The 72,089-nt window shown below is 40.0% G+C and overlaps 2 protein-coding genes across 2 annotated transcripts in view; both read right to left on the bottom strand.

The window, feature by feature from the left end:
- Positions 1 to 7,423: 7,423 nt before the first annotated feature.
- LOC109570056 (fatty acid desaturase 2-like protein FADS2B) lies at positions 7,424 to 54,685 on the bottom strand. Its single transcript, XM_019975885.2, has 12 exons — positions 52,115 to 54,685; positions 39,406 to 39,516; positions 29,543 to 29,740; positions 27,322 to 27,423; positions 20,615 to 20,740; positions 17,530 to 17,590; positions 14,817 to 14,893; positions 14,559 to 14,656; positions 12,825 to 12,921; positions 10,812 to 10,891; positions 9,421 to 9,546; positions 7,424 to 7,935 (listed from the first exon to the last, which is right to left on the bottom strand). The coding sequence occupies exons 1-12, from the start codon at positions 52,433 to 52,435 to the stop codon at positions 7,875 to 7,877; spliced, it is 1,458 nt and encodes a 485-aa protein (XP_019831444.2). The 5' UTR covers positions 52,436 to 54,685; the 3' UTR covers positions 7,424 to 7,874.
- A 14,381-nt stretch (positions 54,686 to 69,066) lies between these two features.
- LOC139187392 (uncharacterized) overlaps positions 69,067 to 72,089 on the bottom strand; it is a 13,551-nt gene continuing 10,528 nt past the window's right edge. The window contains exon 2 of the mRNA XM_070804267.1: positions 69,067 to 72,089. This exon is cut by the window's right edge and continues 5,082 nt beyond it. The gene's annotated coding sequence lies outside the window, so the exon portion shown is untranslated.

Raw genomic sequence — 72,089 nt, forward strand, 5'->3', positions numbered from 1 at the left:
GGATTTCGTGCATCAGTTTGACTAGATAGCAGGGGGCCAGGATAATAAATATGTACCCATCATGAAAATATCTGGGAGATCTAGATAGCTAGGACATCAGGTTCAAAGCTGTTGGTGAGGGGAGGAAGAGGGTAAACAATGAGAACAGTTAGAAAGCTGATGCAGTAGCCCATGAAAGCTGAGCAGTGCCAGGCAAGGTATGGAATTCCCTAACATATACTGCCTTTTTATAAGCCCCAATAATGCCTTGTATTTAAATCGATATTGAGAGTCCCTTGGACTGCAAGGAGTTCCAATCAGTCCATTCTAAAGGAAATCAGTCCTGGGTGTTCATTGGAAGGACTGATGCTAAAGCTGAAACTCCAATACTTTGGCCACCTCTAGCAAAGAGCTGACTCATTGGAAAATACCCTGATGCTGGGAGGGATTGGGGGCAGGAGGAGAAGGAGATGACAGAGGATGAGATGGCTGGATGGCATCACTGACTGGATGGACATGAGTTTGAATAAACTCCGGGAGTTGATGATGGACAGCGAGGCCTGGCGTGCTTCAATTCATGGGGTTGCAGAGAGTCAGAGATGACTGAGTGACTGAACTATCTGAACTGAACCTATTAATCTCTAGAAAGTAAGGAGCAAGCTCATGATCAGAGAGTAAGTGAGGAATAGATATAGAATATTAAGAGAATCCAAATCTAGGGCTGAAAACTCCACATTGTGGTTTAGGGCAGCCTTACTCCCTCATCTCTTCAGCTCTGCCTATTCCTTCCACCAAAAGACATGTGTCAGCATGCAAATTCAGTTGGTATGAGTCAGCATTTGAGTTTGTTCCACTGAGGCATAGACTCAAGTCACTGTTGTGCAGCCTTTTTCAATTGACTGAGCAAAGGGATCCAAGTTGCAGGCTTTAACAATTCCTTTCACTTCGGAGTGTTATTATTTTTTAATCTCCATATGGAACAGAGAACATCAGGATTGCAGCTGGATTCTAGGCAGCAATTACAAGGAATTTTTGGAATGCCTGTCATGAGAAGAATGATTAATTATTCTTTAAAACATTTATTGAACACCTGGTCAGTGCCAAACATTGGACTGGGCTTGGTGATAAAATAATAACAACATATAGGGTGGTCACTACCCTCCTGGTGTTTTCAGTTTTCAGTGTTTGCACAGGCAGAAATAAATTGTATAAGTGAGGCACACAGGACACAGAGTTCATGAAGGGAGATTTAACCTAGTCAGTTAAATCTGGGAGGATTTACCGAGAAAACTGTGCTTGTACAAATAATAGAAAACACTTTTATTATTTTTTATTTAAGTATCATTGATTCACAATATTAATTTTAGTTCTAGGTGTACATCATGATGATTCAGCATTTTTAAAGTTAATCAGATCAGATCAGATCAAATCAGTTGCTCAGTCGTGTCCGACTCTTTGTGATCCCATGAATCGCAGCACGCCAGGCCTTCCTGTCCATCACCAACTCCCGGAGTTCACTCAAACTCATGTCCATTGAGTCGGTGATGCCATCCAGCCATCTTATCCTCTGTCGTCCCCTTCTCCTCTTGCCCCCAATCCCTCCCAGAATCAGAGTCTTTTCCAATGAGTCAACTCTTCGCACGAGGTGGCCAAAGTACTGGAGTTTCAGCTTTAGCATCATTCCTTCCAAAGAAATCCCAGGGCTGATCTCCTTTAGAATGGACTGGTTGGATCTCCTCGCAGTACAAGGGACTCTCAAGTGTCTTCTCCAACACCACAGTTCAAAAGCCATTTGGTGCTCAATACCCCACTAAAATTATTACAAGATAATGGCTATAATTCCCCATGCTCTACAATTTATCCTTGTTGCTTATCTAGAAAATTATTTTTGAATGCCTCTGACAAGCCAAAGCAAAATACACTGAAGAAATGAAGTTGAAGTAATACTGAGGAAAAAACTGGGACACTATTCCACTGTCATTCAGGCCTCCGGCTGTGTTCTTTGAACAGAAGCTCATTCCTGCCTTAGGGCCTTTGCACTTGGCTGATGCCTCTGCTCCTTAGAATCTGATTGCAGTCTCCTTCATATTCTTCTTATGGTCACTTTTCCATGACCCTCCTTATTTTGATTAGTCCCTGCTTATCAGTCTCAGAACACCCTTTTGTTTTCTTCAGATGTGATGATCTTGATTTTTCTTCCGTTTATTTATTTAATTTTTTTTCCTACTAGATTGTGAGCTTCAAGAACCTGGGCTCCTGGATCTCTTGGTCACATCATCTGGTCCAAGTCTGACACACGGTAAGTGCTCAATAAATATTGAAAGCTCAATAAATAATGGAGGATAAATGTTTGCACAAGAAGGTTTATACTGAGTTAATTTATTTTCCACAATGTTAACCATATTATATTCCCTTCACTTAGCAACATTCTGATAAAACTCCCTTAAAGATGAAGCTGCTACACAATTCTTTATTGAAGATGAGAAATGAACTTTGTTGTTTGCATAATCTGAGGTTTAGTTTTATAAATAAGCCCCTGAAAATTTACTTTGAAGCACATAAAAAAGATAGATTAATGGATAGAGAGACAGAAGGATAGATATAGAATAAAACAAGTTTACTAAAATGTAACATCAACATTTGGATTATAGCTGAACAGATAGATGTTCACTGGTAAATTCTTTCAACATGACTGTCTTTATGCAAATTTTCATAAATGAATGTGGGAAAGAAAAAGTACCCGTGTATATTCCTCCTCTGGGTAGAGTTTACGTTTAATCTATACTTTCTATGTCCTTCAGGTGGATGATTAGCAGGGAAATAGTCAAGAAAATCCTTTACAATATATTGTTTAAGCAACAAATGATATATTTGGTATGATTTCCAGTAGAGAGTTGTGCACTCACATGGTTAATTGGAAGCTGGGAAAACTAGAGCCCATGACTCACTATTCCTCTGGCTTAAGATCTGGCTGCTGGTTCCAGGGGACTGAGTAAAGTCAGAAGTGGAAGGTGACTCCCAGTTGTCACCTGTTGTAACAGGAGAAATCATTGTCTCACTTGTGACTCATAATTCTCTCATCTAAGGAAATGTGCCCTTAGGATCATTAAGGTGGTTCCCTGTCTTTCTGTCCCGTGAATCTTGTTGACCTTGGGGCCACTCTTGCTTTTGATGGGTCCAGGATGGGAGGAACCATCATTACATTAAAAACAATAACCAGCATGTGAATGAGTGTTCATGGCTTATACTTATACTTATAAAGTGTTATATTTACCTTACTTTATTTGGTTGTCCCAACAATGCTAAGTTGCAAATAAGCCAGGTAATATTATGCACCCACCTATTTTACAGATCGAGGCAATGTGTGAGAGACATGGCCAATTTCACAGTAGGGCATTAAGGAGCTGAAATTTGGACTGAGATTCCTGACTTCTAATCTAATCAGTTATCCTTATCTAATGCCTGATTGAAAATGTAGGCAATATTTCACTACCTGATTTTATGAAAAGGAGGGAGGCTATTTAAAGGAATTAGAGTATCAGAGAAAAGCACAGGGGAGGTGAACTTTTCCCAGGTTGAATTCATGCTATGTAATTGCAAAAACTCGAATCCATTTCTCCATTCTGTTCTTCCATGTTTTTTGCAGTGTCTGTCCCTTCTGAAAGGAAGATCTCTGCTTGATTCTCTCCCAGTGAATCTCTCTGAGGTGAAATTATACTGAGGTGAATAATACTCTTTTAGGATTGGGGAATAGAGACTAGCCAACAGGCATCCTTACTATGCTGCTGCTGTGCCTGTCATATGTTCCTTGTATCCTCCCCTCCCCAGGTGGCTGATCTTCGTGAGGTGGAATGATAACTACTTTAATGCTTATTCCATCAGCTTCTGAGAAGCTATTAGAGTTCAAATGTACCCACTGCTCATGACTTGTAATGCCACTTAATTCCCCTTTAGTTTTGGTTTCTTGAAGGTTAATGAGTGTTGACTATGGAGTCAGACATCCCTGTGTCTGAGACTATACTCAACTTACCTGTGCCATCAGGCAAGTTGCTTGGCCTCCCTTAAGTCTCATGTTTTTATCTATAAAATGAAATTAATTATAAAACTCACCCTTTGGAATTGTTGTGAGGACTAAATGGAATAATACTTATGAAGGGTACAACTCAGTACTTGCTGCTTAGAAGATGCTCATAACTATTTCTAAGAATTTTAATAATTCAGAGTTAGAATATAGAAATGCTCTTCACAAACTTGATAAAATTTATCTTACTCTGTAATTAGAAGGAATTACATTTACAGCATTTTGCCAACAAAGGTCCGTTTAGTCAAAGCTATGGTTTTTCCAGCAATCATGTACAAATGTGAGATTTGGGCCATTAAGAAGACTGAGCACCAAAGAATTGATGCTTTTCAATTGTGGTGATGGAGAAGACTCTCAAGAGTCCCTTGAAGATCATGGAGATTAAACCAGTCAATCCTAAAGGAAATCAACCCTGAATATACATTGGAAGGACTGATGCTGAAGCTGAATCTTCAATATTTGGCTACCTATTTTTGAAGAGTCAACTCACTGAAAAAGACCCTGATGCTGCGAAAGACTGAGGGCAGGAGGAGAAGGGAGGAACAGAGAGTGAGATGGTTAGATGGCATCCCTGACTCAACGGACATGAGTTTGAGCAAACCCTGGGAGACAGCAGCAAAAGACAGGGAATCCTGGTGTGCTGCAATTCATTGGGTCACAAAGAGATTTGGACACAGCTTAGCGACTGAACAACAGCAACATTTACACACAGGTTTTTCTTCCTGCCTCCTCCCTCCCTCCCTCCTTCCCTTTCTTCTATAGACTGAAAGAAAGGCCCAGTATGATCAGATCAGATCAGATCAGTCACTCAGTCATGTCCGACTCTTTGCGACCCCAAGAATTGAAGCACGCCAGGCCTCCCTGTCCATCACCAACTCCTGGAGTTCACTCAGACTCACATCCATTGAGTCAGTGATGCCATCCAGGCACTTCATCCTCTGTCGTCCCCTTCTCCTCCTGCCCCTAATCCCTCCCAGCATCAGAGTCTTTTCCAATGAGTCAACTCTTCGCATGAGGTGGCCAAAGTACTGGATATGTCCAAAGTACTGTCATATGTTCCTTGTATCCTCCCCTCCCCAGGTGGCTGATCTTCATGAGGTGGAATGATAACTACTTTAATGCTTTAGCATCATTCCTTCCAAAGAAATCCCAGGGCTGATCTCCTTCAGAATGGACTGGTTGGATCTCCTTGCAGTCCAAGGGACTCTCAAGAGTCTTCTCCAACACCACAGTTCAAAAGCATCAATTCTTCGGCGCTCAGCCTTCTTCACAGTCCAACTCTCACATCCATACATGACCACAAGAAAAACCATAGCCTTGACTAGACGAACCTTTGTTGGCAAAGTAATGTCTCTGCTTTTGAATATGCTATCTAGGTTGGTCATAACTTTCCTTCCAAGGAGTAAGTGTCTTTTAATTTCATGGCTGCACTCACCATCTGTAGTGATTTTGGAGCCCAGAAAAATAAAGTCTGACAATGTTTCCACTGTTTCCCCATCTATTTCCCATGAAGTGATGGGACCGGATGCCATGATCTTCGTTTTCTGAATGTTGAGCTTTAAGCCAACTTTTTCACTCTCCACTTTCACTTTCATCAAGAGGCTTTTGAGTTCCTCTTCACTATCTGCCATAAGGCTGGTGTCATCTGCATATCTGAGGTTATTGATATTTCTCCTGGCAATCTTGATTCCAGTTTTGTTTCTCCCAGTCCAGCATTTCTCATGATGTACTCTGCATATAACTTAAATAAACAGGGTGACAATATACAGCCTTGACGAACTCCTTTTCCTATTTGATTTCCCAGTATGATAGCTGTGAGTTAAGTTTTGTTGGAGCAAAATGAGGTCTACAGCCTGGGAGACAGCATTTCTGATAGCTCTGAGAAACTGCTCCAAAGAGGAACTGCTGCCTGGCTTACAGTTTTGTTCTTTTATCTCTGAAGGAAGCTCAGTGTCTTGTTAGGGGATAAGGTAAGTGTCATATATGACTTTAGTGAAGGGGGCACCTGCAGTCATGCACACATTTTGGCAGAGGTTTGCTGCTAGTCATGAGCAAATTCACCATTAATGAGTTTAGTGCTTTTCTGGATATGAAGAGATGTAATAATTGGGCTCATAGAATCTTCTTCTGAAAATATCTAACTATCTGAAGGCCTGTCCTGCCAGTTTTTCCAAGAGCACAGAGTGCCTCATTTCTGTTCTCCATTGTATATTCCTTTCAGAGGGTATTGAATGTCAGCAGCTGCAGCAGCACTTGATTTATTCCTTGTAGAGGTAGCTGTCAAGTGCCAATTTGTAGTTGACAAATTCCTCCTTTCCCTCCTTCCTTTCTCCTCTCCAGCTCCTCCCTCCCTCCCTTCCTTCCTTCTGCACGTTGTCACTGAGTGTCTCTATCATGTTAGGCAGTCTCTACTCTCATGGATATTTCAGGTTACAGTGCAAAACCAAGGAATCACATAAGTGGATGTAAAATTATACCTTTAGTAATTACTACAGAATATATCAAAAGGAGGCCTTGAATTAATGTGGAGGCTTCCCTGAAATCTTTACCAAGCAAAGGGCTCGCTACTTGAAGCACGTAGAAACCAATACTATGGCACCAGCTTTTGAGAAGAGTTTTACTTTGAGGCCAGCTGGTAAGGAGACCTGGGGAGGGCTCAAATCTGTGTCTTTGATCTGAGGTTCGGCAAAACATTATGAGTTGGTGGAGGATGTATTAGTTGGCAGAAATGTTGGTGGAACAGGTTTCAATTAGAGGATTTTGTAACTTGTCCATTTATGATAGGGTATGGTTGAAGCTTCAACATGGGATCTTCTAGGATGGAGAACCCTTCACTTCTAAAAGGATTCTGGCATTCAAATTCCAGTCATGTCCTGATCCTTTGGTTCCCTGGAGATGGTATGGAGACTTAGTTTTTGGGTATTATTTGAGGTCAAAATTTCTTCCCTTGTGCCTACTTTGGCTGCCTGGGACTGAAGCTGAGGGAGGGAGTGGTACAGGGTGGGGCAGGGTTCCTGGAGGAGGGCCAATGCTGGTGGTCTGTTGGCAATTACCAGGTTGGAGATTGCAACTTTATTCCAAGAGCAATGGGAATCCATTGAAGAATTTCAGGTAGGACGTAACATAACTCTCATGAGTCATTTAGTTTAAATGGAAGTCTGCCCAGTTAAGCCATCTTTATCCATGTGGCCAGTGAGCAGAGGGCAGGCATGATCCGCAGGATTGATCATCTGAATTCGAATGCCATGCTCAGTGATCTGGAAAATTGTGAAATAATAGGCCTTCATGTCCTTCTCTGGGAAGTTTACTGAACAAGCTGTTAAAAAACTTCAATTGGGTAAATTTTAAGACTTCATTGGCTTTATTCAGTGACTTCTGAGTCAAGCAGTATCTCAGTTATTAAGCAGAAAGGAGTTCTGAGGGTTGTGAAAATGGAAGGTTTTTATAGGAAGAAAGGAGAGGCAAGGAAGCCAATCAGCAAAGTATATTTGAAGCAGACACCTTTTTAATTTTTTCTTAGAGGGGAGGGACTGCAAGGATTTTATCATGCATATATATATATATATATATATATATATATATATATATCTTCTTTCTCTGGGCCAGGGGCAGGAATGGAGAAGGAGTAAAATGCAACAGGTTATCACCACATTGCCTACCCCAAAATTCCAGGCTAGTTGATTAAGATTATATTTCTGGGGAAGGCTTTAAGTGCAATTATGTCATGTATTATAGGGGTTTGGTATCATGGGCTTTAGTACAAGTGACATTTTTGGGGCCTGTGGTTTTTCTCTTTAGCACCAGCACATCTGGATTATGTTTCTGGATGCATGCAGTAAGCCTCCTTCCAGAGGGCTCCAGACTTCTTCAGGGCCCTGCAAGAGGAGCAGACAAAATCATGAGTAGGTGAGACTTGGGTCAAAGGAGCTACTTCATGGAACATTTGCTCTTTTACTTAAAACTTTACAACACTATTATTTTCAGCTATATCTGAAAGACCTTTTTCTATCTTGCCCGGTGGAGCGAGTCAAATACACTGACTTATGTTTTAGAAGGTGAGTTCACATTTTCTATATGGAGGAGATTGAGATTTTCTTTTGTTGTATGCTTTTCTGTTGGTGATGGACAGGGAGGCCTGGCGTGCTGCGATTCATGGGGTCGCAAAGAGTCGGACACGACTGAGCGACTGATCTGATCTGATCTGATGCTTTTCTGTACTCCAAAGCATCATTTTCCTTTTCTCCAGTATTAAAAGAAAAAGCTCTGCTGAATCTCTATAAGATAAATCATATAACTGTAAACCAACTCATCCTGTATCCACCTACCTCTCCTACTTTATAAAATGAAATATTTTTCTAGGCTCTGGTGATACAGCAGTGAATAGGAGTGATGAGAGTCTTGTCCACCTGGAATTCCTGGTCTGCATTGTGAGACACATATTACCCAATATGCTATTTAATCATGATTGTGATAAAGGTCAGACATGAAGAGAACCAAGCATGTGACAGGTGTAGTCTTGGGGGCAAGGGAGGACTGAGATGAAGAAAAGATATTTCAGGTGAGTTTTGGAGAGTGAATGGAACTTGAGAAGGTGACAGGAGTGGGGTGGCAAGTTGGAAGATTATTCTGGTAGAAGAAAAGGTGACCAAGGATGTGTCATGGTAAGGGGCAGGGAGTTATGTAGCAACTGTAGGGAGGTCAGATATCTGGAGGGCAGGAAAGGAGGAGGGCAATGGTAGAGAGTGAAGATGGATCACTTTTCAGGGATCTGATCTGACCAGGTCTAGCCTTGCTGGCTTATTTATTCATATTAATAGGATACTTTTTTTTTCCTAATCTTAAAAAAAAAAAACACAAAATTCAACCAAGCTTTTGGCAGTTAATTTGACAAGCACAGGATCATCTAGGGAACTGTGAATGCTTCAGGATGAGTATGGATTCTCAGTTCCTGTAGGAAGAGTCACCCCTGCTTGTCCCACCAGACCCTGAAAGCATCTTAGTTTGCAGCCCTGGACCAGATGATTTGAGAGTCCCTCCCACCGATTAAGTTCTAAAGCATGTCAAGGCTCTGTGGGTGATACAGAAACAAATAATACAGAACCCTGGTTTATAAGAAGCTTGAAATTTAGTAGAGCATCAAGGTATTTTCACTAAGTACCCAGAAGGCAGCAGCTAAATGGTAGGAATGACTGTTATCATTTCTGTGTTAGTGTTGTTCTGTATAGCGCCTCATCTCCATGATGGGCACATGAATTCTCCTTAATAAACAGTTATTGGCTGAATGATTCATAAAGCAGTGAAGAGTCTGGGAACCAACAGTGAAGGGAAATGAGAGCTGTGGGTTGAGGGACTGTTATTACCTGATAACATCTCCAAATGCCTTCAATATGGGCTTATTCACATATGGTAGTCCATGCTTGGCACACAGTGACTTCACCAGAGGTGCCACCTTGTGATAATTATGGCGTGGCATTGTGGGAAATAGACTAGGAAACAGAGAAAGGAGATATAAAACTTCTCAGACCTAAGGAGAAACCCAAAGTTCCTTTTCCCCTTTTACAAAATAAAATGGTATCAGCCACGCAGACCCAACCTTGACCTTCCACAATACTTTTGTTTTGGGAAGTTAAAAAACTTGCTGGCAGACTCATCTTATCCCTTAACCTACTACAAGCTTTGTGGGTGGCAGTTGTTTAGGAAGAACTAAGGGAATATGTTTTAGTTCCATCAACTGTTTATTTTTGGCCTGATCAAATGAAAGTATATCATTTAGAACTTTCTACCATTTAGAACTACCCACTCTTTAGAACTACCCAGAGTACTAGAGATACTGAACCGCCCACCCTGCTCCTGCTAATCTCTGTCTTAGTCTCTCTTTCTAACTTCCTTAGCAAGAATAGATGGACGTATATTAAGTCATGGTAAATAGCTAAAAGTCCTAGGAAAGGAATAAGAAGTGAGGAGACATGGATTTTTAATCCCAAGTTTTCATTAGTCAGCCAGATGACCGTCTTGGATGTAAACCTCTCCTTTAGTAAAACTATTAGTCCTTTTTTTTGTTTGTTTTGCTGGAATTTTCAAGCCCTAATATGAATAGGGAAATAGAATGAAAAAAATTCCTTGAACTAATAAAGGTCTTGCTCCTTCTCTGACTATCATAGACTCACATGGTTAGACAAAGAGAATGTGGAAAGCCTTTCCCCTGACACTCTGGAGAAACTGACTCTCAGTGTTTTCACTTGCATCAAAGTGTGAACTACCCACTTCCTCTCTGTAACTGACACATTGGTAAAGGATTTCCAGATGCCATGTAGAAATTGCAGCAGGGACTCCACCTCATTAGTTATTTTGTAAACTTGGCTCTAAAGACACAGATAAGTAAATATTTGAATTATAGCATAGTTAAGTTTGAACACAAGTTGGTTACCCAAGTGTCCTGATTTTTCTTAGGTTTTGCCAACAAAGCAAATGCAAAGACATCACCAATTCCTAAGCCCATAGGAATCTGGAAACTGAGTCACTGATATGTTTTCCAAGATTTCACTCCATTTACTTGCAATTATGACACTTCCTTCATTTCTTTCTTCCCTTATCTATCATTGTTGTTAATTGAAAAATAACATCCTTTAAAGAATCCTGGTTCATTTTTTTCCTTTAAGATTGTGAGTCTACTGATCCTCTCTGGACTATATGGAGGACGGTTATTAGTGACAGCCCTTGCCCTTTATCATAAACTATTTATCTTACTCACTGGTGCTCAATTTGGAAGTTCAAGTGCCCAGTGAACCAGTCATTGAAAAAGGACTGTTCAACATTACAGGTGGTCAAGACCTGCAAAGAAAAAGCCTACATTAGATATAAATGAACCCATATCAAACAAGATATTTAGTTATTCTTTTATCTATCATTCAACAAGTGCTGATTGAGTACATATTTTGTGTAACAAACCATGAGGGATAAAAATAAGTCCCAGGTCTCAGGGACCTTACAATTATAAAGGAAATAAGGCATTTTGCTAAGAAGTATTGATAAGGCAACAGATACGAAGAAATTAATAGGATCTGAGAGGACTAAGTCACTATCAGCCCTCAAAATCAAGACTAAGATATCATGAGTAAGGACTTTGGCAGATGGAAATGGGATTGTAGGACTCTGGTAGAAATTATAGGAGTTTGAATATTATTACCACAGAATAGACTTAAAGGACTTCTAAATGGGGAATAAAGCATACAAGGACTTAAATCAAGGGTTTTGTGCATAGAAATACATTTATTAATATATACAAGTAGCTTCCTTTTTAACTAATGTATTTTATTTTGTACAAAGACAGAGAAGAAGTTCATGGGATTCTCCAAACTACTTAGAATGCTTATGAATGTGACTTTTATTCAGTGCCTTTCTAAGATTTAATTCTTGTTAGGGTTGTTGTCATTTTGAATGTTATTTATGCAGTTGCTCTATGTCAGGGTTCCTTGAGTGTACTTTAGAGCACCTTGGAGTCCCTAGGCTACTTTCAGGGGATCTTCAAGGTCAAAATGATCCCCATAATACTTCTGAGACAGTATTTGCCTTTTTTATTCTCATTCATGCATGCTTATAGCATGGGTTTTTCCAGAGGCTATTAAACATGGGATGATGTAATCACTCTAATGTTAACTTTTATTGGCTTTATCTTGTTATTTTAAAATTAATTAATAGATATTTTAAAACTCTCAGTTTCAATTTCAAATACAGTAAGTATCAGTGAATATAACCTCCAGCAATGAAAGCTCTTTTATGTCCTCAATAAGTTTTAAGAGTGGTTTCTTGATAAAAATTGGCAAAACTAATACAATTATGTAAAGTTTAAAAATAAAATAAAATTAAAAAAAAAAAGATTGAGAATCACTACTATGTGGAATGTCCACTGAATTTGGAAATGAGCATGGAGAAAGAAGTAGTATGATGACTGGATTCTCCAGTTAATCATGGCACAGCCAGTGTCAGGCTTAGGAGGCAGTGGTATTCTGCATGTATCACAAATCTTTTAATCGTTAACAGCATGCTTGCTGAGAATACTGAGTCTCCTCTCTGGGCCCCAATATCTGTACAATGAAATGAGGGGGATTCCAGGGTTCTTCCTTCTGTTATTCTAGGAGTGTGAGATTCGTTGAAAGACTGTACCATATTGAGGCAGGTTTAATAAACCTTGCTTATTAAGTGCTGCACAATAAATGTTTTAATTCTGCATCACAGCTACACAGTTCTGCTGTTTTAGAATGAAAGCTATCAGAGAGAATATGTAATGTATGAATGTGGCTGTGTTCCAATAAAATTTTAAAAAAAATAAAAACTGGGCTAGATTGTCCCTTGGACTGTAGTTTATTAAGCCTTGGTTAAAAGCCAAGGTTCTGAAATCAAACTGCTGAGGTTTTAAACCTGCTTCTAGTGAACTCCGACTGGCCCACTGGTTAAGACTGTGTGCTTAACACAGGTTTGATCCCTGGTAGGAGAACTGAGACCCTGCATGCCACACAGTGTGGCCAAATAAATAAATAAAACCTGATTCTACTAGCTGTGTGATCTTGCACAAGTTATGCAACTTCTTCATACCTCAATGTTATCATTTGTAAAGTGGGAATATTCCGAGCACATAGCTACATGAGATGTAGCAAAACAGTTGACAGTGCCTGGCCCCTGGCAAGCCTCCAATAAACATCATTTGAGGTCAGCAGACGGTAATCAGGATGCTTTGGTGGATGCTTTCCCAGAACAGCATTATTACCTGAGAGCTGAACCAGTCCTGGTTCTCCTCTGTGCTTATTTTCATTGGTATGTGGTTCATCTGGGTAATATATGCAACCCAGAGACTTTCAAGAAGCCTTTAAGAGAATAATAAGAAGATATGATCACTCCTTGGGGAATTTCAGTTCCACTCACTGGGCTTGTGTAACCACTGGCAGATCTGGCTGAGCAGTAGAGGAAATGGCAGTGACTCAAAGGTTCCAATCATGTGGTGGTTGTTTGTTTTTCATCTTTGCAGACCTTTTATATCTAAAGATGACATACAAGGTATTCAGTCACACTACCTGTCTTGCAGCCTACTGTACCAGAGCAGTGTTCCCAGTATTTTCTGTAGGCATTGGTGTAAGGCTCAGAAGATGCCTAGATAACTGAAAGTCAGGCTTCCCTGGTGGCTCAGTGGTCAAGATTCCATCTGCCAATGCAGGAGATCTGGGTTTGATTCCTGGGTTGGGAAGATCCCCTGGACAAAGAAATGGCAACCAACTCCAGTATTCTTGCCTGTGAAATCCCCAGAGCAGAGCAGCCTGGCAGGCTACAATCCATGGGGTCACAAAAGAGTCAGACATGATTTAGCGACTAAAGCAACAACAATTTAAGGATATGTGCAATGTGATTAACAGGTTGGCTGTTGTCATCAGATAGAACTGGGTACAAGTTCTGATTTGGCACTGCCACTGGCCCTTATTTTCTCTTGAGTAAGTGATTTAATTTCTCTGAACTTTAGTTCTCTTATCATAAAAATGAAATTGATACTATCTACATTACCTGGTTGTGCACTTTTGATTACATCAAATAACATAATACATGTAAAGTGAATGAAGTTGCTCAGTTGTGTCTGACTCTTTGTGACCCCATGGACAGTAGCCCATAAGCACTTCCATCCATGGAATTTTTCAGGCAAGAATACTCGAGTGTGTTGCCATTTCCTTCTCCAGAGGTTCTTCCTGACCCAGGGATTGAACCTGGGTCTCCCACAAGGCAGGCAGGAGCTTTACTGTCTGAACCACCAGGGAAGCCACAATGTAAAGCTTTTAGCAAATTGTCTGATGCATATTAGCTACCATTATTTTATTAATAGTAATGCAAATGAATGAGGAAGGAATAAATTAGAAAGTTGAAGAGGGTTATTCAGTTTAAAGTCATTTTGATTTGGGGAAAATCTCTAGTTGTAAAATAAATTTTAAAAAATTTGGTCTCCTCTTATCTTTGGTAAGAATTATGATGTCCAGCTGGATTACAGTTTGAAGGACTCGGTGATCAGGCAGAATACAGTTGACCTTTGAGAAACATGCAGGTCCACTTAAATGTGGATATTTTTAAGAAAACACACAGTACTACAAGATTAGTGGTTGCTTGAATCCACAGTTGTGGAACCACATATATGGATAGATAACTCTGGGGCTTGAATATCTTTGGATTTTGGTAACTGAGGTGGGTCCAGGGACTAATCCTCCTCAGATACTGAGGGACTACTATACTGTAATTGGGAATTAATCACATGGGAAAAAAGGCAAGATTGGGCAAATTTAGTTTCCCAGAAACTCATTCAACTATTTCAGCTGTTTTATCCCATATTTTCTTGAAATGTCTCAGCAATAAGAATGCAGTCTGGTGTCATAATCTGCAAATCTTTGATAATCATAAATAGATTGGATAAGAAAGGTAAGAGGACCATCCAGGCAATAAGAGTAGGAGAATATTATTGTTTTCTTACTTGACTAAATATATGAGCACCATGGTTCCGAAGATTCCATAGAAAGGACCGAATGTGATGAAATGGCGGATATAAAAGGTGCTGACCCAAGCAATGTCCTGCAGAAAAAGGGCTTGAAAGTTGAGCTAGTGGAAATAAAACTGGCTAAGTCTTATATCCTTATACTCAAGGAAGCTGCATCTGGAAAGGACCAAGCATTTACCTTTCCCCTTTTCTACCAGCCTGATCTAGCTCTAGCAAAGGAATCGAGTTACTCACCTCCCAGTCCCTTCTGCGGTACATCGCTAGAATGGAATCCAGGTTGAAATATACTGGTATAAGAAAGGGGACCCAAGCTGGAAAAAAAAAAAAGAAGGAAAAAAAACCATCAAGAAGATAGTGAACAAATGAGCAGATATGATTCCTGTGGAGGCTAGTGGGAGTTGATCTCCTAACATGCTACCCCTGGAATATTGCCCCTGAGAAGGATGTAAGGTGGACATCCACAATCACATCCGGGATGCTGCTGGGCTTTTAGAGTCTCTGGGTGTGAACCAGGACTTTGGGTCAAGCTCCTTTAAGGAGACTATGGAAGCTTTGAAGATCTGAGTCATTCTTGATGAAGGCATCCTAGAAGGCATCCTTCTGCTATGAGCTTTCAAGTTTTCTTAAGGTCCCTGGAATCCTTCAATTCTTCACGATCCTTCATGTTGGGCCCTGTTGCAATATGTTAAGGTGGCAGATACAGAGCAGGCATACTGAGTCTGGCCAGATAGTTATTTACCTGCTTCTCCCCCAGGACCAGTGAAGTTGCCTGGAGCAAGTAGGAATCATATGGAGACCCTTCAGATTTTGACAACTCTCTTCTTGATCAAAATTTAGTGAGATGCTCTGAGTCCCCATCCTGACTAGGCTTCAAATGTGACCTATAAATTTTCAGAATCTGCAAACTGTCAGCACAAATGATTTTCTCCACCCTACACACTAAGAGACTCACACAAATGCTAGAAATAGTTTCCAAGAACAATTCAAGGTTGTGCCCCTAGGATGACACCGACACCTTAAAGTCCCTGCCTGAGAAAGTTCAAGACTGTCCAAATAACTTACTGCTTGTTCAGTAGGCTTCTGACCTCCTTTTCTTCAATCATTTTTTAGAAAACTTACAATTATAAAATTCTTACTGTGTCCCTCTGGGATGGATTGTCCCTGATCCAGAGTGTTTTTCTCAAGGACTTGGGAGTCATCCCTTTGAAGTACAATCTTTGAGGATTGGGCTCTGTCCTGCAGCCTCTGGGAGGGTAGGAGTTTGACTTTGATAAGCACCAGTGAGAAGACACACGTGGCTTAACCACATGACCAGCTTCCCCTCCCTTTATCCTCTTTCACTAATTTCCTTTAGCATGTTCCTGTGTTTTAAAAGTCTCCCACCTTTCATTTCTGGCAAGTTGAGCTCAGCCTATACTGAATTACCTTTCCCTACTACAGCAATCTGCATGAAAGCTGTTTTGCCACCTTTATGAAATGTCAAGCCTCATCTCTCTCTGACAGGTTGAGAATGACTCATTTGTACCTGTCATACTACACTGAAGACATTTGAAAGAAAATGACAAAATGAAACAGCTCCTGAGGACGATGTGGTTTGTAAGCTGGGCATTCTGCAGTGAAGCTACAATATTCATCCATTCCTCATAAGCTAAGGCTGTATTCTTTCACTACACACAGGAGGAGGGTTCAGAAAAGACACTCCAGAAGTTTTTTCATATGTGAACACACATCTGTCTGGGCTGGAAGAGTTCCCTTTCAAACTGGGGCACTAGTGTCCTCCAAACCCTTTTTGGTCATGAAAGAGAATAACTGCATTAGGATAAGTCCTCAGAATTCTAACTCTGGAAGAGGCTGCAGTGGTGGTTGAGCCTCATGTCTCAGAATAAGGACTCACAGGCCATCCCGGTCAGGCACGAGACAGTTGACCACTGGTGGCCAATGTTTGGGCAAGCCAGAACATCTGCAACACTTTCTCAATCTTAACACTGTTGGCATTTTAGGGTCAGATAATTCTTATTGTTCAGGGCTGTTCTGTGTACTGTAAGACATGTCATAACATCCCTGGCTTCTGCCCCATGGGTGTCAATACCATTCCTCCCTCTTTGTTGGGATAATCAAAAAAGTATCTGTACGCTGTCAAACGTCCCACTGGGGGCAGCAATGCTATTAGTTGAGAACCACTGATCTACAGGAAATGTTTGCAATCTTCTCTAATTTGGGTTTCTTTTCCAAATGAGTAAGCATGTTTCAGATGAGCATATTTTGGGGTCCTAAACTTTTCTTCCTGAGCAATCATGAGTTTGACTTGGTTAAGAGCAAATCACTTTTGCTTCTAATATTTTTGTTGGTATTAGCATTATTCAGCTACCCTATTTTCTCTCAAGCCTAGAACATATCCAGATCTGTCTTATTATGTGTGTGTGTGTATATATCTGTCCACTAAAATACCTTCTACAGCTGTATGTAAGCTGTGGGAACAGTCAACTTTCTTCCACACAGAAGCTCTACAGGTGACTTTTATCATGAGACTCTGCTTTTTCGGGCACCTACTGTCAGTGCTTGAGCATTCTTTTCCTAATTTTCCCCCTATCCCTACACCACTATCCTTTTCTTCTTGATAAGTATTGTATTTCACTTATCCAGGATGAGAGTCACAGGTACCAGACCCCTTGATTGGCATCCTGCCTCCCATCCATTCTTGGAGCATCTCCTTCACTGTACAGTAGCCAGAGTGATGAGATGCCCATTAAGAATGCCTAATCACTCTTCTATTTTCCTCTTCAGATTTCACCCAAGTAAGTCTGAAATAAAACATGCTGCTTTTTTGAGGCACAACAAGACATGGGATCATCTCTCTGTGGGAGGATTTCAGTCATGCCTTCTGGCTTGACAATTGTTTGTTTCGAGGAAATGGGATGATAAGGATTGTGGCTCCCTGGTGACTCACACACATGGAAGTACAGGTGCTGCTTCTCGTAGTTGATGAATTTGATTTTGTTCTTGCCATACTGAAAGAAGAGAGAATAAAACTAAAGTAAGAACAATATTTAAATTAAAAAAAGAAAATGTACATAAACTTTAAAAAATAATTAAATAAATGTATTCATTTAATTATAAAAAATAAAATAAATGGTCTTATACCATTTTTAAAAAAGAACAATATAGATTTCTGTTATTACACCCAAGGTTGTGTGTGTGTGTATATCTCTCTTTGTGCACGTGTGTGCATGTGCATGTGTGTGTGTGCATGTGTGTGTCTCTGTGTGTGTGCGCACACCTGTGTGTCTCTGTGTGTGTGCAGGTGTGTCTCTGTGTGTTTGCACGTGAGTGTGTGTGTGTTTGCATGTGTGTCTGTGTGTGTGCATGTGTGTCTGTGTGTATGCACATATGTTTGTGTGTGTGTGTCTCTGTGCATGTGTGTGTCTGTGTGCATGTGCACATGTGTGTGTGCATGTGTGTGTGTGTGTGTGTGTGTGTGTGTGTAGAGTCTCTATGGAAAGAGCCATCTGGTCAGAGTTCATTTACTGTCAAACTGAAGGCACTGAGGAACCAGAACTGAAGGGAAAGGAAATATTGTGGTGCTTTTTTCTTTATTTAAATGTGGGCAATTCTTGCAGGGATGGTTTATTCCATTTGATTTCAGGGATTGTGATAGTTTATTATTATTCCCATGGGAGCCATTTTGAAATTTTTGCCCTGGTGTGGAATGGAATGGTGATGGAGGAGAAATATTTCTGATAAGTTTTCAATGTCTTCTCCAACCTATGTGCTTAGAATTCTGCTTGAAGCTCAGTCTGCTTGTATCCATTCATCCATTTAACAGATATTTGTTGAATGGTTATGTAATAAAACACATAGTCATAACCTCTAGTATCTACTTCATCTTTCATCCTCTAATTCCATCGTGGATCTCATGCTGTGATTTACTCATTTTAAGGCTTGATAATATATAATCTTACCACTGGGAATTTAAATCATTTTCTAGGGGGTCTTCTTAGTTAATTTAGTCCGTGGCCAAATGCACAAAGGCAGCAAAGATCTTGAAAGGAGGCATAGAAGTAATGGTTTATCTCTATAACCTAAGAGACACTTAATAAATGTTTAGTTGAAGGAATTAATGAAAGAATGATAATTCAAATCTCCTCTATAATTTTACCTTATGTTCAGTCAGTTAAAACACTGTGAGCTGTGTTTAATTTTTTGCTTTTCCCATTCTTTTGATACTTTCCCTTCTATATATTTCTTCTGTTATTTGGATATTAGACTTGACCCTTGTTCCTCTTAATATCATAAATAAAAATAAATGTCATGGTGATAAAGTAATGATAGTTATTTGCAGTTACTCCCAAGCTTCTGGATATTTAAGTGGTAGGAAACTTGAAAGAGGGAGTCAGTGGGAAACTTTGGAGAGTTGGCAAATGTAGGTGAAGGACTGATTTTTGAGTATGGCTCCAAAGGAGAAGTCTAACTTTTCCAGAGTATGAGCACAGGACCTGGCCCTAGATGATTAAATTAATATTCATTAAATGAATGAATGTTTGAAGAAAGTGGTAGAAAGACTGACAGTAAAATGGGAAGAACAGAAACATTTAGGGCTTATCAGAATTAGTTTTGTTGCAAAACAACTAAATTTAGAGATTAAATGATTGTAAGTAATGTGGTGTGCATTGGCTTTAAAATTATAGTAAACAGAAACCTAAGGCTCAAAGGATATGTCTCTCGAATGATGGAGAAGTGATGGTGTCTCCATCCTCTGTGAAGAGGCAGAGTGTGAACTGGATACAGTTTTACAGAAGGGGCTTCTGGAGGGGGCCAGGCTGCCTCATGAACTCCAGGGAGACAAGTCTCCATTGCTGTGAGGGACTGAGGAGAGAAGTCAAAGTGTCATAAGTTTAGTGATCAGCCGAGGAGTTCACAGGGATTCCCTGGTAAAGTCTGTAAAGACTGTAAAGTCTGCCTGCAATGTGAGAGACCCAGGTTGGATCCCCGGAGAAGGAAATGACAACCCACTCCAGTATTCTTGCCTGGAAAATCCCATGGGTGGAGGAGCCTGGGGGGCTACAGTCCATAGGGTCACAAAGAGTCAGACACGACTGAATGACTTCACTTTAGGAGTTTGCAAACTTCAGAGAGCTCTGACTTGTTTGTGGAGTCATTGTGAAGGACAACTGACTGAAGACTACAGTCAAGGTTTCTTTCTTTCTTTTATTTTCTTTAAATCTTGGCAGGAGACTTTTCTCTAATTGGAAGAAGGTTGTCTTCCCAAACTGGGAAAACCTATTTTAAGAAAGTTGCACAATTCTGGTTACCTCAAATTCCCCGCAGCAACTGACCAAGCTACACTCCCTTGTTTTTAGAAAGCTCCTAAATTCTTCCAGAAGGAGATAAAGCCTCTTCCTAAGCACTTAATTCTCAGGATCCATCATTTACTCTTAAGCAAAGATACCTTTATCTGGTTATCCTTATGCCTTCTATCTTGAAAGCAGACTATAAACATCTTGGTAATAATCTTTACATGCTGGTTTTTAAGCTGAGGTTTAAGAAAGTCAACAGCTGAGACATCCTGGAGTTTACCTTCCTTTTTCTTTTCCTTAAGAAGTCTGAATTAGAGGTGAGGTCCTGTGTATTATGAGGCATTTGAACTGAGTTTCATGTATAAATGAACCAAAATGAACCTAAACTAAAAATAACAGCTTAGTTTCTTCCAACAGTTAGAATTAGTTGACATAACTAAATATGTAGATGTTTCATGATTTAGCACTTGTTGAATGTACTGCCCTGCTTTCTATGAGTGATTTAGCCTGAATGACTTTTAAGATCATGAAGTCATTCATTCCACATTTTCTTCTTTTCTTACAACACCAGATTCATTTTTTTTTAATTTATATCCTGGACTTAAAAGAAGAAGAGATGCTCTGAAAACATGCTTGAAACCAGAATCTCCAGCCTGATCTCCTCAAAACAAAGGTGTAGACCTTTCCAAGAACCACTTCCTGAAACATTTCTTTAGTGCTTAGGATTTCTGAATATACCTTGACAGGTTGTAAATCTCCAATAACAAAAAATGGGCCTACGTCAATATCTGGGTCTTTGGAGTAGATATTTGGTTTTACATGGTGTTGGAAGTGCCGATTATTCCACCATTTTGCAGATATGCCCTGAGGAGAAAAGAACATTCATTAGCTGCAACATTTGTCTCCTGAAATATCTTTCATTATCAGAGTTTTCCAAAACTAAAGAAAATCAACCCTGAATATTCATTGGAAGGACTGATGCTGAAGCTGAAGCTCCAGTACTGACCACCACTGATGTGAAGAGCCAACTCACTGGAAAAGACCCTGATGCTGGGAAAGACAGAGGGCAGGAAGAAAAAGGGATGACAGAGGATGAGATAGTTGGATGATATCACCGATTCAATGGACATGAATCTGAACAAACTTTATGAGCTGGTGATGGACAGGGAAGACTTGTGTGCTGTGTTTATGGGGTCACAATGAGTCGGACATGACTAGCGCCTGAATAGTAACAATCCGAGTTTTCTGCCTACATCTCCAAAGTTTAATTAGGATATGGATTCCTGGAACATGCAGCACCCCCTCATTCCTGGGTCACAGAATGATTCATTGCCTAGAGGCTCTAAAAGCTTACCAGCAAATAATTATCTTACCCAGGAACACAAATTCCAGGTTAAAACAACTCCTGATAATGAAGAAGAATAAAAACCATTGAAATGAAATGTTTTTCCATCTTTTTTTTTTTTGTCCTCCTTTTAAAAAGAAACTTGAACTAGGTAGAGCAGAGACTGTACTTCTTATTTTATAAATAAAGAAATTTCAGCTCTAAAACTAATTAGTTCTGGGGGGAAAATGGCCCCAGGTTTCCTACTTCAATGAATATTTTAAAGAGTCATGGATCTGAAGTCATCTCCTATGGGGGCTTGCTTCTGATCATCACATGTTCAAGTTTCAATGATCTCATTAAATATAAAAGAACAAAAGTATTTTAGTTGATGCTGAACTCATGTCATCTCTGATTAAGTTGTTTGGGACTTTTTTCTCTTTCAGTGAAAATCTGAAGGTTTTAACAGAGAATAGGATTTGTAAGCATATCAACTTAATTGCATCCACTGGATGTATAAACACATCTGTGGTTTGGGAAAATTATTTACCCTTTGATGTTCAGTTTCATCTTCAGTAAATATAATTTAATGACATTTGCCTGCATAGGTTGTTTAAGGAGACATGAGTTGCTGTATGCAGAATGCGGGCATATTGAGATATTAAATTTTTCTTCCCTTCCCATATTACGTTAATCATTTATAGAAGAATAAGCAATCAGATCAGATAGTCACTCAGTCATGTCCGACTCTTTGCGACCCCATGAATCTCAGCACGCCAGGCCTCCCTGTCCATCACCAACTCCCAGAGTTCACTCAGACTCACGTTCATCGAGTCAGTGATGCCATCCAGCCATCTCATCCTCTGTCGTCCCCTTCTCCTCCTGCCCCCAATCCCTCCCAGCATTAGAGTCTTTTCCAATGAGTCAACTCTTCTCATGAAATGGTCAAAGTACTGGAGTTTCAGCTTTAGCATCATTCCTCCCAAAGAAATCCCAGGGCTGATCTCCTTCAGAATGAACTGGTTGTATCTCCTTGCAGTCCAAGGGACTCTCAAGTGTCTTCTCCAACACCACAGTTCAAAAGCATCAATTCTTCGGTTCTCAGCCTTCTTCACAGTCCAACTCTCACATCCATACCTGACCACAGGAAAAACCATAGCCTTGACTAGACGAACCTTTGTTGGCAAAGTAATGTCTCTGCTTTTGAATATGCCACCTAGGTTGGTCATAATTTTCTTTCAAGGAGTAAGTGTATTTTAATTTCATGGCTGCAGTCACCATCTGTAGTGATTATGGAGCCGAGAAAAATAAAGTCTGACACTGTTTCCACTGTTTCCCCATCTATTTCCCATGAAGTGGTGGGATCGGATTCCATGATCTTCGTTTTCTGAATGTTGAGCTTTAAGCCAACTTTTTGACTCTCCACTTTCACTTTCATCAAGAGGCTTTTTAGTTCCTCTTCACTTTCTTCCATAAGGGTGGTGTCATCTGCATATCTGAGGTTATTGATATTTCTCCCAGCAATCTTAATTCCAGCTTATGTTTCTTCCAGTCCAGTGTTTCTCATGATGTACTCTGCATATAACTTAAATAAGCAGGGTGACAATATACAGCCTTGATGTACTTCTTTTCCTATTTGGAACCAGTCTGTTGTTCCATGTCCAGTTCTAACTGTTGCTTCCTGACCTGCATACAAATTTCTCAAGAGGCAGATCAGGTTGTGTGGTATTCCTATCTCTTTCAGAATTTTCCACAGTTTATTGTGATCCACACAGTCAAAGGCTTTGGCATAGTCAATAAAGCAGAAATAGATGTTTTTCTGGAACTCTCTTGCTTTTTCTATGATCCAGCAGATGTTGGCAATTTGATCTCTGGTTCCTCTGCCTTTTCTAAAACCAGCTTGAATATCAGGAAGTTCACTGTTCACATATTGCTGAAGCCTGGCTTGGAGAATTTTGAGCATTACTTTACTAGCGTGTGAGATGAGTGCAATTGTGCAGTAGTTTGAGCATTCTTTGGCATTGCCTTTCTTTGGGATTGGAATGAGAACTGATCTTTTCCAGTTCTGTGGCCACTGCTGAGTTTTCCAAATTTGCTGGCATATTGAGTGCAGCACTTTCACAGCATCATCTTTCAGGATTTGGAATAGCTCAACTGGAATTCTATCACCTCCACTAGCTTTGTGCATAGTGATGCTTTCTAAGGCCCACTTGACTTCACATTCCAGGATGTCTGGTTCTAGGTGAGTGATCACACCATCGTGATTATCTGGGTCATGAAGATCTTTTTTGTACAGTTCTTCTGTGTATTCTTGGTATCTCTTCTTAATATCTTCTGCTTCTGTTAGGTCCATACCATTTCTGTTCTTTATCGAGCCCATCTTTGCATGAAATGTTCCTTTGGTATCTCTGATTTTCTTGAAGAGATCCCTAGTCTTTCCCATTCTGTTGTTTTCCTCTATTTCTTTGTATTGATCGCTGAAGAAGGCTTTCTTATCTCTTCTTGCTATGCTTTGGAACTCTGCATTCAGATGTTTATATCTTTCCTTTTCTCCTTTGCTTTTTTCTTCTCTTCTTTTCTCAGCTATTTGTAAGGCCTCCCCAGACAGCCATTTCGCTTTTTTGCATTTCTTTTCCATGGGGATGGTCTTGATCCCTGTCTCCCATACAATGTCATGAACCTCATTCCATAGTTCATCAGGCACTCTATCTATCAGATCTAGGCCCTTAAATCTATTTCTCACTTCCACTGTATAATCATAAGGGATTTGATATAGGTCATACCTGAATGGTCTAGTGGTTTTCCCTACTTTCTTCAATTTAAGTCTGAATTTGGCAATAAGGAGTTCATGGCCTTAGCCACAGTCAGCTCCTGGTCTTGTTTTTGCTGACTGCATAGAGCTTCTCCATCTTTGGCTGCAAAGAATATAATCAGTCTGATTTCGGTTTGACCATCTGGTGATGTCCATGTATAGAGTCTTCTCTTGTGTTGTTGGAAGAGGGTGTTTGCTATGACCAGTGCATTTTCTTGGCAAAACTCTATTAGTCTTGGTCCTTCTTCATTCCATATTCCAAAGCCAAATTTGCCTGTTACTCCAGGTGTTTCTTGACTTCCTACTTTTGCATTTCAGTCATCTATAATGAAAAGGACATCTTTTTTGGGTGTTAGTTCTAAAAGATGTTGTAGGTCTTCATAGAACCGTTCAACTTCAGCTTCTTCAGCATTACTGGTTGGGGCATAGACTTGGATTCCTGTTATATTGAATGGTTTGCCTTGGAAACAAACAGAGATCATTCTGTCGTTTTTGAGATTGCATCCAAGTACTGCATTTAGGACTCTTTTGTTTGACCATGATGGCTAGAGGAGCTATCCCACATTGAAGGTCAGGAAGGGCCATGGTGAGGAGATACCCCTTGTCGAAGGTAAGGAGCAATGGCTGCGCTTTGCGGGAGCAGCCGTGAAGAGATACCCCACGCCCAATGTAAGAGAAACCCAACTAAGATGGTAGGTGTTGCAAGAGGGCATCAGAGGGCAAACACACTGAAACCATACTCACAGAAAACTGGTCAATCTAATCACACTAGGACCACAGCCTTGTCTAACTCAATGAAACTAAGCCATGGGGCAACCCAAGACGGGCGGGTCATGGTGGAGAGATTTGACAGAATGTGGTCCACTGGAGAAGGGAATGGCAAACCACTTCAGTATTCTTGCCTTGAGAACCTCATGAATAGTATGAAAAGGCAAAATGATATGATACTGAAAGAGAAACTCCCCAGGTAGTAGGTGCCCAATATGCTACTGGAGATCAGTGGAGAAATAACTCCAGAAAGAATGAAGGGATGGAGCCAAAGCAAAAGCAATACCCAGCTGTCGATGTGACTGGTGATAGAAGCAAGGTCCGATGCTGTAAAGAGCAGTATTGCACAGGAACCTGGAATGTCAGGTCCATGAATCAAGGCAAATTGGAAGAGGTCAAACAAGAGATGGCAAGAGTAAATGTAGACATTCATGGAATCAGCGAACTGAAATGGACTGGAGTAGGTGAATTTAACTCAGATGACCAGAATAAGCAATAGTCATAGCTTTTACTGAATATATGACACCTCTCAAAAATTGATTAATGTGTATTTTAGATCTGCAGTGCTCAATAGAGTAGCCCTTATCTGTGCGTGGCCACTGAGCACTTAATAAGTGACCAGTCAAATTGAGGCGGGTTGTGTAAGGATATAATACATACTAGATTCAAAGCCTCAGAATGAAAAAAGAAATGTAAAATATATTAATAATTTTTATATTTCTTTCATGTTAAAATGAAAATATTTGAAATATATACAGGAATAATAAAGTTGGAAGAGGGTATTTGCTGTGACCAGTGTGTTCTCTTGGCAAAATTCTGTTGGCTTTTGCCTTGCTTCATACACCCCAAGGTCAAACTTGCCTGTTAAGCCAGGTGTCTCTTTATTTCCTACTTTTACATTCCAGTCCCCTATGATGAAAAGGACATCTTTTTTTGATTTTAGTTCTAGAAGGTCCTATAGGTCTTCACAGAACCATTCAACTTCAGCTTCTTCAGCATTACTGGTTGGGGCATAGACTTCGATTACTGTGACACTGAATGATTTGCCTTGGAAATGAACAGAAATCATTCTTTCATTTTCGAGATTGTGTCCAAGTACTGCATTTAGAACTCTTGTTGATTATGAGGGTTACTCCATTTCTTCTAAGGAATTTCTGCCCACAGTAGTAGATATAATGGTCATCTGAATTAAATTCGCCCAGTCTGGTCCATTTTAGTTCACTGATTCCTAAAATGTCGATGCTCCCTCTTGCCATCTTCTGTTTGACCACTCCCAATTTGCCTTGATTCATGGACCTAACATTCCAGGTTCCTATGCAATATCACTCTTTACACCATTGGATTTCATTTCCACCACCAGTCACATCCATAGTTCAGCATGTTTTCACTTAGGCTCCATCTCTGCATTCTTGCTGGAGTTATTTCTCCTCTCTTCTCCAGAAGCATATTGGTAACTACCGATCTGGGAGTTCATCTTTCAGTGTCATATCTTTTTGCCATTTCATAATGTTCATGGGGTTATCAAGGCAAGAATACTGAAATGGAGTACAAAATGAAGCAGGGCAAAGGCTAGCAGAGTTAGTTAGACTTGGATTACTGTGATTGTAAATGGTTTGCCTTGGAAATGAACAGAGATCATTCTGTCCTTTGGTTTCTCACCAAATCCTAGAACAACATAGAAAGGCTTATAACCAGTTGAAGTCCTAGTTTTAGAGATGAGAACACTGAGAGCCAGAGAGAGAATCTGACTTGTTCAGGGTTTCACAGTGAGCGTTATCAGAGCCAGGGCTAAAACCCACTTTCATCAACCCTTGCACTATTATCTAGTTTCATTCTTCTAACCATCTATCCATCCATCATTCCATCCATCCATCCATTCCTTCATGCATTCCACAAATGCTTATTGAAGGCCTACTGTGTGTTAGGCACTCTGTTAGGCACTGCATTTCAGGGGTGCATAGGATAGTGTTCCTGTCCTCCTGGAGCATATTTGAGGGGGATAAGACCAACTGCCCTCGCTTTTTCCAGCAATCTGGGTTTTGCAACCCTCAACTCTTAAACAGAGCCATCTAACTTTCCGTGGTTTCTCTCTTTTGTTAAACTTTTATCTATTCTGCATATTTTCTTTTATTTATAAATCATCCTCCCAGGATTAAATGGTTTTCTGGATTCCCCTAGCCTCCCAGAAGTACATGTCCAGACCCCTTCTAAGAATATCTCTACTCATGACTTTATAGGGTATATCTCCTGAGAGATGGTTCTTTAATGGTGTACCAGGGATTGGGCCAAATAGTTTATTGGCTAAGAAAAAACAGAACTTCTTAAATAAAAATTAACCTTTTCTCCGAAACATTTAAAAATTTAATTTTAGCACATATGTTATAAAGTTATGTGTGTGTGTATATAGTCACTACATTGTTAGTATATTTACGTCTACTTGTGGGGTGTGTAGTAACATCCTTTGCTGATAAGTGTATGTAGAAACCACTGCTTAGTTAAATGACTTTCAGAATCCCATCATACTCCTGGAACATTATGTACCTTGAGATGACTCATCACAAATTTTTGCATCAGGCGGTTCCACTTGGGCTTCTTAAATATGCATAGGTGTCCTGTGTCATGCTGCAGAAATGAACCCTGAGCCTAGAAGAGATAGGGTTACTGTCAGAGAAGTTGATAAATTAAGAAGAAAGTAGTAAGTGAGCCCACTGGTAGATTTGGGAACCCATGGGAATATTGAGCGATCTCTATGTGTATCTGTCACACTTGCTGTGTTCTTTCCCGTCTCTGTGCCTTTTGGTTCTGTTAGCCGACAATACTCTTCTCTCCACTGTCAAAATCTTCCAGTGTGGAATGGAAGGAGGATGTCTTTGTAGTCAGGCTGACTAGGGCTCTAAACTGTCCTTCACCACTTTACAAGTTATACAACTCTTGGCAAGCTAGTCGGTACCTCTGAACTCAGTTCTTTGAGAAGCAGGGATTATAATATATCTTGCTCATTCAGCTGTTTTGCAGCCAAAATACATGTAAAATTCCTGATAATGCTAAGCAGTCAAATATTTGTTTCCTTTCTTGATTTCAAAAGTTGCTTTTCAAAGAATAAAGCAAGTTGACTTTTCAAGAAAAAAATGAGCAGATAAAATTTTGTAATTAACACTGATGTTAATTCTCCATGAAATCATCTCCAATTGCCTCAATTAGAATTAGATGCCTCTTTCTGCTCCAACAGCACATGCTTGTTTCTTTTCCTTCTGCTTTGTATCCTGTCTAGATATTTCAATGACCAGTTCCTCCCCTGGATGACTGTTTCCCAAGGGCAGGGTCAGGTACATTTCCCTTTGTGTCCACAATACAGTGTGGTCATAGAAGGCCATCTTCAGAGATCTGTGTTTTATTCAAAGGATTTATCAATTGCCCTACTACATGCCAGTTGCTGATTGTCATTTCTGGTAGAATACATGATCCTTCAGTTCAGTTCAGTCGCTCAGTCGTGTCCGACTCTTTGCGACCCCATGAATCTCAGCACGCCAGGCTTCCCTGTCCATCACCAACTCCAGGAGTTCACTCAAACTCATGTCCATTGAGTCAGTGATGCCATCCAGCCATCTCATCCTCTGTCGTCCCTTTCTCCTGCCCCAATCCCTCCCAGCATCAGAGTCTTTTCCAATGAGTCAACTCTTCGCATGAGGTGGCCAAAGTACTGGAGTTTCAGCTTTAGCATCATCCCCTCCAAAGAACACCCAGGGCTGATCTCCTTCAGAATGGACTGGTTGGATCTCCTTGCAATCCAAGGGACTCTCAGGAGTCTTCTCCAACACCACAGTTCAAAAGCATCAATTTTTCGGCCCTCATCCTTCTTCACATTCCAACTCTCACATCCATACATGACCACTGGAAAAACCATCCTATTATCATGTAATAATAAATAAATTCTGTTCATAGACTGGTGTATTGATAAGTATTGGTGACATGAGGCTTTTGGCTAGGGTCTCAGGTAATTTTTTTTTTTTAAATACAGATATATAACTTCTTTTTAGTAGAATCTTTTATTATGAAACAGCATGTATAAATAGTTATACATATATATATATATATATATATATATATATATATATATCAGTATAAATTAATGTGGGGCTTCCTTTCTTCATGGTGGCTAAGACAGTAAAAAATCTTCCTGCAATGTGGGAGACTCAGATTTGATCCCTGGGTCAGGAAGATTCCCTGGTAAAGGGAATGGCAACCTACTCTAGTATTTTTGCCTGAAGAAATCCATGGACAGAGGAGCCAGTTACAGTTGATGGGGTCAAAAAAGGTTGGAAACAACTGAGTGATTGAAAAGGAAACAAAATAAGTTCACATATGTGCCTATAGTCTTAATAAAATCATTGAACAACCATTGAAAATGTTGGTTGGTTAATGAACGAAAGACAAAGGTGAAGATTACATGGCCTAGAACGGAACTTCAGTTACTGACATTGTGTGGATAATGTCAGGCAAAGAGCAGCAACTGTCAAGGATATTTACCACATGCCAGTCTCTGTGCTAGGTACTCTACGGAGTAACTTGTTTAGTTCTCCTCAGAATATTTCCATAAAAAATTGTTACCCCATGTTACAGATAAGAGAACTGGGGCCCAGTGGGTTTTGATAACTTAGCTTGCCAGAAAGTGCCAGGCAGCCACTGACACCAGTATAAAGAGAGAAGAAAAATTCTGAGGCTTCCCACAGAGCCACTGCCGGGGCTTAAGATACCTACTTACCTGAGCAACCGTGAGAAGAAAAGAAATGAATATTGTGATAAGCCAGCCACTGCCAAAATGCCACACTATTACCCAAGCCAGGGCCTCCAAAATCAAGACCTGGGCGAGGTGAAGGAAGAAGAACCCCAGGTTGGCATTGAACATATTCAAGGTCTCTAATGTCCTCCGCAGTTCTTGGAAATCTTCCACCAACTGGGACTGTGAGATAAGCATGCAAGAAAGGAATTAGTTCCTTCAGTGGAGAGGAAGCACAGATGAGCATAATTATTAATCTATTTTATCAATGCATGATACCTTAATTTTATGAATAGATATTTATTTAATAAATATAATTAGGCATAATTTAAACAAAAAAACTAAACCTTAAAAAATTAACAAAAGCAAAATGCTTAAAACAAGTTATGATAATTTTTTTTTTTTTTTTTTTCCTGGAGAAGAGACAGATGAGTAGTGATTTGTAAACTGTCCTCAAATTGTTATGGTACTTATAACATACTTCTTTTTTGGGGGGTGAGGGAGGTTCAGTGAACAGACACATAACTCTAACAATTCTTTTTAAAACTGATTAATTAAAAAAATTTTGATGCAGATAATTTCTTTTGAGGTCTTTATTGAATTTGTGGGAATATTGCTTTTATTTTATGTTTTTTGTTTTTTTGTTTTTTGTTTTTTTGGCTGTGAAGCATGTGAGATCTTGATTCCTTGACAAGGAATCAAACCTGCACCCCCTGTATTGAAAGGAGAAGTCTTAATGACTGGGCTGCCAGGGAAAACCCCTTAATTTTCTGCTTTTCAAAACAAAAAGGTTTATTGAAGTATAGTTGATTAACAATGTTGTATTGGTTTCAGGAGTACAGCAAATCATATATAGATAAATAGATATAGTTTCTTCAGATTCTATTCCATTGTAGACCATTATAAGATTATGGTATATTGAATAAAGATCCCTGCCAAACAGTAGATCCTTGTTGTTTGTCTGTTTTATATGTAGAAGTGTGTAGCTATTAATAATAACTGCCTTTTTAAATCAATGTGTTGTTTGATCTCTGATTATACTTTGGGGAACTTTGCTATCTATACGAATCTGTGTTACTTTCTATGTTATCAGCTATTTAGCCTGTGCAAAAGACTCTTTTATGAAAGATAGCGTTCACTTAGATTAGCTCAAAGGATGAATTTCTTGTGAGATGCTCAGAAGCTCTACAGGAATGAGACAGGGTCTCCTGTGGTATTAGTGTGTGTGTCTGTTGGTTGAAGGAGTCCTTATTTTGAGTACATGTACTGTGCTTATGTATGTACGTCAAGTGCTAGCACAGATTTATGAACTTGCACATACTCGAGAGTCAGTAAAAGGCCTGGGAAGAAATATCTCCTTAGCTTAATAACTATAATGGGTTTGAAACTCAGACTGTTGAGAAAGTGACCAAGGTATAAGAATGAAAACTTGATTATTCAGATGTAAAAGAAAAGAGAAATTTGAAATATTAATAAAAAAGAGCTATGAACATAATCCTAGAAGCAAAAAATTCATTTCAAAATTCACTGATACAACTTTTAAATGATCCAATGCCTGGGAAATGTCTGGAAGGGCTCATCTCTAAAGACCCCATGAACATCAGAATGCTGGTGGCCACAAATAACTTTAGTAGATCACACAAGTGTGCTAGTCAACAAAAGGTTCCAAAATATAATACTTAGGTGCAAAATCAAAAATGAAAGATAATCTCTGTTCATTTCCAAGGGAAACCATTCACTAGCAGAGTAATCCAAGTCTGTGCTCTGATCACTAATGCTGAAGAAGCTGAAGTTGGATGGTTCTCTGAAGACCTACAAGACCTTCTAGAACTAACACCAAAAAAAGATGTCCTTTTCATCATCAGTTCAGTTCAGTCACTCAGTTGTGTCTGACACTTTGTGACCAAATGGACTGCTGCACGCTAGGCTTCCCTGTCAATCATCAACTCCTGGAGCTTACTTAAACTCATGTCCATTTAGGTGGTGATGCCATCCAACCATCTCATCCTTTGTCATCTCCTTCTCCTCCCACATTCAATCTATCCCAGCATTAGGGTCTTTCCAAATGAGTCAGTTCTTCACATCATGTAGCCAAATTATTGCAGTTTTAGCTTCAGCATCAGTCCTTTCAATGAATATTCAGGACTGATCTCCTTTAGGATGGACTGGTTGTATCTCCTTGCAGTCCAAGGGACTTTCAAGAATCTTCTCCAACATCACAGTTCAAAAGCATCAATTCTTCAGTGCTTAGCTTTCTTTCATCATAGGGGATTAGAATCCAAAAGTAGGAAGTCAAAAGGTACCTGGCATAACAGGCAAGCTCGGCCTTGGAATACAAAATGAAGCTCGGCAGAGGCTAACAGAGTTTTCCCAAGAGAACACACTGGTCGTAACAAACACCCTCTTCCAACAACACAAGAAATGATTCTACACATCGACATCACCAGATGGTCAATACCGAAATCAGACTGATTATATTCTTTGCAGCCAAAGATAAAGAAGTTCTATACAGTCAGCAAAAACAAGACTAGGATCTGATTATGGCTCAGATCATGAACTCCTTATTGCCAAATTCAGACTGAAATTGAAGAAAGTAGGGGAAACCACTAGGCCATTCAGGTATGACCTAAAGTAAATCACTTGCAGTTATACAGTGGAAGTGAGAAATAGATTCAAGGGATAATATCTGATTGACAGATTGACTGAAGAACTATGGACAGAGGTTCATAACATTGTACTGGAGGTGGTGATCAAAATCATCCCCAAGGACAATAACTGCAAAATAGCAAAGTGGTGTCTGAGGAGCCCTTAAAAATAGCTGAGAAAAGAAGAGAAGTGAAAGGCAAAGCAGAAAAAGAAAGATATACCTATCTGAATGCAGAGTTCCAAAGAATAGCAAGGAGAGATAAGAAAGCCTTCCTTACTCATCAATGCAAAGAAATAGAGGAAAACAACAGAATGGGAAAGACTGGAGATCTCTTTGAGAAAATTAGAGATACGAAGGGAAAATTTCATACAAAGGTGGGCACAATAAAGGACAGAAACCATATGGACCTAACAGAAGCAGAAGATATTAAGAAGAGGTGGCAAGAATACACAGAAGAACTATACAAAAAAGATCTTAATGAACCAGATAACCATGATGGTTTTGCAATCACTCACCTAGAGCCAGACATGCTGGAGTGTGAAGTCAAGTAGGCCTTAGGAAGCATCACTACCAACAAAGGTAGCATAGGTGATGGAATTCCAGCTGAGCTATTTCAAATCCTAAAAGATGATGCTGTTAAAGTGCTGCATGCAATATGCCAGCAAACTTGGGAAACTCAGCAGTGGTCACAGGACCTGAAAAATCAATTTTCATCCCAATCCCAAAGAAAGGCAGTGCCAAAGGATGTTCAAATTTCTCCACAATTGCAGTCACTTCACACACTAACAAAAGAATTCTTAAAATTCTCCAACCTAGGCTTCAACAATACATGAACCAAGAACTTCCAGATGTTCAAGCTGAATTTAGAAGAGGCAGAGAAACCAGCAGTCAAATTGCTAACATCTGTTGGATCATAGAGAAAGCAAGGGAATTCCAAAAGACATCTACTTCACTCACTATGCTAAAGCCTTTGACCATGTGGATCACAGCAAACTGTGGAAAATTCTTCAATTGCTGGGAATACCAGACCACCTTACCTGCCTCCTGAGCAACCTTTATGCAGGTCAAGAAGTAACAGAACTGGATATGGACAACTGAGTGGTTCCAAATTGGGAAAGGAGTACATCAAGGCTGTATGCTGTCACCCTGCTTATTTAACTTCTATGCAGAGTACATAATGAGAAATATTGGTCTGGATGAAGCAGAAGCTGGAATCAAGATTGCCAGGAGAAATATCAATAACCTCACATATGCAGATGACAGCACCCTTATCGTTGAAAGCCAAGAGGACCTAAAGAGCCTCTTGAAGAAGGTGAAAGAGGAGAGTGAAAAAGCTGGTTTAAAATTCAGCATTCAAAAATGTATACCTGTGGTGGATTCATTTTGATATATGGCAAAACCAATACAATATTGTAAAGTTTAAAAATAAAATTAAAAAAAAAATGAAGATCATGACAACCGGTCCCATGATTTCATGACAAATAGATGGGGTAAACAATAAAAACAGTGACAGACTTTATTTTCTTGGGCTCCAAAATCACTGCAGATTATGACTGCAGCCATGAAACTAAACCTTGCTTGCTCCTTGGAAGAAAAGCAGTGACAAAACTAGACAACATTTTAAAAAGCAGAGACATTACTTTGCCAACAAATGTCTGCCTAGTCAAAGCTATGGTTTTTCCAGTAGTAATGTATAGATTGAGCATTGGACTATAAAGTAGTCTGAGCACCTAGGAATTGATGCTTGAACTGTGTTGGAGAAGACTCTTTAGAGTCCCTTGGACTGCAAGGAGATCAAACCAGTCAATCCTAAAGGAAATCAGTCCTGAATATCCATTGCAAGGGCTGATGTTGAAGCTGAAGTTCCAATCCTTTGGCCACATAATAGGAAGAGCTGACTCACTGGAAAAGACCCTAATGCTGGGAAAGATTGAAGGTTTGAGGAAAAGGGGACAACGGAGAATGAGATGGCTGGATGGCACCACCAACTCGGTGGATGTAAGTTTGAACAAGCTCTGGGAGATGGTGAAGGACAGGGAAGCCTGGTGTGCTGCAGTCCATGAGGTCACAAAGAGTCAGACACAACCTAGCAACTGAACAACAGTTGTGTTTCCCAGCTTAGCTGATTTTACCATCACAGTCACTATACTGTTGGGGATCACTAAAGCCCAGAAGAGTGATTAATGTGAAATCCTCAGCAAGTGATGGAAGCTGGACTTTAGCCTGTACTTCCTGACATTCAGGTTTGTGCTCAAACACTAATTGTCTATATACATATCTCTGGGTAATCACAGATGCAAATTTAGAGGTTTGTAAATTACTTGTGCGACTTTTGAGTTTATGATAATTATAGTATCTGAAGTTTATTGAACATTTTCTACATTTCAGACACTGTTCTAAACACTTTAAATGCCTTTAACTCTTTAAGTAATCTCCCAATAGCACTTATGTGGTTGCTTCTATTGTTGCTATTTTACACAGAGAGAAACTGAAACACAGACAGGTTTGGTAACTGGCCTAGACTCATATCCCACAGTCCCAAGCCCTTCAAAGCCAGGGTCTTAAGATGGATGGGCCATGGTGGAAAGTTGTGACCAAACGTGGTCAGAAGGGAATGGCAAACCACTTAAGTATTCTTGCCTCAAGAATCCCATGAACAGTATGAAAAGGCTAAAGCTATGACACTGAAAGATGAGCCTCCTCTCTCCCCCCCAGGTAAGTAGATGTCCAATATACTACCCGGGAACTGTGGAGAAATAGCAACAGAAAGAATATGAGACTAAGCCAAGGCAGAAATGACACCCAGTTATGGATGTGTTTAGTGGGGAAAGTAAAGCCCAATGATGTAAACAACACTATTGCATAGGGACCTGGAAAGTTAGGTCCATGAAACAAGGTAAACTGGATGTGGTCAAGCAGGAGATGGCAAGAGTGAACATCAACATTTTAGGAATCAGTGAACTACAATGTAAGGGAATGGGTGAATTTACTTCGTGTGATCATTATATCTACTACTGTGGTCAAGAATCCCTTAGAAGAAATGGAGTAGCTCTCCTAGCCAACAAAGGAGTCTAAAATGTAGTACTTGGGTGCAGTCTCAAAAATGAGAGTATGATCTCTGTTCGATTCCAAGGCAAACCATTCAGTATCACAGTAATCCAAATCTATGCCCTGACCCCCTAATGCTGAAGAAGCTGAATTTTAATGGTTCTCTGAAGTCCTACCAGACCTTCTAGAACTAACACCAAAAAAAGATGTCCTTTTCATCATAGGGAATTGGAACACAAAAGTAGGAAGTCAAGAGATACCTGGAGTAGTAGGCAAGCTTGGCCTTGGAGCACAAAATGAAACTAGGCAAAGGCTAACAAATTTTTGCCAAGACAATGCACTGGTCATAGCAAACACCCTCTTCCAACAACACAAGAAATGACTCTACACATGGACATCACCAGATCATCAATACTGAAATCAGATTGATTATATTCTTTGCTACCAAAGATGGAGAAGCTGTATTCATCAGCAAAAACAAGACCAGGAGCTGATTATGGCTCAGATCATGAACTCCTTATTGCCAAATTCAGACTTAAATTGAAGAAAGTAGGGAGAACCACTAAGCCATTCAGGTATGAACTTTCAGTAATACAGTGGAAGTGACAAATAAATTCAAGGGATAAGATGTGATAGAGTGCCTGAAGAACTATGGACAGAGGTTCATAACATTGTACTGGAACTGGTGATCAAAACCATCCCCAAGGAAAAGAAAAGCAAAATTGCAAAGTGGTGTCTGAAGAGGCCTTACAAACATCTGAGAAAAGAAGAGAAGTGAAAGGCAAAGGAGAAAAGGAAAGGTGAACCCAACTGAATGCAGAGTTCCAGAGAATAGCAAGTAGAGATAAGAAAGCATTATTATGCGAACAAAGCAAGAAGTTAGAGGAAGATAATAGAATGGAAAAAACTAGAGATCTCTTCAACAAAATTGGAGATGTCAAGGGAACATTTCATGCAAAGATGGGCATAATAAAGGACAGAAGTGGTAAAGACCTAACAGAAAAGAAGATATTAAGAAGATGTGGCAAGATTAAACAGAATTATACAAAAAAAGCTCTAACGATCCAGATAACCATGATGGTATGGTCATTCACCTAGAGCTAGACATTTTGGAGTGTAAAGTCAAGTGGGCCTTAGAAACCACTGATTTGACAAGTGCTAATGGAGGTGGTGTAATTCCAGCTGAACTATTTGAAATCCCAAAAGATAATGCTATTATAGTGTTACACTCGATATGCTAGCAAATTTGGAAAACTCAGCAGTGGTCACAGGACTTGAACAATCAATTTTCATTCCAATCCCAAAGAAGGGCAGTACCAAAGAACATTCAAAGTACCACATAATTGCTCTCATTACACATGCTAGCAAGGTAATGCTCAAAATCTTTCAAACTAGGCTTCAACAGTACATGAACTGAGAACTTCCAAATATACAAGTTGAATTTAAAATAGGAAGAGGAACCAAAAAATCAAATTACCAATATCTGTTTGATCATAGAAAAAGCAAGAGAATTAAAAAAAAAAAAAAAAAAAAACTGGCTTCACTGACTTCACTGCTTCCTCTGGGTTTATTGTTTCTTCTGACCCTTTGTTTATCACAACAATCCGTGGAAAACTCTTAACGAGATGGGAGTACTAGACCATCTTTCCTGCCTCCTGAAAAACCTGTACACAGGTCAAGAAGTAACAGTTCGAACCAGACTTGGAACAATGGACTGGTTCCAAATTGGGAAAGGAGTATGTCAAGGCTGTATATTGTCACCCTGCATATTTAAATTATATGCAGAGTACATCATGTGAAATGCTGTACTGGATGAAGCAGAAGCTGGAATCAAAATTGCTGGGAGAAATATCAACAACTTCAGATAAGATCATACCGCTCTAATGGCAGAAAGTGAAGAGGAACTAAAGAGTCTGTTGATGAAGGTGAAAGAGGAGGGTAAAAAAGCTGGCTTCAAACTCAACATTCAAAAAATGAAGATCATGGCATTCAGTCCAATTACTTTATGGCAAATATATGGGGAAAAATATAAACAGTGATAGACTTTATTTTCTTGGGCTCCAAAAGTCACTGCAGCTGGTGACTGCAGCCATGAAATTAAAAGATGCTTGCTCCTTGGAAGAAAAGCAGTGACAAACCTAAATAGCAGATTAAAAAGCAGAGACATTACTTTGCCAACAAAGGTCCATATAGTCAAAGATATGGGTTTTCCAGTAGTCATATATGGATGTGAGAGTTGGACATGAAAGAAGGCTGAGCATCAAAGAATTGTTGCTTTTGAACTGTGGTGTTGGAAAAAACTCTTGAGTGTCCCTTGGACAGCATGGAGATCAAACCTGTCAGCACTATAGGAAATCAACCCTGAATTTGCATTGAAATGACTGATGGTTAAGCTGAAGCTCCAATACATTGGCCACCTGATAGGAAGAACCAACTCATTGGAAAAGACCCTGGTGCCTGGAAAGGTTGAGGGCGGGAAGAGCAGAGGGTGACAGAGGATGAGATGGTTGGATGGCATCATGGACTCAGTGGACATGAGTTCGAGCAAATTCTGGGAGATAGTGTAGGAACATGGAAGCCTGGCATGCTGCAGTTCACAGGGTTACAAAGAGTCAGACATGACTCACTGACCAAACAACGGCATCTCGGCTCCTACACCTTGTCATAGGAACCGGGCTATGTGTCCAGGCTGTCTGCCTGATGGCCCACTCGTCTCAGTATAGTGCGTTGCTTCCTGACACACAGCCTTGAGGGATGCACCTGGGCCTCAGGAGTCAGCCTAAGTATTCGTCTTGGGCCTGCATGTAACCAGTCCTCTCTCCTCAGATCCCTCCTATCCCCTTGTGAGTTTGTTTCTTCATTTTTTTTAAGTGGAAATGTAATTCTTATTCTTTCTGCCTCACAGTGATATCTGGATCACCACTTTGTACTAAGTATTTCAAAATAATGGTACAATTGTAAGCTGTTTTAAAACATGAAGTGCAAAAAAAAAAAAAAAAAAAAAATGAAGTGCTTAATATTGCCTAAAATCCCTCTAAGCTTTATGTGCAACCATTCTAGTGAAGTCTAGTCTTATGGAGGCCCTGCCCTCTGAAGCCAGTTTTTCAGTCAACCAAAGTCTTGGTGAAATAAAAGTGGTGCTTTTCGTGGGGAATACCCAAAAGTTTGGAGCCAGGAAGAGGTGAACTGGAGTTCTTCTTCTTTGCTTTTCAGAAGGTAGTTTATTCTCCTGGAACTGTAATTTCTCCAATTGTAAAAAGAACTATAGTTAGGGTATAGTCACATCATTGACTCAACAGCTATTTATGGAATTCCTAATACAGGTCCAATCCTGTGCCTTTAGGTACTGAGGACTCAGGGATGAGCAAAATTGACATAGTCTCTGCTCTCATGGAAACTGGTTTAACAGGGAACATCAAACAATTATAAGCAGTCACGGAAAAAGAAAAGTTATGTGTAAGTTGTGTGGCAAGAAGTAGGTGGTTAGAAACATGGAATTACTGTTTGGCACAGGGCCACGCATCCCATTCCTTTGTTTCTCAGAGGTTTAAGAATTCTGAGAATCTCAGGAGGATGTCATTATTTTGAAATATTTGGAATCCACTCATCTATGCTATTTGGAGAAGGCAATGGCACCCCACTCCAGTACTCTTGCCTGGAAAATCCCATGGATGGAGGAGCCTGGTAGGCTGTGGTCCACGCGGTCCCAAAGAGTCGGACACGACTGAGAGACTTCACTTTCCCTTTTCACTTTCATGCATTGGAGAAGGAAATGGAAACCCACTCCGGTGTTCTTGCCTGGAGAATCCCAGGGACGGTGGAGTCTGGTGAGCTGCCGTCTATGGGGTCGCACAGAGTTGGACACGACTAAGAGACTTCACTTTCCCTTTTCACTTTCATGCATTGGAGAAGGAAATGGAAACCCACTCCGGTGTTCTTGCCTGGAGAATCCCAGGGACGGCGGAGCCTGGTGAGCTGCCATCTATGGGGTCGCACGGAGTCGGACACGACTGAAGCGACTTAGCAGCATTTATTCCATTGCAGGCCCTCCCAGGCAGGATGGCTGGTTTCCCACAGAAAATGATAAATTGGCCCTGTAATATACCTCATCCCCATCCCTCCACATACTCTTGGGTCCCAAGACCTCACTCACATTTTTGTTTCTCTCCTGATTGGGCTCTTCTGGAGCAAGCTCTCCAATGAGCAGTGGTTTAAGGTACAACCGCACAATGTCAGGGTCTGGATGCATGGCTCTGAAGACGTCCTGTGAATCAGAGAGAACTGTTAGAGGCTTAAAAATGACACGTTTACACACAGATTATCTCCCCTTTCTTACCTCATTCTGTACCGATCTTACGAATCAGCACAGATTATGTTATTGAACATTTACTTCTAACTCTAGGTTGACACTTCAAGTTCATTGATCAGAATTACCCTTGAAATTCCTCTATGAAAGCCTCACACTGGAGATCCACCCACTGTGTGCATGGCTTACTAGGCAAGTCCTGGGTAGAAAGTTGATCCCCAAGCATTGGAAGAGATCATTGTTTATTTTATTGAGCGTGAGAAGTAGTTGGCTTTGAGATTATAGGCCATGGTGAATCTTTAGAGCCAAACCTCAGGCTTGGTGTGGGAGTTGCCCACATTATCTGGGGCATGCAGGAACCAAGACTGCCTATGCAAATCACATCTATCAGAGTTTCCTTTTTATTTCTTCGTCAAGGACCAGGGGACAGAGGCTCTTGCATTAAGTTATTTCCAAGGAAAGACAAGTTAAAGTTGATGATAACAAATTAACAAATGTCTAAGAGAGCATGGGAGCAAAGCCCTCGAATCCTTAGTTGTCTAAAGTAGCACTTTCTTGGCTAAGTTTATCACTGAAGAAGCCTTAGCACTCTTTAAAAAAACAAAAACAAAAATATAGCATTCTCTGTAGGGGCTGGAGACAGGCACAAAATAGAACTGATTCACTATATTTTTCCAAATCCATTCCCATTTTAAGTAGTAACTCCAAGTGGCTATGAGAAGCAGTGTTGATTCTCATGTCCTGCTTAAGTTTGGAAATAAGAGATAGACTTTTTTTTTTTTTTCTTGAGGGATTTAATCTGCTTTGAGGGAAGGAGGTTTCTCCAAGAGTAAGATATTGGACTTCTTGCTATTATGGCTTTGAGATTAGGAATGTTTAATATAAAGAAAAATAACCAAGGTTTTGATTTGAATATATGGAATCCATACACATTATCGTGGAGTGCTGGTGTTGCATAATGCTGATTAGGAAACTGGATCCCTGAGCAGCCTTCCTACACCTAAGTTCTACACTTGCTGTGTAACTGTGGACAAGTCTCTTGACCAGTCCATGCTCCTGTTTTCTCTTCTTCCCTAACATGGGAGTGATGGTAATAGCTACTCAATTTATAAAGTTATTATAATTAAGTGAATTGATTAGAATCTGAGTGGTTTATAGTAAATTCTCAAACATATTAGTTCTCTTTCCTATATGTGTGCCTCTGGGCTTCCCTGGTGGCTCAGATGGTAAAGAATCTTCCTGCAATGTGGGAGACCCTGGTTAGATCCCAGGGTTGGGAAGATCCCCTGGAGAAGGGAATGGCAACCTACTCCAGTATTCTGGACTGGAGAATTCCATGGACAGAGGAGCCTGGTGGGCTACAGTCCACGGCCTTGCAAAGAGTTGTACACAACTGAATGACTAAGACACACAGGGATAAGAGCTACCTGCCTTCCTTCTCTTCAATAAAATATAACAGTTCAGAGAGTTTCTTTCCATACTCCACCTGGAGTGAGCTCTGAATTGTTTTAGTGAATACAATGAACCCTCCATCTTCAAAATCTAAAGCAAATTGAGATACATCTAGAACTACATACAATCCTACACATAAAGCATGTCCATAGTGTAGGCTTGTATGTATATATATATAATGGATGAGGTTATTCAGAAGGGTGCAATATCAACTCTTTAGACTCACTTTTCTAGATTCAGTGATGTAAGAAGGGATTTGTATCTGCTAGAACCAGTCCAGGCTCTACTGTTCATTCTGCCTTTGTATACTTTCTCTGACCCCCTTGGGAAAAGCTGCTTTCAAAGATGTGTTTTCGTTGTCACATTCAGTGACCCTAAAGTTAGTTTACCTAACCAGGATGAGAGTCATTCAGTGATTAACAATGTGACTAAAACATTTCAGGGTGGCCGTACTGAAAAATCATGTTCTGCCTGCTGTTAAGGAAGAGATGAGGGTGAGAAACATTCTGAGGGATCAAGATCAGAGTGTAGAGGAGGGGTGAGGCCCTGCATTTGCATCTTACTTTGAGCAGTCATCCAGAGCCCTGGAACAGTGTGCTGACGCTAATATTCCTCTGGGTTCACTGTTTTTTCTGATCTTCAGCAAGATTCACAGGTCATACTGTGACAACAGAGCCTGAAGACCTACAGAGTTTTCCAGAAGAGTAAGAATTTCCCTGCTGTGTGGAACTCTTTTCATTGTATTAATGGGCAGTACAAATGTGGCTTAGGCAGTCTTAGATTATTCAATTTGAAGGAATTTGCTATTAGAGGCTAGATACTAAGTTGTGAAATCTTCGCAAAAGACCCTCAAAAATGAGTTTTTTGTTTTTGTTTTTTTTTTTTTAATTAACTTTATTTGGCAAGTATGCTCCTCCTGAAGAAAGTCCAGGGGTAAATGAAGGGGAGAGGGAGTAACACCATTTTTTTAGTGTATCCTGTATACAAGGTGCTCTATGGGCCAACTCATCATCACCAACTTAGTTATGTGAGGTTCTATCATGTTTGTTATACATATAAAGACTTCAAATGGCAGGAGATTGCCACAGTAAGTGGGAGAGCCAGGATTTGAACTCAAGTTGATGTGGCTTTAAAGCCAGGAAGCCATAAAGGTCCATTCCAGCTTTAACATGTACAGTTCTTTTCCTGAAAGAAGGATGACACAAGATTGTTTTGGGAGGATGTTAAGATCAGTATATGCATGCTAGGCAGTTAGTAAAGTATTTCCCCACCTTAGGTTTTAATGACGTGCATCACTTTGTCTGTGGCCCCAACCTACTTCTCCAGGTTTACCTCTCACCATACCCTTCATGCCTCATCCTGTCCAGTGGAACTCTCCCTATTCAATAAACATTCCATGACCCTGTATAGTTCTGAAGCTTTGTAATACATACTCCTCCCTTTGCCTTGACTGCTTTCCTCCATTTTTTTTCTACTTAAAAGTTCCTCCTCATTCTTGAACATCCAGATGAAATATGCCTTCCTAACACAGTCAAGAAAGTTATTTATGATCTCTTCTGGGCTCCCTTGACACTTTGTTCCTAAAGCTTTTCAAATGATGTTGCAGTGAATCTTTGTATTCACAAAGGCCTTCTCTAGTGGCTTTTGACTTTTTTGAAGACTGAGACAATGCATTATTGATTAAATTATACCTGATATTTTTTGCTGTGCCTGGAATATGACATGTGATCAAGAGAGGTCTGATGAATAAGGGGAAGTGTGAATGAATAGAGCAGCATATGACTTCTCTAAAAAGGAGAAAGTTGAGAAGTATTGAGTTCAAAGGATATGGGTCTTAAGCACTGCTGTCTCTTCCCCAACCTCAGCATCTCTATTTTCTGACCTTTTACCTACTTTGTTATCTCACATTTTCATCTGTTATCTTTTGATTCACTTCTGAACCATCATGTCTATTTCCTAACCTATTCATAAATTTACACTGTAGCTCCTTTTAAAACTGATAATTTCCCAAACAGTATCAGCAGAGAGGAAAGATGTGATTATCTTTGCTTTCACAGTGACTTTGGAGATCCTGCTGATTTTTTGCTGTTATTTAATGGGGGTTGGAAAGATGTCCATTATTGGAGGGCAGTATGATCCCTAGGGGGAGAGGCAAGTATATAAAGTGAGAAGGCCTGAGAAGGATCATGTCCTTACAATTTAACTACTGTATACAGGCTGTACCCTGCATCAAGGCACTTGGCCTAGAGGGCATGTGTGGGTTGAAATTCAGGAGACACTCCATTTGCCAAATATTGTTCTGCAATCAACCAAAGTGTGTGCCTATTAAATTTACACCAAAATACAGTATAGGGAGCAGTGAAGTATGTTGTTTATATTGGGAAATTTGCTTAATCTCTGAAGCTTCGATTTGTTTTCTAACTGTGGATACTACTTAGTCTGCTCCATGGGCTCATTTATTCCTTCATTCATTTATTCAGTCATTACAAAACCTTGCTGAATACTTAGCCAAGCATCAAAGAGCTTAAGCTTTGGAATCAGATGCCATTAAATGATGATATTTTTATATTATTATTATTATTTGTTTCCTCTGAAGTGGGTTGAAATTTCCCGAAATTCAGAAAAAAAAAAAAAAAAACACCCATGGTGAATTTATGTATATAGTCACAAAACAATATAACTAGAACATAGATTTTGATTTACATATCTCAAAAAGCCCACAGGGGACTTCCCTGTCAGTCTGGTAGTTAAGACTCCATGCTTCCAATGGAGGGTGTGGATTCCATTTCTGTTGGGCAACTAAGGTCCCACCCGCCTTGCAGCACAGCCAAAAAAATAAAAATAAAAAACTCACCAGAATATTCAATACCCAACCACAGACACCCATTCCTACACCTTTGGCTAATTCCTTTTCTGGTTCCTTTTCAGATCTCACCTGTTTCAAGGCAAATGCTAAATCAAAGTCCTTCGTATTTCTGGGAGATCACAAGTTTTTATAGTCTTTGCCTTTGTTATGGAAAAGAGCCACTTTGGAGTGGAGAATGTTTATGTGTCACCAAGATTCCCCTCCAACCACACGGATAAACAGAAGGTTATTTATTTATTTATTTATTTTTTTTTTTTTTTTGCCATAACTCACTCTATTGTTTGAAAACTTTTGTTATTTGAGATTTTTTCATGTGATATACTTGACTAAGCTCCAGGCCAGACTCTCTCTATCTCCACTGTTCTCACCAAACCTGTTCATCTTCTGGCTTCATTATCTTGTAATGGCAACTGCCACCCACCTACCTACGTAAGTCATTGATCAGACAGTTTAGACTCCTTACTCCTGCTTACTTACCCAGCCACTTATCCCCTATTATAAATTATGTCTTCTGCTTATCTACCCCCTCTTCCTCATTTCTGTTGTCACTGCCTTATTCATGACTTCAGCATGTTCCCAGGACTCCTTCCTTCATTTGACTCTTTAAAAAAAATTTATATGGGGCCATAGCCTATTAACAATGTTGTGATAGCTTCAAGCAGACAGTAAAGGGCCTCAGCCATACAGATGCCTGTATCCATTCTGCCTTGACTAACTCTTCTTGATCTTCAGCCTTTACTTAACCAACAGGCTGGCATTTGAAAAAGAGTCCCTCTTCATGGCCATTGTCACCCATTAGCACTTTAACTGCACTTGTCTCTTTACTTTTGTACCTATTTTTCAACTTGAACCATCATTCAAATGAGAAACAAATTAAAATTTAATTTTAAATTAAAAAAAAATGTTGACAGCCCACAAAAGATGCAGTTATTACTGATGACAACTTTCCTTTTACAAACAGCTAGGTTTCCTTGTAGGTTTGGGTGTAGGGAGGGATGCTGGGCTAGAGAAGTTTCATTACCTGCAGTGGGAGGAGAGGAAGACCTACAATGATGGTAAAATCCAGAGTCCTTCACTCAGAACTCAAGACCCTTTCTCCCCCTCCTCCTTCTCTTGTCTCTTTCTTTACCTCCCACACCCTTCATCCTCTCTTCCTCCTTCCCCTCTTCTCATCCTCAAGCCATCATATCGACCAGGATTGTGTTAAGCAAAGGATGTGGCCAGGCCGGGACACCTGTTCTGCTGGTGCTTACTCACGATGTGAACCTGATCTGTATTCCACCTCTGTACACATCCTCTCTTGCCCCGCCCCAGCCTTGCCTCTGCTGATTCCACATGAGTCTTTTGGACTTGCACACAGCTCTAACCTCTTCCACACTGCAGTCTTCCAAGCAGTTGAAACACATTTTGCTATATTTCCTCTAGCCTTTTGTCATCTTTTTCCTGTCATATTGAATTTTTACCCTGATGAAGAGCTTGAGTTTCTCAGTGTCCCTCTCAGACCCTGATGTTTAGACATGAGGTGGCTTAGCATGCACCTTTGGTAATAACCATGATTTCTTTGTTCTGAATTTTCTGCTCTTGTGCATACCTCACAAGATTGTGTTTACTTCTTTTGTGGAGCCCAGAAATATTATTGACTTACTTAAATAAAACTTGGGACTTCCCAGGTTGTGCTAGTGGTAAAGAACCCACCTGCCAATGCAGGAGACATAAGAGATGCAGGTTTGATTCCTGGGTAGGGAAGATTTCCCTGGAGGAGAGCAGGACAATCCACTCCAATATTCTCATCTAGAGAATCCCAAGGACAGAGGAGCCTAGTGGGCTATAATCCATAGGGTTGCCCAGAGTCAGAGATGACTGAAGTAACTTAGCACAACTTAGCATGTAGCATGCTTCATATGCACATATTGTAATCTATATGATTAATTCTTCTTGTTGGACTTATAGGTTGTTTCTGGCTTTTCATGGGTGAGAAGATCTTTAGTTATTAGCATTGTGCATTAGTTTTAAATCATTTAATTTGAAAAAAATCAAATAAACAATATGTTCTATAATGGGAATTGATGTGCCTGTGTCTTGTATAATAGACTTACCCTCTTCCAACAACACAAGAGAAGACTCTACACATGGACATCACCAGATTGTCAACACTGAAAACAGATATATTATATTTTTGCAGCCAAAGGTGGAGAATCTCTATACAGTCAACAAAAACAAGACTAGGAGCTGACTGTGGCTCAGACCATGAACTTCTTATTAGCAAGTTCAGACTTAAATAGAAGAAAGTAGAGAAAACCACTATACCATTCAAGTAGGACCTAAATCAAATCCTTAAGTATTATTAAGTGGAATTGAGAAATAGATTCAAGGGACTAGATCTGATAGAGTGCCTGATGAACTATGGATGGAGGTTTGTGACATTGTATAGGAGAAAGGGAGCAAGACCATCCCCTAGAAAAAGAAATGCAAAAAAGCAAAACGGCTGTTTGAGGAGGGCTTACAAATAGCTTTGAATAGAAGAGAAGTGAAAAGCAAAGGAGTAAAGGAAAGATATACCCATTTGAATGCAGAGTTCCAAAGAATAGCAAGGAGAGATAAGAAAGCCATCCTCAGCGATCAATGCAAAGAAACAGAGGAAAACAATAGAATGGGAAAGACTAGAGATCTCTTCAAGAAAGTTAAAGATACCAAGGGAACATTTCATACAAAGATGGGCTCAATAAAGGACAAAATGGTTCTGTCCGGAACAGAGGCAGAAGATATTAAGAAGAGGTGGCAAGGATACACAGAAGAACTGTACAAAAAAGATCTTCATAACCCAGATAATCATGATGGTGTGATCACTCACCTAGAGCCAGACATCCTGGAATGTGAAGTCAAGTGGGCCTTAGGAAGCATCACTACGAACAAAGCTAGTGGAGGTGATGGAATTCCAGTTGAGCTATTTCAAATCCTAAAAGATGATGTTGTGAGAGTGGTGCACTCATTATGCCAGCAAATTTGGAAAACTCAGCAGTGGCCATGGGACTGGAAAAGGTCAGTTTTCATTCCAATCCCTAAGAAAGGCAATGCCAAAGAATGTTCAAACTAGGGCACAATTGCACATGCTAGTAAAGTAATGCTAAAACATTCTCCAAGTCAGGCTTCAGCATTGCGTGAACCATGAACTTGCAGATTTTCAAGGTTGATTTAGAAAAGGCAGAGGAACCAGAGATCAAATTGTCAACATCCGCTGGATCATCAATAAATCAAGGGAGTTCTGGGAAAAACATTTTTTTCTGCTTTATTGACTATGCCAAAGCCTTTGACTATGTGGATCACAGTAAACTGTGGAAAATTATGAAAGAGATTGGAATACCAGACCACCTGATCTGCCTCTTGAGAAATCCATATGCAGGTCAGGAAGCAACAGTTAGAACTGGACATGGAACAATAGACTGGTTCCAAATAGGAATAGGAGTACGTCAAGGCTATATATTGTCAACCTGCTTATTTAACTTATATGCAGAGTACATCATGAGAAATGCTGGACTGGAAGAAACACAAGCTGGAATCAAGATTGCCGGGAGAAATATCAATAACCTCAGATATGCAGATGATACCACTCTTACAGCATAAAGTGAAGAACTAAAGAGCCTCTGATGAAAGTGAAAGAGGAGAGTAAAAAAGTTGGCTTAAAGCCCAATATTCAGAAAACTAAGATCATGGCATCCGTTCCCATCACTTTACAGAAAATAGATGGGGAAACAGTGGCAGACTTTATTTTGGGGTTCCAAAATCACTGCAGATGGTGATTACAGCCATGAAATTAAAAGACGCTTACTCCTTGGGTGAAAAGTTATGACCAACCTAGACAGCATATTAAACAGCAGAGAGGTTACTCTGCCAACAAAGGTCCATCTAGTCAAGTCTATGATTTTTTCCCAGTAGTCATGTATGGGTATGAGAGTAGACTATAAAGAAAGCTGAGCACTGAAGAATTGATACTTTTGAACTATGGTGCTGGAGAAGACTCTTCAGAGTCCCTTGGACTGCAAGGAGATCCAACCAGTCCATCCTAAAGGAAATCAGTCCTAGATATTCTTTGGAAGGACTGATGTTGAAGCTGAAAGTCCAATACTTTGGCTACCTGCTGTGAAGAGCTGACTCATTTGATAAGACCCTGATACTAGGAAAGATTGAAGGTGGGAGGAGAAGGGGATGACAGAGAATGAGATGGTTGAATGGCATCACTGACTCAATGGACATGAGTTTAAGTAAACTTTGTGAGTTGGTGATGGACAGGGAGGCCTGGCGTGCTGCAATCCATGGGGTGACAAAGAGTCAGACATGACACTGTGACTGAACTAACTAACTCTTAGTAAAATTCTTTGGACAAAATGACAACTTATCTCAGAATAACTAAGGAATAATAAATGTCATTTTTGAGTGTTTAATCTGTACCAGGTATAAGAAGAAAACCTTTATTTTATCTCTGCTGGCTTTGACATCCATAGTAAGATAGAAGTATCATTATCCCAATTTCTAGATAAAGGAGCTGAGGCTCCAAGGCTTCAGCAAGCTCCTCAGGACATTTCTAGCAAGTGGTGGAGCCCAGATGCAAACCACACCTCTTTCATTCTCAAATTTGTACTCTTAGTCATTAGACTGGACACCTCAAGAAGTTTTAGAATGATTGACCACATGAATGAATGAATGAATGAGTGACCCTATGGATCAAGCTACCTTGGTATCATTATGTACTTTTCATGAGAAGGATGGAGGCTTGGGGAAGAGTTTCTGTGTAAATAAGGAAAGATGCCCCGCTCTGGGCAGGTGTAGCTATGGGCCAGGGCTTGTGCACAGAGATCATATGTTGGTGCACATTTGCCTTTCAGGGCACAGCCTGCAAACACTTTAGGCTGTAGAGAGAAAGCATCTGACCTCAGGTTCTCTAACTTCATGTTCCTCCCTCCGTCCCTAGAGTCATGCTGTTTCTCCACCACATACTCCTCTGTTCCCAGTTGGCAACAAACAATCAGGATTTCTAAGCAGGTGGTAAACAGGAAATGTTAATCATGCCTCTGAATCTATGGAGGTGTGATATGAATAACAATAGCTATGATTTAATGAAAAGTGCATCTGGTATTATGCTAAACCCTTTACAAGCTTTAGTCTCATTTCCTAATTAGATGGGTAAGGCCATTCCCATTATGCAGATGATGAAGCTGAGTTCCAGAACATTTCAGGGACTTTCCCAGGCTTATATAACCAGTATACCGCACCTCAGACTCCATGTACTCTGAGTGGCCATGGAAACCCATGGTTGTCAGAATTCTGGCACCCTTCCATTCTTCTCTAGCCTTCCTCTGCAGATTTTCTCTGAACATTCTGGATCTGCCTTCTAAAAGTCCAGGGTACATGACTGACCATGCTCAGGGTATTCATCCTTAAGACAAATCCTGAGATGTCATGGGTATTTTCCCATAAGGTTTAATTCTTCCTTGTTAACTAGAATTGGATGCATAATCATGGTCTTTCTCTAACTTCTGGGAGATAAAAACTCACCAGCAAATTACAAATTCATCAGCTGACCTGCTTTCTGCAAGCTATGTCTACCAGTTATATGCAAGGTGGTTGAAGGTACATATTTTTGCTAACACATCCTCTGAGCCGATTCTGTGACTTGTGTTAGAAAGCATCATCCATATTTTCTTTGTGTTGTGGAGATGAGATATGTGGTATTTTCCCCTCTTTTTTGCCACTTTATTTTTAAATTGGAGTATAATTGCTTCACAGAATTTTGTGGTTTTCTGTCATACATCAACAAGTATTTTTTTCCCTTTATTTTTGTTAATCTTTCTCCTGATTCTTGCACAAACGACTGTCCCTTGGCTCCTTCTATCCTCAGCTCTCTGGCTTCCTAGGGTCTTCCTGACACATGTGAGAATCCCATCATGGGCTACAAGCTCATGCACACTTTCCTAGGAAAAGGTTGAGCTTTGTTTTAAAAATATCAGATCAGACCAGAGTGGTGGGGATGTGGAAGGGTCTTCTCAGAAAGGCATTCCTCTGACTGCAGAATCAAGACGAGAAGATGGTAGAAGACCCTGATTAGACAGAGAAGTTGAGAAATTAGGGGGAAATGAGAACTGGGGGAAGAAGATGTTGCTAGTGTCAAAAAACAAAGTCTTTCTTTCTTTGCAAACTTGCCATATGCTTGTGTATTCTGTTTTTATCTGTCAGGTAATGCTCACAGAGCAGAGCTTCCTGAATCAATATTTTTCATCCTATCCTTTGAAACCAGTTGGAAAAATTATATACTAACATGAAAATGACAAGTATAACATAAAGAATATCTGTTTAAATTTCTACTCTATAATATGTTAATTTTCTGATCTTGAATTAGTTTATTTAACACCTTTTATTCTCTGTTTCTTCATATGTATAATATGGAGAAAAAGTTCCTAATTGGGCTAAAATCAACTTTATTATAGAATATTTTAGAATGGATTCCTAAATGCATTTAAGGATTGAGAAACCTCCTTCTTCAATATTAAATGGAAATTTTATTTCTAAGATCAGCTATAAAGGGCTTTATGGTAAAAAACCTATCTGATTTAAAAATTTGTCACTGTTATTTGTGTGCTCTGAGATACATTGTTTTCATGTTTTAGTATCAGTTTTTTTATCTTTAATATGGGAATATGACATCCCACTCCAGTACTCTTGCCTGGAAAATCCTATGGACGGAGGAGCCTGGTAAGCTGCAGTCCATGGGGTCGCTAAGAGTTGGACGCGACTGAGCAACTTCACTTTGACTTTTCACTTTCATGCATTGGAGGAGGAAATGGCAGCCCACTCCAGTGTTATTGCCTGGAGAATCCCATAGACAGAGGAGCCTGGTGGGCTGCCATCTATGGGGTCACACAGAGTCGGACACGACTGAAGCGCAGCAACCATTCACTTTCCTTAGAGGTGAAACTCCAGTACTTTGGCCACCTCATGGGAAGTGTTGACTCATTGGAAAAGACTCTGACGCTGGGAGGGATTGGGGGCAGGAGGAAAAGGGGACGACAGAGGATGAGATGGCTGGATGGCATCACCGACTCAATGGATGTGTTTGAGTGAACTCTGGGAGTTGGTGATAGACAGGGAGGGCTGGCGTGCAGCAATTCATGGGGTCGCAAAGAGTTGATGACGACTGAGCTACTGAACTGAACTGAACTGGTTCACTTTCTTTATGATAAGGTTTAAGTGAGGTCATGCATTTGAATGTGTCTATGTTGTCTTTGGGCTTCCCAAGTGGTGCTAATGGTAAAGAACACTTCTGCCAATGCTGGAGAGGTAAGAAATAGTTTCAATCCCTAGTTCAGGAAGATCCCCTGGAAAAAAGCATGGCAACCCACTCCAGTATTCATACCTGGAGAATCCCAAGGACGGGGGTACCTGCCGGAATGTGGTCCATAGGGTTGCAAAGAGTTGGACACAGCTGAAGCAACTTAACACATATGATGCGTGATATTTTAGGCATCCATTGAAAGTCTATTTTTTCAGCTATTTTGGTGGAGGAGAGTTATGAGGAAAAACAGTGAAGGAAAGTGATTAAGACTGAAAGTTCAGAAAGATAAGTGTTTTGAATCTGAGATCTGCTGGCTGGGTGAACTTGGGTCAGTCACTTAACCACTCTGATTTCAGTTACTTCTTCCATAAAAGTGGGTTGTGTCACATTGAATTAACTACACAACAAAAAATAACTCTATAAAGTCTAAAAGCCTATGTCACTGTAGACTTTCAACATTGTTCAACATTTTGATGCTCGCCAGATGAGTTGCTGTCTGTTTCAGGCACTCCAGTTGTAGGAGTCTGAGAAATTTCTACTTGAATGAAGACATTTTTTCCCAGATTTTACTCACCTATTTGTAACTTTCTTCTTGTAAGACAATGACTCCATTTCAAAATAAAACAAAACAAAAAAACATAATGCCAAGAACAAAAAGCAAAACCTGAAATACACATAGTATCTACTGTCAGCATCTGAGCCCACCCCAAACCTAGTGCAAATAACAGCTAGACCTTGAGGCTTAATTAGCTTTCAATTTTTGCTGGATAGAAATCCAGAAAAATTGGTTTGGGAGGAGATGAGTGATCATGGAGCTTGAACATGTACTTGAAATGCTTTGGGAAAGACAGTCAAGGTCCCAGCCACCCAACAGCTGGAACAGAGAGAGAGAGGGCAGACTTTGAGCTCCTTACCGTGGCATCTTCCCCAGCGCAGTGGTTGAGGACCAGCCGCCCACCAGGATGCCTGTCCGCCCAGCCAGTAACATCGTAGACCTTGCGATTGATCACCAGCCACTGGTCAGTCTCCTGATTGTGTCTCTGGATCTCCTGCCAGGTGTATGTGCTGAGGCTTTTTCTGGGCAAGCTGCACTTTGCCTTTGCCTCCTGCCTTGCAGGGAGCTTAGCTCTCACACTTGCTGCTGGTTTCCCGTTTGCCTGATGCTTCGCACCCAGGTCCAGCTGGTTCTCATCCACAAGGCTCCCATTGCCCTCAGGCTTTTCTTCAAACGTCATTGTCTTTGTACTTTTAGAATTTCTGGCGTGACACCTGGAATTTCTAATTCTCACCTGAATAAACTACAGAATGACCTTTTCCCTCTCCTTTTATTCCATGAAGTAAGAAGCCTACACAGAAAACTTTTTAGCCTACTTGACTCTTGGCAAACCTGATAGTGAACTCCTTCCCAGCTTCTCACGTCTCTGTCCTGAGTCTTTTCTTTTGTCCTGATGAAGACTGTACTACCTTTCCCTGGACCCAAGAAGATTAGTCTACCTTTCTCTCTTCTCTCTCTCTGTTGGCTGATCATTTAGCAGCGTTCTTATTTATCATTAAATGTCCCTTAGTCAAGAGCTGGAGCCAATCACAGCCCAGAGGATGGTGTGGCCTGACCCCTGGGAGGAGGGGCTGGGCTCCTTCTCTGCTGACTGCCTGCACTGGCATCATTCTGGGTCAGGCTCATCAGCTCTCCCCCATTGAAAGGAACAGTTGTTTTAATTCAACACATGAGCAGAAGATTTCAAAACCTCTAGGAAGATATGAACGCCTTCTGGAATTGGGAAATGTTCTTTTGTTGTTAAGACCTGAAAGTTTCCTTTTATTCTGATTTCCTCAGTTACTGTTTTTTTTTTTTTTTTTTTAATTAATTGAGAAACCTATACGCAGGTCAGGAAGCAAAAGTTTAAACTGGAAATGGAACAACAGACTGATTCCAAATAGAAAAAGGAGTACGTCAAAGCTGTATATTGTCACTCTGCTTATTTAACTTATATGCAGAGTACATCATGAGAAACGCTGGGCTGGAAGAAGCAAAAGCTGGAATCAAGATTGCTGGGAGAAATATCTATAACCTCAGATATGCAGATGACACCACCCTTATGGCAGAAAGTGAAGAGGAACTCAAAAGCCTCTTGATGAAAGTGAAAGTGGGAGTGAAAAAGTTGGCTTAAAGCTCAACATTCAGAAAACGAAGGTCATGGCATACGGTCCCATCACTTCATGGGAAATAGATGGGGAAACAGTGTCAGACTTTATTTTTCTGGGCTCCAAAATCACTGCAGATGGTGACTGCAGCCATGAAATTAAGAGATGCTTACTCCTTGGAAGGAAAATTATGACCAACCTAGACAGCATATTAAAAAGCAGAGACATTACTTTGCTAACAAAGGTCCGTCTAGTCAAGGCTATGGTTTTTCCAGTGGTCATGTATGGATGTGAGAGTTGGACTATAACGAAAGCTGAGTGCAGAAGAATTGATGCTTTTGAACTGTGGTGTTGCAGAAGCCTCTTGAAAGTCCCTTGGAGTGCAAGGAGATCCAACCAGTCCATCCTAAAGGAGATCAGTCCTGGATGTTCATTGGAAGGACTGATGTTAAAGCTGAAATCCAAATACTTTGGCCACCTTATGGGAAGAGTGGACTCATTGGAAAAGACCCTGATGCTGGGAAAGATTGAAGGCAGAAGGAGAAGGGGATGACAGATGAGATGGTTGGATGACATCACCGACTCAATGGACATGGGTTTGAGTGAACTCCAGGAGTTGGTGATGGACAGGGAGACTTGGTGTGCCATGGTTCTTGGGGTCGCAAAGAATCGGACACGACTGAGGGAATGAACTTAACTGAATTTATTTTTTTAACTGAAGGATAATTGCTTTACAGAGTTTTTTGGCTTTCTCTCATATATCAACAAGAATCAGACACAGGTATGACCATATCCTTTGCATCTGCCTCCCCATCCCACCCTTCTAGATTATCATAGAACCCCTGTTTCAGTTCCCTGAGTCATACAGCAAACTGTTCTTTTGACAGCTGTTATTTCTCCCTAAGGGTTTTAAATTTCTGAAAAAAAGCATTTTGACTTTAAAACATTTATAACACCCTAATGAGGCTACCTTGGTTTATAACATTACATAAATTTCAGTTATGGAAAATTATATTTCAACTTCTGAAGCACTACAGTATACTCACCACCAAAAGTTTTATTTTCCATCAGTCACGATACAGTTGACCTTTTTTTTTTTCCCCTCTCTCATCTTTTTTTTAAAATTTTAATTGGAGGCTAATTACTTTACAATATTGTAGTGGGTTTTGCCATACACTGACATGAATCAGCCACAGGTATGCATGTGTTCCCCATCCTGAACCCCCTCCCACCTCCCTCTCCATCTCATCCCTCAGGGCCATCCCAGTGCACCAGCCCTGAGCACCCTGTCTCATGCATCAACCTGGAATGGCGATCTGTATCACGTATGATAATTTACGTGTTTCAATGCTATTGTCTCAAATCATCCCACCCTCACCCTCTCCCACAGAGTCCAAAAGACTGTTCTATACACCTCTGTCTCTTTTGTTGTCTCGCATTAGGGTCATTGTTGTCATCTTTCTAAATTACATATATATGTGTTAATATACTGCATTGATGTTGACCTTCTTTTCCCCTTTTACCACGCTCCTAACTCCTTCCACTCAGGTAGTCACTGCACTGTTCTGTATGTTTGTTTGTAACTTATTTTATTTTTGTACCCACAAAGGAGTGAAATCATGTGGTATCTGTCTTTCTCTGCTTGATTTTGTTCACTTAGTATAATATTCTCAAGAAAGTGAAGTTGCTCAATCATGTCTGCTCTTTGCAACCCCATGGACTGTAGCCTACCAAGGTCCTCTGTCCATGGGATTCTCCAGGCAAGAATACTGGAGTGGGTTGCCATTTCCTTCTCCAGGGGATCTTCCCAACACAGGGAAGGAATTCAGGTCTCCTGCATTGCTGGCATATGCTTTGCCATCTGAGCCACCAGGGAAGCCCAAATTCTCAAGGACCATCCCTATTTCCAAAAGTGTTAAGATTTCAGCTTTTAATAATTTTGATTATCTTTTAATGATTTTTGATAATTTTTGTCTGTTTTGTTTTCTTTGCTTTATTGTTCAGTTGGCACTCTGCTTTGGTTTTGTTTTATGCTTTGTTTGTTTATTTGTTTGTTTAGCTTTTTAAAAATTGTTTGATTTCCTTTTTGGCTTCTTTAGTTTGTCTGGTTCTCTTGTATGTGTGTGTGTGTGTGTTTACATGGTATTTTATTTTATTTTTAATATAAATTTATTTTAATTGGAGGTTAATTTACAATATTGTATTGGTTTTGCCATACATCAATATTGTTTTTGTTTTGTTTTTGGTTCTGTTTTCATTTCTTTTTTGTGTGTTTGTGTTACTTTGTTCTCATTTCTATTTACAGTTTGGGGTTTTGTCTTTTCTTTCTTTTTTCCTTTTCTTTAATCCTCATTGTGGTTTTCATTTGCATTTCCCTGATGACTAACGATGTTGAGCATCTTTTCATATATCTGTTGGCCATCTGCATATCTTCTTTGGAAAAATGTCTATTCATTTCTTCTACCTATATTTTAACCGAGTTGTTTGGTTTTTGGAGGTTGAGTTGTATGATCTGTTTATGTTGAGTTGTTTGGATCCCTTTTTGCTCATATCACTTGTAAATATTTTCTTCCACTCAGTAAGTTGTCTTTTTTGTTTTTTTGGTGGTTTCCTTTGCTGTGGAAAGCTTTTAAGTAGGTCCCATGGGTTTATTTTTGTTTATTTATTTTATTTTTCACTGTGCTTGGTCTTCATTGCTGAGCACGGGCTTTCTCTAGTTGCAGTAAACAAGGGGTAGTCTTTGTTGAAGTGGCTTCTCTTACTGTGCAGTATGGACTCTAGGCACACAGGCTTTAGCAGTTGTCTTGTAGGCCCTCAAATGTGGGCTCAGTAGTTGTGGTGTAGTTGTGGCTTAGTTATTCCATGGCATGTGGGATCCTCCTGGACAAGGGATTGAATTTGTGTCCCCGGCATCGGCAGGTGAACCCTTAACTGCTAGACCACCAGGGAAGTCTCCTATGTGTTTAGTTTTGCTTTTTTTTATTTTGTTTTATCTTGTTAAGTTGTTCAGTCATGTCCAACTCTTTGTGACCCCCCATGGACTGCAGAACACCAGGCTTCCCTGTCCTTTGACATCTCCTGGAGCTTGCTCAAATTCATGTCCATTGTACATGTGTACATGTATGCTCACCCAAGTTTATGCCCAAGTTCAAGAAGAATGAAAGCGGAGAAGCCAGTTAAGAAGCTCTTGCAGTACTCCAAGGGAGAGGTGATGATGGATCACACATGAGGCGTGGCAGTAAAAGTGGAGAGACTGTGCAAATGAACTTATTCTTTAATATTTTTCTCTGATATATTGCTTTCCTAACAAGGAAAAAAGTTGAATTTTTAAAAGCCAGGTTTTTAGTCCATGTAGATATTTCTCCATACTCCAACAATACCCAATGATTAATCCCATCAGAGGGCTGATTAGGTTAAATCACATATAATTGCTGCTTTTTAAACATCAAGCCAGTCAAATATAATTAGTGTCTTATGGCTCAGTGTAAGAAACAAAATTCATCTGAACATGCTCACATTGAGTGTGTATTTTGTGCCAGCCTTGTGCTGGTTCCTACAACGTTGTGTGTGTTCATTTTAATTACCTGAGTTTCACCCAGGGACACTTACTAAGGATTATGACCTTTATATCTGCGTTCTAACCACCTAGACAGTGACTGGAAAATTTTAATAGAAAGAGCCCTATTTGTACAGAAGAAGCAAGGTTGGGGTCCTTGACAAAGCTAGAAATAAAAGAATCAACAAAGATAGTGATTTGGGGATGGATTTTTCTGGTTCAAACTGATATTGTCCTCATGATTGGTAATTGACTCAAGAGATAAAGGATTGGCATTAATAGAAACAATTCTCTCTAATTCCTACCAAAACTTAAGGGAGCATTGGTCTCATCTCTTGAGGCAAAGTCCTAAGAATATGCAGGAAATAATTCTAAATTTGGGATTTAGCTGTCTCTGTGGTGTGGAGTTGTGTTTTTGAGATTGGTTCATGCTTTGGAACATTATTCTGAAAGAATGAAGTTGGATTCTGGTTTATAGACTCCATGGTGGGGACTGGGCTGAATGACAGGTAGAGCCAGTAGAAATCTTTTATGAAACCAAGTAGAATTAGTAATTCTTGGTGGGAGTATATGATTCTGCAAAAACAGCATGTGGTTTTTTGAAGAATGGAATTTCCTCAGCTAAGTCTATGGCACCTACCATGACTTTGTCAGCAACCTAATGTAAGTGATCTTTGAACTCAGTCCTTTGCCCCTGGGCCACATTCAAATCACGATATTTGTGGTATGATGATAAACAAAATGGACTCTCCTCGCACAAGTAAAAGAAACACCGTCAGGAATAGCACATTTGTTCAAAATAATGGTGATGATGATTTGACAGTGGTAACAATAATAAAACATTTATTAAGCACCAAAGATGTGCCAGCAGGATTCTAAACCCTTCACGTGCATTAGAAAAGTTAATCCTCACAACACTCCTATGGGACAAGCACTAAATGCTTTAGTAACTTGCTCTTATTTTCACAGCTCACAGTGGCAGGACTAGCAAATCACTTACACAATGACTAGTCTTCTAGCCATAGTTACACTTCTCAAGAAACTTCCTTCTGCTGCACAGAAACTTTGTTTCTATAGTATGCTTTGTTTAGGAACCTTCTCATTTTACCTGGCCAGGAAAACATCTATGTATCCATTAAGACTCATTTAAGGAAACATGTGAAGGTTTCTTTAACTCTCTTGTGTTTTCTTCGTACTTAGTATATTTCACTACACACTAATGTTCATTATGTGCCTGTCTGGTGGCTCAGATGGTAAAGCGTTCACCTGCAATGTGGGCAACCCAGGATCAATCCCTGGCTTGGAAATATGCCCTGGAGAAGGAAATGGCAACCCACTCCAGTACTGCTGCCTGGAAAACTCCATGGACAGAGGAGCCTTGTAGGCTACAGTCCATGGGGTCACAAAAGAGTCGGACACAACTGAGCGACTTCACTTCACTTCAGAGACTACTGATGAAAGGATCATATGTATGTAAACAACAGTACAAACTGATTGCTCTCCTTTTAAAATTTCCTGGTGAAAAATCAGTTACCATCAGCCTTCAATAAAGAAAATAACAATTCTTTTTAATGGCTGAGTAATATTCCATTGTGTATATGTACCACAGCTTTCTTATCCATTCATCTGCTGATGGACATCTAGGTTGCTTCCATGTCTTGGCTATTATAAACAGTGCTGCGATGAACATTGGGGTACACGTGTCTCTTTCCCTTCTGGTTTCCTCAGTGTGTATGCCCAGCAGTGGGGTTGCTGGATCATAAGGCAGTTCTATTTCCAGTTTTTTAAGGAATCTCCACACTGTTCTCCATAGTGGCTGTACTAGTTTGCTTTCCCACCAACAGTGTAAGAGGGTTCCCTTTTCTCCACACCCTCTCCAGCATTTATTATTTGTAGACTTTTGGATCGCAGCCATTCTGACTGGTGTGAAATGGTACCTCACCTGGGGTGGATTCATTTTGATATTTGTCAAAACTAATACAATTATGTAAAGTTTAAAAATAAAATAAAATTTAAAAAAAAAAAAAAAAAAGAAAATAACAATTCTTACTTTTGGCTCAGAAGTTTCAAGGTACTATCTAATCAGAATGTAAGACAAACCCTGCTTTTATGTGTGAAGGCATGAATCAGTAATATGACAAGGCCAAGGAATGTGGGTTTTTTAGAAAATGCCGTTTTTATCATTGTAAGCTGGCCAATTTATCCTGACCCTTTCTGTTTGCTTTCCAAAGACTTAGTTTTAGTTCAAGATAAACTGGAAGCAGAAACTCTGACCATAAACATAAATTGTACCATTGTGAATTATGAATGGGTCTGTAATTAGAGATCCTGAAAGTCGTGGTACTGGTAGCTGCCTATTCAAACAGGTGGTGCCTAAACTGTGAAAAACAGAGTCCCTTGGACTGCAAGGAGATCCAACCAGTCCATCCTAAAGGACATCGGTCCTGGGTGTTCATTGGAAGGACTGATGTTGAAGCTGAAACTCCAATACTTTGGCCACCTGATGGGAAGAGTTGACTCATTTGAAAAGACCCTGATGCTGGGAGAGATTGAGTGCAGGAGGAGAAGGGGATGACAGAGGATGAGATGGTTGGATGGCATCACCGACTCAATGGACATGGGTTTGGGTGGACTCCAGGAGTTGGTGATGGTCAGGGAGGCCTGGTGTCCTGCAGTTCATGGGGTTGCAAAGAATTGGACACGACTTAACTTTCACTTTCACTTTTCACTTTGATGCATTGAAGAAGGAAATGGCAACCCACTCCAGTGTTCTTGCCTGGAGAATCCCAGGGACAGGGGAGCCTGGTGGGCTGCCAACTATGGGGTCGCACAGAGTTGGATACGACTGATGTGACTTAGCAGCAGCAGCATGTCCATTGGGCCAGTAATGCTATCCAAACATCTCATCCTCTGTTGCCCCCTTCTCCTGCCCTACATCTTTCTCAGAATCAGGGTCTTTTCCAATGAGTCATCTCTTCACATTAGGTGGCGAGAATATTGGAGCTTCAACATCAGCATCAGTCTTTCCAATGCACATTCACAGTTAATTTCCTTTAGGATTGACTGGTTTGATCTCCTTGCTGTCCAAGAGATTCCCAAGAGGCTTCTCCAACACCACAGTTCAAAAGCAGCAATTCTTCAGTGATCAGTCTTCTTTATGGTCCAAATCTCACATCCATACATGCCTCCTGGAAAAATCATAGTTTCACTATATGAACCTTCACTGGCAAAGTGATGTCTCTGCTCTTTAATATGCTCTTTAATAGGTTTGTCACTGCTTTTCTTCCAAGGAACAAATGTCTTAATTTCATGGCTGAGTCATCATTTGCAGTGATTTTGGAGCCCAAGGAAATAAAATCTGTCAGTGTTTCTAGTTTTTCCTCCTCTATTTACCATGAAGTGATAGAACTGGATGCCACAATCTTTGTTATTTGAATGCTGAGTCTTAAGCCAGCTTTTTCACTCTCTTCTTTCACTTTCATTAAGAAGTTCTTTAGTTCCTCTTCACTTTCTGCCATTAGAGTGATATCATCTGCATGCGTGAGGTTGTTATTTCTCCCGGCAATCTTGATTCTGACTTGTCATTCACCAAGCCCGGCATTTCACATGATGTACTCTGCATAGAAGGTAAACAAGCAGGGTGAAAATATACAGCCTTGATGTACTCCTTTCCCTATTTTGAACCAGTCCATCTCCCCATCCTGTTGTGTTGCTTCTCGTCGTACATACAGGAGGTGGGTAAAATGGTCTAGTATTCCCATCTCTTTAAGAATTACCCAGTTGTTGTGATCCACACAGTCAAAGGCTCAGTGTAGTCAATGAAGCAGAAATATATGTTTTTCTGGATTCCCTTGCTTTATCTATGATCCAACAGATTTTAATAATTTGATCTCCAGTTCCTCTGCCTTTTCTAAATCCAGCTTGTACATGTGGAACTTCTTGGTTCACATACTGCTGAAGACCTGCTTGAAGGATTTTGTGCATTACCTTGCTAGCTTTTGAAATGAGTGCAATTGTACGGTAGTTTGAACATTGCTGATTAGCTGGATGCATTGCACAACCATTTTTACTTTTTGGCGTCTCCATGTCTTCATATCACATTGCATGATGCATTAATGTTGTTCTCAAGAACTCAGTGATCCCAAAGAATACTGAATTAGAAATCAAAAGCTATTTTTTGGCTGATAATTGAACATTGCATTGGATAATATCTGAGCTTTTTTTCCAGCTCTTAGATAAAAAGAAGCCCTGTTTGTTTTCCTTGCTCTGGTAAAGTTAGGTCCTCACTGTTCTCCCTTAACCATAGCCAAAGTGTACTTCTGAATCTGCTCTACTGTGTATGGGATTAAATCTTCAGATAATATGAGATTTCATAATAAATACTTGTCTCTGTTATATATCAGATTATATCTTCAGATAATATGACATTTCATAATAAATATTTATCACCTGTGAACATGTGTGCCAATCATCCTGCTAGGCGTTCTTAGATGATGTGCAAGAAAGGCAGAGTGTGTGATCTCTGCTCACAGTGGTTTCCCATCTGCCACCCTCTTATACTTTCTGCACTCCTGTTATGGTCACAAAGTCACCATGCCTATGTCCATCCTGCCTTTCTAGGGTACTCCTGCTCATTCTTCAGAATTCAGTTTAAGCACACGCTTTTGTTGTTTCATGCTCAGTCTTGATGGAGCTGAGACTCCTCATCTGTGTTCTCACTCTTCCTGCAGCATGGTGAGGTCACTGCTTTGGTCACGTCTCGTTTTTGTTGCTGTCACCGCTGTTGCGTCTTTCCTCCTCTAGATCATCAGTTGTTTGAAGGCAGGGAGCATGCCTTTTCCACTTCTGCATTTTTCAAAGCAGGCACTAACTAGTGTTCAGTATTTGCTTACAGAGTGAATGACTGGTTCAGTGGATAGTTAAGACCCAGAGTTGTGTGCGCTCCACTCTGTCATATCTACTTTCTGTGATGGAGGTGAAGGGAGTGAGTGCAAGCCCCACTTAAACTAACCCCCCAGCTCCTATATCACTTTAGCAGTGCCAAGGCTTTTGCCTGCTTTCAGTGTTATCCCTGATTGTTCTTTCTCACCTGATGAGACTGTTCTTAGGTCTTTAATTCTAGGTACACTCATTTATTTTTTGATGTGCTGTTTACATTCTTGTATCATTTACATAATCTTTAAGTCTGGTGATAATTGCAAAGTCTGCTAAGTAAATTCTCATGAAGGGCAAAAAGTGATTTCTGAATGTCTAGCAAACATTTCAGGTGACAAAGTAAAGACCCAAACTGTGGTTTTCTAAGAGGCATTTGCCGTTGCAAGTGGCAGATTCATGCCTTTTCATTCAGTACAGCAGTTGATCTTCTGATTCTCATAGTTGTTTTTACCTTTTATTGCATAATTGCTGTGTTCCAAAATGTTAATTGCAATTTCTCAGTCAGTCCTAACAGTTGATCCTTAGCCCCATTTTGCAAGTGAATTTCAGAATAGATATGAATTGCTCAAAGTTATATAGCTGGAAAGTGACTCAATTAGATTTGAACTTGATTGTGGTTGCTTCATAGCTGAAGCTCTTTCTGTTTTACACAGTGTTATTCCACTATGACTAATTTCGTTACATACCAGTTTATTGTCCAGCTTCATCCTAATTACCCTCCAACTTTCCCCCTGAGTTTGAGCAGAGCCACTGGATATTTCAAGAAGGAATCTTCAATTTCTGACATATATTCGGGTGGGGGGTGGGAGGAAAAGTAGAACTACCACATTAACCATAAGTTTTACTCCTAGGTATATATCCAAGGAAAACAAAAACACTAATTCAAAAATGATATATGCACCGGAATTTGTAATTACCAAGCTATGGAAGCAACCTACGTGCCCATCCATAGTTAGATGAATGAATAAAGATGTAGCAAATAGGGGGAGTTTTATAATCACAGTTGCAATTTCAATACTGGTGGTTAGTCTGTTTATATTTTCTGTTTCTTCATGCTTCAGTCTTGGGAGATTGTTCATTTCTAAGAATTTGTCCAGTTATTCCAGGTTGTCCATTTTGTTGGCATGTTGTTTGTAGCTGCTTACAATAGTCTCTTATGACACTTCTTATTTCTAGGGTTTCTGTTGTAACTTCTTTTTTTAAATTTAATTTTATTTTTAATATAAATTTGTTTATTTTAATTGGAGGCTAATCACTTTACAATATTGTATAATAAGGCTTTTGCCTTACATCAACATGAATCTGCCACGGGTGTACACGTGTTCCTCATCCTGAACCCCCCTCCCACCTCCCTCCCCATCCCATCCCTCTGGGTCATCCCAGTGCACCAGCCCCGAGCACCCTGTATCATGCATTGAACCTGGACTGATATTGTACATGTTTCAATGCCATTCTCCCAAATCATCCTACCCTCGCCCTCTCCCACAGAGTCCAAAAGACTGTTCTATACATCTGTGTCTCTTTTGCTGTCTTGCATACAGGGTTATCCTTACCATCTTTCTAAATTCCATATATATGTATTAGTATACTGTATTGGTGTTTTTCTTTCTGGTTTACTTCACTCTGTATAATAGGCTCCCGTTTCATCCACCTCATTAGAACTGATTCGAGTGTATTCTTTTTAATGTTGTAACTTCTTTTTCATTTATCTCTTTATCAACTTGAGCCCTCTCCCTTTTTTTCTTGATGAGTCTGGCTAGAGGTTTATTAATTTTGTTTATCTTCTAAAAGAACCACTTTTAGTTTCATTTAATTTTTTCTATCCTTTTCTTTATTTCTATTTGATTTATCTTTGTCCTGATCTTTTTTATTTCTTCTGCTAACTTTGAGTTTTGCTTGTTCTATCTCTAGTCTTTTAAGTATAATGTCAGGTTTTCTTAGGTTTGTGATTTTTCTTCCTTCCTGAGGTAAGATTTGTCACTATAGACTTTCCTCTTAGAACTGCTTTTGCTGAATCCTATATGTTTTGGATGATTGTGCTTTCATTTTCATTTGTATCCAAGTGTTTTTTTTTTTTTAATTTTCTGTTTTATTTCTTCTGTCATCCACTGGTCATTTAGTAACATATTATTTAGCCTCCACCTAGTTTACAGTTCTTTTTTTTTTTTTCTTGTAGTTGATTTCAAATATCATAGTATTGTTGTTGGGGAAGATGCTTGGTGTGATTTTTATTTTCTTAAATTTACTGAGGTTTTCTTTGTGGCCCAGCATGTGGTGAATCTTGGAGAATGTTCCCTTGTGCACATGAGAAGAATGTATATTCTGCTACTTTTGAATGGAATGCTCTATAAATATCAATTAAGTCTTCCTGGCTTAACATGTTATGTAAGGTCTGTGTTTCCTTATTTGTTTGCTGGATGATCTGTCCATTAATGTATCACTGTCATTTTCCCTTCTCCTTTTCTTGGCTGTATTTGACTTACGTATTGGGATGCTCTTATGATGGATGCATACATGTTTAAAATTATTACATCTTCTTCCTGGATTGATCACTTAATCACTATGTAGTGTCCTTCTTGTCTTTTATACTGGTCTTTATTTTAAAGTCTATTTTGTCTCACATGAGTATTGCTACAGCAACTTTCCTTTGATTCACATTTGCATGGAACTCCCCTTTTTCATATTTTCACTTTTAGTCTGTATTTGTCTGTAGGTCTGAAGTGGATCTCTTAAAGACAACATATATACAGGTCTTGTGTTTTAACCCATTCAGCCAGTCTGTGTCTTTTGGTTGGAGCAGTTAATCCATTTATATTTAAAGTAATTATTGATATCCATGTTCTTATTGCCATTTTTGGTAACTGTTTTGAATTTGTTTCTGTGGGCCTTTTTTCTTCCTCTTTTGTCCTCTTCTCCTGTGATTTGATGGCTACCTCTAGTGTTGTGTTTGAGTTCATTTTTCTTTATCTGTGTGTGTATCTGTTGTATTGGGTTGGCCAAAGTGTTCATTTGGGTTTGTCTGAAGACCTGAATGAACTCCTTAGCCAACCCAATAGATTTTTGGTTTCAGGTTACCATGAGGTTTTGATATAGAAGTCTGTATATAAACAAGAGGGTGTTTGTTATGACCAGTGCATTTTCTTGGCAAAACTCTATTAGTCTTTGCCTTGCTTCATTCTGTATTCCAGGGCCAAATTTGCCTGTTACTCCAGGTGTTTCTTGACTTCCTACTTTTGCATTCCAGTCCCCTATAATGAAAAGGACATCTTTTTTGGGTGTTAGTTCTAAAAGGTCTTGTAGGTCTTCATAGAACCGTTCAACTTCAGCTTCTTCAGCGTTACTGGTTGGGGCATAGACTTGGATTACTGTGATATTGAATGGTTTGCCTTGGAAAAGAACAGAGATCATTCTGTCGTTTTTGAGATTGCATCCACATACTGCATTTCGGACTCTTTTGTTGACCATGATGGCCACTCCATTTCTTCTGAGTGATTCCTGCCCGCAGTAGTAGATATAATGGCCATCTGAGTTAAATTCACCCATTCCAGTCCATTTCAGTTCACTGATTCCTAGAATGTCGACATTCACTCTTGCCATTTCTTGTTTGAACACTTCCAATTTGCCTTGATTCACGGACCTGACATTCCAGGTTCCTATGCAATATTTCTCTTTACAGCATTGGACCTTGCTTCTATCACCAGTCACATCCACAGCTGGGTATTGTTTTCGCTTTGGCTCCACCCCTTCATTCTTTCTGGAGTTATTTCTCCACTGATCTTCTGTAGCATATCGGGCACCTACTGACCTGGGGAGATTATCTTTCAGTGTCCTAACATTTTGCCTTTTCATACTGTTCATGGGTTCTCAAGGCAAGAATACTGAAGTTGTTTGCCATTCCTTTCTCCAGTGGACCACATTCTGTCAACAACAACACAAGAGAAGACTCTATACATTGACATCACCAGATGGTCAACACCAAAATGAGATTGATTATATTCTTTGTAGCCAAAGATGGAGAAGCTCTATACAGTAAGCAAAAACAAGACCAGGAGCTGACTGTGTCTCAGACCATGAATTCCTTATTGCCAAATTCAGACTGAAATTGAAGAAAGTAGGGAAAACCACTAGACCATTCAGGTATGACCTAAATCAAATCCCTTATGATTATACAGAGGAAGTGAGAAATAGATTTAAGGGCCTATATCTGATAGATAGAGTGCCTGATGAACTATGGAATGAGGTTCATGACATTGTACAGGAGACAGGGATCAAGAGCATTCCCATAGAAAAGAAATGCAAAAAAGCAAAATGGCTGTCTGGGGAGGCCTTACACATAGCTGTGAAAAGAAGAGAAGTGAAAAGCAAAGGAGAAAAGGAAACATATAAACATGCAGAGTTCCAAAGAATAGCAAGAAGAGATAAGAAAGCCTTCTTCAGCGATCAATGCAAAGAAATAGAGGAAAACAACAGAATGGGAAAGATTAGGGATCTCTTCAAGAAAATCAGAGATACCAAAGGAACCTTTCATGCAAAGATGGGCTCAATGAAGGACAGAAATGGTATGGACCTAACAGAAGCAGAAGATATTAAGAAGAGATGGCAAGAATACACAGAAGAGCTGTACAAAAAAGATCTTCATGACCCAGGTAATCACGATGGTGTGATCACTCACCTAGAACCAGACATCCTGGAATGTGAAGTCAGGTGGGCCTTAGAAAGCATCACTATGAACAAAGCTAGTGGAGGTGATGGAATTCCAGTTGAGCTATTCCAAATCCTGAAAGATGATGCTGTGAAAGTGCTGCACTCAATATGCCAGCAAATTTGGAAAACTCAGCAGTGGCCACAGAACTGGAAAAGGTCAGTTTTCATTCCAATCCCAACGAAAGGCAATGACAAAGAATGCTCAAACTACCACACAATTGCAATCGTCTCACACACTAGTAAGTAATGCTCAAAATTCTCCAAGCCAGGCTTCAGTAATATGTGAACCGTGAACTTCCTGATGTTCAAGCTGTTTTTAGAAAAGCCAGAGGAACCAGAGATCAAATTGCCAACATCAGCTGGATCATAGAAAAAGCAAGAGAGTTCCAGAAAAACATCTATTTCTGCTTTATTGACTATGCCAAAATCTTTGACTGTGTGGATCACGATAAACTGTGGAAAATTCTTCAAGAAATGTTAATACCAGACCACCTGACCTGCCTCTTGAGAAATCTGTATGCAGGTTAGGAAGCAACAGTTAGAATTGGACATGAAACAACAGACTGGTTCCAAATAGGAAAAGGAGTTCATCAAGGCTGTATATTGTCACCCTGTTTATTTAACTTATATGCAGAGGACATCTTGAGAAATGCTGTGCTGGAAGAAACACAAGCTGGAATCAAGATTGTCGGGAGAAATATCAATAACCTCAGATTTGCAGATGACACCACCCTTATGGCAGAAAGTGAAGAGGAACTCAAAAGCCTCTTGATGCAAGTGAAAGTGGAGAGTCAAAAAGTTGGCTTAAAGCTCAACATTCAGAAAACGAAGATCATGGCATCTGGTCCCACCACTTCATGGGAAATAGATGGGGAAACAGTGGAAACAGTGTCAGACTTTATTTTGGGGGGCTCCAAAATCACTACAGATGGTGACTGCAGCCATGAAATTAAAAGACGCTTACTCCTTGGAAGGAAAGTTATGACCAACCTAGATATCATATTCAAAAGCAGAGACATTACTTTGCCAACAAAGGTTCATCTAGTCAAGGCTATGGTTTTTCCTGTGGTCATGTATGGATGTGAGAGTTGGACTGTGAAGAAGGCTGAGCACCAAAGAATTGGTGCTTTTGAACTGTGGTGTTGGAGAAGACTCTTGAGAGTCCCTTGGACTGCAAGGAGATCCAACCAGTACATTCTGAAGGAGATCAGACCTGGGATTTCTTTGGAAGGAATGATGCTAAAGCTGAAACTCCAGTACTTTGGCCACCTCATGGGAAGAGTTGATTCATTGGAAAAGACCCTGATGCTGGGAGGGATTGGGGGCAGGAGCAGAAGGGGACGACAGAGGATAAGATGGCTGGATGGCATCGCTGACTCGATGAACGTGAGTCTGAGTGAACTCTGGGAGTTGGTGATGGACAGGGAGGCCTGGCGTGCTGCGATTCATGGGGTCGCAAAGAGTCAGGCACGACTGAGTGACTGATCTGATCAGATCTGATATAAACAAGATTCCTTTAAGTTGTTGGTCTTTTAATTCTAAATGCATTTCCAATATACTGCATTTGTGCTCTTTATCACAGTTGCTGCTTTTGATATTATATTTGTGTGCAAATGTTTTCACACCTTTCTAGTAGTCATGTACGAATGCAGAGTTGAATCATAATGAAGGTTGAGCATTGAAGAATTGATGTTTTCAAACTGTGGTGTTGGAGAAGACTCTTAAGAGTCCCTTAGATATCAAAGAGATCAAACCCATCAATCCTAAAGGAAATCAAATCATTGTAGGGGAATTAAGAGGAAATTCTAAAGGAAATCCCTCATTGGAGGGACTGATGCTGAACCCTAAGCTCCAATACTTTGGCCACCTGATTCAAAGAGCCAAGTCATTGGATAACAATGGTTTTCTCATTTTATAGAGGTTTTCTCATTTTATAGAAATATTTAAAGTACTTAGACCCTAAACACAATATCAAGGAAGCCCAATATGTGTTCAGTGGTGTAAATTAATTCTAATTCACATATTTCTTCCTTTGAACTCCATTTCTCCCCATCTAAGCTGACTGTGGGAGGCTTAACTTAAACTGTATATTATGATGTCATATTACATAACATTTTATATGTGTGTTTGTGTGTGTGTGTCTGTGAGTGTGTATAGCTTTAGTATAATGAGGTGGAGAGAAGCGTTTTTTCCCAATCACTTTGCCTAATGTCACCAACTTAGATGACTAGTTCAGGCCTCTCAATGGCAAAGTTGCCAGTGTTCACTGTCTGGTTGATTACTTCAGTTTCCTGCTACATAGATGTAGACTGAATTAATGAGGTGTACAAACTGGGAGATTTATATACAATATTACAAACATTGTACAAGGGAGTCTTTAAAGATTCTGCTTTGCACTTAAGAACTTACCAGAGATGTCCGAAATGTGAATTTGGAGAGACATTTGCTTTCTGTGAGATCCATTCCTCACCCGGCTCCCCGGCCCCCCGCCCCCGCCCCCCCGCCCCCCGCATGTGTTATATTTCTCATCTACCTGGTATTTGAGGAAATAGAGTTTTGTGCGGGTGCTGCTTTCATGGGGTCGGAGAATTGTAAATGATCAAATGATTCATTTCAAGGTAAGGGACTGAAATCAAACCCTCTGATTGTTCTCAATTGGAATTTTTTTTTTTTTTTTTTTTACCCAGCATGAAGAAAACTGATTTCTGATAAGCCAGAGCAGTAAGCAGAGAGTAAATCAGGTGAACCTGGAATATTACTGCATTAGATAGTTAAAAGTACAAGACAGGGAATGTGCCTTGTTCAAATTTGTACCTTGCAGTATCATATAGCGGTACTAATCAACTGATGGTATTTTTCAGTATCCATAATAGCAATGGATTTAGCTTAAAAAAACACTTTGAAATGCACCAATGTCTTTAATATTCATTACTTAACACAAATGCCAGTAGATCAAAGCTTTGTATATGATCCTTATTTTGCAAATAAGGAAACAGACTTTGATAATTTAAGAAATTGCTCCAAGTCACAGACCAGTTCAGTTCAGTTGCTCAGTTGTGTCCAACTATTTGTGACCCAAAGGACTACAGCACGCCAGGCTCCCCTGTCCATCACCAACTCCTGGAGCTTGCTCAAATTCATGTCCATCAAGTCAGTGATGCAATCTAACCATCTCATCCTCTGTTGTCCCCTTCTCTCCCTACCTTCAAACTTTCCCAGCATCAGGGTCTTTTCCAATGAGTCAGTTCTTTGCATCAGGTGGCCACAGTATTGGAGTTTCAGCTTCAACATCAATCCTTCCAATGAATATTCAGGACTGATTTCCTTTAGGATTTACTGATTGGATCTCCTTGCAGTCCAATGACTCTCATGAGTATCCTCCAACACTACAGTTCAAAATCATCAATTCTTTGGTGCTCAGCTTTCTTTGTCCTCTAACTCTCACATCCATACATGACTCCTGGAAAAAACATAGTATGACTATATAGGACTTTGTTGGCAAAGTAGTGTCTCTGGTTTTTAATATTCTCTCTAGGTTGGTCATTGCTTTTCTTTCAAGTAGCAAGCATCTTTTAATTTCGTGGCTGCAGTCACCATCTGCAGTGATTTTGGAGCCCAAAAAAGTAAAGTCTCTCACTGTTTCCATTATTTCCCCATCTATTTGCCATGAAGCAATGGACCTTCATGCCATCATCTTAGTTTTTTGAATGTTGAGTTTTAAGCCAAGTTTTTCACTTTCCTCTTTCACTTTCATCAAGAGGCTCTTTAGCTCTTCTTTGCTTTCTACCATAAGGGTGGTGTGCTCTGCATTTCTGAGGTTATTGATATTTCTTCCAGCAATCTTAATCCCAGCTTGTTCTTCATCCAGCCTGGCATTTCACATGATGTACTCTGCATATAAGTTAAATAATCATGGTATCAATATACAAATAAGCAGCCTTGCTGTACTCCTATCTCAAATTGCAACCAGTCTGTTGTTCCATGTCCAGTTCTAACTTGCTTGTTGACCTGCATACAGATTTCCCAGGAGGCAGGTAAGGTGGTCTTTTCAAGAATTTTCCAGTTTACTGTGATCCACACAGTAAAAGACTTTGACATAGTCAATAAAGCAAAAGTAGTTGTTTTTTCTGGAACTCTCTTGCTTTTTCAATGATTCAGTGGATATTTGCAATTGGATCTCTGGTTCTTCTCCCATTTCTAAATCCAGATGGCATATCTGGATGTTCACAGTTCACATACTGTTGAAGCCTCTCTTGGAGAATTTTGAGCATTACTTTACTAGCATGTGAGATGCGTCCAATTGTGCAGTAGTTTAGTTCTGAGGGCACTAATGAATGAATGAATGATGGATGGGGTAATATGCCATGTCTCCAGATTGAAGAGGTTACCATGGCAACCTTATTTAAGTTCTGCTTAATTAATAACACCCTGTTTATCTAACTTCTATGCAGACTACATCATGTGAAATTCTAGCCTGTGCTTTTCACCCTCCTTCTTTGACTTCTATGCAGAGTACATTAAGCAATATGTATTAAGCATATTAAGCAGTATGCCAGGCTGGATGACACACAAGCTGAAATCAAGATGGCCAGATGAAATATTAACAGCTTCAGATATGCAAACGATACCACTTATATGGCAGAAGGTGAAGAGGAACCAAAGAACCTCTTGATGAAGGTGAAAGAGGAGAGTCAAAAAGCTGTCGTAAAACTCAGCATTCAAAAAATGAAGATCATGCCATTGATCCTGCCAGTTTCAGTTCAGTCACTCAGTCGTGCCTGACTCTTTGTGACCCCATGGGCTGCAGCATGCCAGGCCTCCCTGTCAATTACCAACTCCTGGAGTTCACTCAGACTCACGTCCATCGAGTCAGTGATGCCATCCAGCCATCTCATCCTCTGTTTTCCCTTCTCCTCTAGCCTTCAATCTTAGCTAGCATCAGGGTCTTTTCAAATGAGTCATCTCTTCACGTCAGGTGGCCAAAGTATTGAAGTTTTAGCTTCAGTTCAGTCCTTCCAATGAACATTCAGGACTGATCTCTTTAGGATGGACTGGTTGGATCTCCTTACAGTCCAAGGGACTCTCAAGAGTCTTCCCCAACACCACAGTTCAAAAGCGTCAACTCTTCGGTGCTTAGCATCCTTTATACTACAACTCTCACATCCATACATGACCACTGGAAAACCATAGCCTTGACAAGACGGACCTTAGGTGGCAAAGTAATGTCTGATTTTTAATACACTGTCTAGGTTGATCATAACTTTTCTTCCAAGGAGTAAGTGTCTTTCTATTTCATGGCTGCAGTCACCATCTACAGTAATTTTAGAGCCCAAAAAATAAAGTCTGCCACTGTTTCCCCATCTATTTGCCATGAAGTGATAGGAACGGATGCCATGATCTTCGTTTTCTGAATGTTGAGCTTTCAGCTAACTTTTTCTCTCTCCTCTTTCACTTTCATCAAGAGGCTCTTTAGTTCTTCTTCACTTTCTTCCATAAGGGTGATATCATCTGTATACCTCTCCCAGAAATCTTAATTCCAGCTTGTGCTTCTT

The sequence above is a fragment of the Bos indicus genome, chromosome 15 (genome assembly GCF_029378745.1).
Source record: "Bos indicus isolate NIAB-ARS_2022 breed Sahiwal x Tharparkar chromosome 15, NIAB-ARS_B.indTharparkar_mat_pri_1.0, whole genome shotgun sequence".
Classification (NCBI taxonomy): Eukaryota; Metazoa; Chordata; class Mammalia; order Artiodactyla; family Bovidae; genus Bos; species Bos indicus.

Excerpts from the sequence above, each read along its gene's own strand:
- LOC109570056 (XM_019975885.2), bottom strand. The coding sequence starts at position 52,435 with ATGACGTTTGAAGAAAAGCCTGAGGGCAATGGGAGCCTTGTGGATGAG. Across the intron at positions 29,741-39,405 it reads ATCAGGAGAGAAACAAAAAT|TCCCAGTTGGTGGAAGATTT; the intron begins GTGAGTGAGGTC and ends CTTATCTCACAG. Across the intron at positions 17,591-20,614 it reads GAGATTTACAACCTGTCAAG|TATGGCAAGAACAAAATCAA; the intron begins GTATATTCAGAA and ends CTCTTCTTTCAG.